The 72,089-nt window shown below is 39.9% G+C and overlaps 1 protein-coding gene across 3 annotated transcripts; it reads right to left on the bottom strand.

The window, feature by feature from the left end:
* Positions 1-21,274: 21,274 nt before the first annotated feature.
* ATERDJ3B (DNAJ heat shock family protein) lies at positions 21,275-28,272 on the bottom strand. Of its 3 annotated transcripts, none has more exons than XM_087669077.1 (11): positions 28,120-28,272; positions 27,794-27,974; positions 27,514-27,662; positions 27,263-27,389; positions 23,132-23,246; positions 22,923-23,039; positions 22,747-22,833; positions 22,586-22,645; positions 22,409-22,486; positions 22,237-22,308; positions 21,275-21,837 (listed from the first exon to the last, which is right to left on the bottom strand). In XM_087669077.1, exons 2-11 carry the CDS (start codon positions 27,862-27,864, stop codon positions 21,676-21,678), a joined length of 1,038 nt encoding a protein of 345 aa, XP_087525203.1. In that variant the 5' UTR covers positions 27,865-27,974; positions 28,120-28,272; the 3' UTR covers positions 21,275-21,675. The 3 variants fall into 3 exon arrangements, with proteins under 3 accessions (XP_087525203.1, XP_087525202.1, XP_087525204.1); XM_087669076.1 differs by having other exon boundaries at positions 27,794-28,042; XM_087669078.1 differs by having other exon boundaries at positions 27,794-27,987; positions 28,120-28,265.
* Positions 28,273-72,089: the final 43,817 nt, after the last annotated feature.

Genomic DNA, 72,089 nt, shown 5'->3' on the forward strand with positions numbered 1-72,089 from the left:
TAGCTAACACGATGAGCTCAATAAAAACACAAAGAAGAAACTTATGAATGAATACTCAAGGAACATACCAAAGTATGCGAGGTATGATACAATGAATTCTCAAGGAGTAGAGTGCTATTTATAAGCTACTATCTCTCTTGGGAGTGGATTGAGGGAGAGTGTTGTCCTTTGGAATGGATCTTGGTATAACAAACCACCAATACTTGATGCCAGATGATGATGGGAGGATGCCAAGTAGCTATGAGGGCAATATGAAACCCAAAACATGGTAGTTCCTAATGTGGCAGGGAAAAACCTAAGCTTAAAAATATGGAGGATAGTTGATTACAACAAGATGATGTCTAGGAGTTGAGGAATAACAATAGTGACAATAGATAGTTGAATGAAGATGATGGTGAGAAAAATAAAATGCATATGTGCATGTGATGATGGTAGCGATTGTAGGCTACTAGTTGCTAGAAAAGGATAGAGGACAACATGGTGTTAGTGTAGGGTGGTAGTTGAGTCAGATAGGGATGGAAGTGGGAATGATAGCGATTTCCTTTTATAGAATTTTGTCTACCAAGTTTTTATAGAGTCATAATTAATGAAACAAAACATGTTGGGACTGTCTTAAGAGCCAAAAAAGTGACAATTCAACATTGTTTAGCATCTTTTGGGCCCAAAAAGGGTTCTCAAAGAGAATGAGAAGCATGTTATATGTTTGACCCCAAAGGTACTACCTTAAAGACACCAAATCATTGAACCGAGGGTGTCACCACAATTTTCAAAGGGCCTATCAAGATGACAAATGTGATCGATATCTTCTCTCACATCACCCAAAATGTCCATTGTTATAGAAATCAAAACATCCGACCAACGGTGGCATGAAGGACTACCCTAGGACCTATGACACAATGATTACAAAGGTGATTGATCACTTATATAGTACTTATATTTTTATTTTGTTTTGTTTTTGTCTTTGTTTGATTGACTTAGCTTATCTATTCATACATTGAAACCAAAGTGCAAACCACCATCAAGGGTGTTGATGTAGAGCACATTCTAAGGTAAATGGTAAACTTCATAAGTAGTGTGATAGCCACTTGGGATCATGGTAGTGGAAGAAATAAAAGAAGTAGCCTAAAAATGAATGTGCAATAGAAGTAAAATGAATAGACTTAAAGAAGGACGTAACCCAAGGAGCTACAAAAAAATAAATATAAACATCCTGAATCTTGCATAGGGATCCTCAACATCTAGCATAATAGGGAGACTCAAATGTCATTCAAGCCATAAGGCAATGACCAAGTGGGGTAGTTCAAAAGTCATGGGCCTTATGGCAAGCCACCAATGAATCTGAGTATAGGGGAGAATTTTGCTACCACCATGAGGTGTACCCCTACTCGTTCACATAGATTAGCAATATCACTATTGAATGGGATTGGGGTAAGATTAGGAAAAGGAGGCTTGGATAAGGTAAAGCTCTCTTGGACTTTAAATGAAATGTCTGGCTAAAGAAAGAGTGCAAACCCATTCGTTTTTAGTACATTACCATGGAAATTTCTTTTTGGTGTCCCTACCACTCTCGTTTCCCTTGATCAAGGTAGGTCTACCATCATCACATGGTGGAGATCCCTCTGCCTATGGAACCAAGGAGTGGGGTTGAGGGGGATCCCCAACATAAGAGCACTATGGGATCACAATGAGGTCCACTTATGGGGAATCCGAGGTGCATAGTGTACATACATGTTGCATTTTGAGAAACAAAGCACTAGTGCAAAGTTGTACACACATTGGAGGATAGTAAAGATGAGTTAAAATATACATGAGGGTCTAAGCTAAAATGTATGTGAGATAGTAAAGATGAGCTAAAATGTACATGAGCATCTAAGCTAACTCCATACAAAATATGAAATAATGTGTGGGACCAAAGAAATTTTATAATCTAATGTGCTAGAGCCTAGATGAGTGCAAAACGGGGAGAGATGGGTAAGATTTGAAAATCCAAGGCACCAAACTGATGATCATGGGTGAAATCATGTATTGTTCACCTACAAAGTAATGTCATAGGCATTGATTTTTAGCACTTAAAAATAAGTGTTTGAAAGTACTTATAATCTCAAAGAGAATCCCATTATTTAAATCCAATAAGAAAATAAATTTGGTAATTTAGACTTGCAAAAACAGTTGTTTTTGCATTTAATTAAATGGAGAAAGAGGTTGGTAGCTATAGCTCGCAGCGTTGCAATTACACTTACTCTGTGCGCTCGCATGTGTGTGTTCATAGGCTCTTGTGGAAGTTGAAGTGCTATCCGCCTCTCTCTGAGCTTTCTCTTTGAAAACATTTTGTCTAAGATATATCTAAGCTCCCTATCTTCAACCTCCCCCTCCCCCTCCCCACCCCCACCCCCACCCCCACCCCCACCCCCACCCCCTCCCTCTCTCTCTCTCTCTCTCTCTCTCTCTCTCTCTCTCTCTCTCTCTCTCTCTCTCTCTCTCTCTCTCTCTCTCTCTCTCTCTCTCTCTCTCTCTCTCTCTCTCTCTCTCTCTCTTTGTGAAGCCTAACATGTGAGAAGCTTGTGGAAGAACCAGAACAACACACATATGCACACCGATTTAGTCTTGAGAGGCACTCTCGTGGCCCCTCTTCTACATCCTCCTTGGGGTATACCTGCCTCCTATCCACATAGTCAGTACTGTTGTAAATCAATGCAAGGTGTATTCATGTTTCCATAGAAAGTGAAATCCATCACAGGAATCGAATCCTCCATGAGCTCTCCATTACTAAATAAGTGTTGGAAAAAAAGAGGGAAATATTGGGCTTCTCAAAAGCAAAAGCAATGAGTGGCAATGATCAACTTTGGGATAAAATGCAACAATGGAATATTGGATGAACAAAAGAAGCCTAGGATATATCAATTCATTGTATAATGTTCTGAGATACAGGTGCTAAGAATGCAATCTTTGATGAAGTTCTTTAGCATCCTTGTTTCCATGTTATGGAGAGTAAGTGGAAAGATTTGGAAGTAATTATATTGAGAAATATCCCCAACACTTTGAGCCATGTGAAGATCCCAAGATCTTCATACGAGTTTTTTGTGGAGAAATTAGTGATGTTGATGTTGATGAATGGAGAAAGTGGGGGGCAAAGCATTGACATCTGCATGACACAAGCTACCAAGCTTATGAAAATCAACAAAAGAAACCTATATATAGCCAAACATCACTTGGAAATGGTAAGTGATGTTGATGGTTTATACTCTTGATTTACATGTCATAGCCAAGATGGAAAGAAAACCCACATCTCTCAAACTATCAAAGACTTAGTCTTTTAGTTTTGGATGGATGAGACAAGGGTGTCCCCCAACAAAAAGATATAATGCATGTGGTGTAAGTAAAATTTAGTTTTGTCCAAGAGAAGATCTCGAGAAAAGTAAGCAATTACCTATCATGGTCTTTGAAAATATAATGGGTAGTAGCTGATCTAAAAAGGAAGGCAAGAAGAGCACTTGAAAGACATTGTCCAAAAGAAAAAATTGCATGCAGAACTATTGCAAGTGTGCCGAAACTACTTAAAGAAGCATTTCATTCACTATTTCATATTCAAGTGCCAAGCACAATAATTCAAGGATTTCATTTCTTTGTTTTAAGATGAGTAGTGGTCTCTACTATAGAGTTCAAAGAGAACTACACTTTCAAGGAGCAAAATGAGATCTAATCAATGCATTGGTACACCAAGCACATCACTATTTTTGTCATGATTAATTATTCCAACATTATATCAGATGCAATGAAAAAGACCACGTAATTTTTTTACAGACAATATGGCAAGAATATAAACTCATCTTTACCAAAACTACTTCAATCACTAAGGATCTTATTGCAACTCAGATTTCACGAGAAGTGGACCTAAAAGGAAGGTTAATCACCTCTTGTAAGAAAAGCTATGTTGAGATCATGCTCGATGAACTAGCCAACTTTGATCGCCTTATGTAGACCGATTCCTTGTTCTTGTAGCATTGGTTGACTCTACGAGCACAATGAGAAAGAGAGGGATATAAAATCATGACCAACATAGAGAAATATTATGCCATTAAAATGTTTAAGTATGATCCTACCTATATTGCCCCAACATCCTTTCGAGTACTTTTTCTCACCCATAAACTCATGCTAGAAGATAATGTGATGTTGCAATTGTACATTGACTGAGTCCTTAGTGAAGAAGAGCCTCATATTGCTAGTCAAATCGATTCATAGGACCTCATTAGAGATGTTCTAACTACATTACCTTTATTGATATCCATCCATAGGATATGGACCATTACGCTGCCATGGAATACACTCCGCTCTTTTATGCTTGGTGGTTGCAAATGTAGTTGTTATGATCCTTTGTGCAATCTTGGAAGTCTTTGGGAGGAGAAGGGGTTTGAATTGATTCAGCCTGTAAAATTGAACAGTTTTTAGACATTTTTTGAATCCTTTTTTTACTTTTTTGATATGCAAAAAATTCATTTATTAAGATGCAAAGACTTAATGCAAAGATTTTAAATTTCTTATGTTTATGCAAGCTGTGAAGCTTTGTAACAAGTTGCACATATAGATTTTGTTCTTAATAAATTCAATACTTCTTGAAAACTCACCTCACGATGTTATTAGACCTTTGAAGGGGAGAAATTGCACATCGTTTTTTGAAGGGGAGATAAATTGCACAAGTACATGGAGAAATTTGAAGGGGAGATAAATTGCATGCAATGCACAAAATTTCTCATGACCTATGATCTCGACAAGCATGGTGGATTAATTGCGGTGGTGGGAAACAACCATTGACAGGAACATGTGGAAATCCCTCTAATCCAATGATCGTACACAAAGATTTGGGCCTACCAGATAAGCACAAGAATTAACCAAAGAGGGACATCTACGTAATGCTAGGAATGGAAAAGCAAAAGGCTTTCACCAATGATGGCATCAACCTAGAGAACATCTTGAATTCCCCCATTAAGATTCAAGCTAGGTTGATGCATGCCCTATTCTCTAGAAATAGGCACAACTCCATGGTGATCAGAATCCATGTCACAATGTTGGAATGTATGGCTGCTTAGGCAATAGATAATAAAAACCTCAATGCCTACATCATAAAGACCATCCGTGATACAAATTTGAAGTGCAAGTGAATGGATGCAAGAGCAACAGTTTGAATGGGATTAGACAAGGAAAACAATTCAAGTTGTATGAGCACCAAGCTCCCTCCTATGCAAGTTGAAAACCAAAGAGTTCATGAGTATAGAATAATTTGTGCTTCATAGAAGGCAAAGAAAGAATACAAGACATGTATTGAGGAAGGGCCCATGTTGGACCCAATGATGGATGGATGCCCAAAAAAGCAAACATGTATGTAAGCCAAAAAATAAGAGGATAAGCTCATTCTTGGCATGTGTGGACTTGTGGCTCTCTTTTTTCTCTTGTATCTATATTGTCATGAGAGAGAGAGAGAGAGAGAGAGAGAGAGAGAGAGAGAGAGAGAGAGAGAGAGAGAGAGAGAGAGAGAGAGAGTGTGTGTGTGTGTGTGTGTGTGTGTGTGTGTGTGTGTGAGGGACTTAGCTTGGAGAAGCTTTTACTTCTCTTCTTTTCTTTTCTGTTCGTGTAACAAGCATAGTGCATTTCTTGGATTGTGGAGCTATTGGTGGATTCGTGTGGCTAGACTATAACAAATGGATTGATTGGTAAGCTCACTACATTCAATTGGAGAGTGCACATTGGTTATGTGAGAGGTAGCCATGGCTCGGTTTCTTGAAATGCTTGAATCAATAAGCAGCCCCCCATAGGCTTGGCAGTGTTGCTCATGAGAGTGCCAACAATTCTTCATCTTGTTGTACTTTATGTACATTTGTACTTTGTCACTTTTTCTTCTTCTCTCCTTACTAGAGGCACATTCTCCTTTAAGTGGGAGATTGTTGGGGATAAAGGCACCTATGCCTATGCTGCCATGTATTTACTTCACACATTGTGACAGTACACCTATACACTACAAGTGGTGGGTGCCCATCATTGTCACTTTATTCTTTATTCTTTCAATGAATATTGAATAAGGGAAGGCTAGCCACACATTGTGACTATTGGAGTTCCCACACACACACACACACACACACACACACACACACACACTCACTCACTCTCTCTCTCTCTCTCTCTCTCTCTCTCTCTCTCTCTCTCTCTCTCTCTCTCTCTCTCTCTGCCATAGCTCTTTCTTTTGCTTTTGTGCTTCCACTCGGGCTCTACCTTTCATGTTCATGCATTCTACAACAAGCCATTATTTATACATGTGTGCAACATATGTACTTTCCAAGGTAGCATTTCCAAATACATTTATTTACTCAAGATTATAAAGGGGCCAATTAGTAAACGTCAACTAGTAATGGCACAAATTCTTGCAATTGCATGGGCCCAATGATGGCACCCTTTCAATCCATTTTAAAAAGAAAATCACATTTTATTTGGCATACTTTTTTAATGTTATGGAATATTCCATTTTTGGTCCACTTGTATATCTTTCATGAGCATGAGACACACCAGTATACATCCAGGGCTCCCTCATGCTTGATCACTAAATGGTTCATTATCTTAAACAAAAAAAACTACACTTTTGTTTTGATTGGCCACGTTATCTCTTTTCTCACTAGTATATTGCTTTATTGGTTCCATAACAATCATGAATGCTTCTCACCTGCAAAAACTAGAAAGATCTTCATGTCAATACACAACCATCTTGTCTTGCAACTAGTATATAACATCATCATAATACCACTCTCCTTTATTTCTTATTCATCAAATGACTTAGATTCAAGAACTAATCAGATGGTTGAGATTCAACTATATCCCATGTCTAGGGCACCTGATTCATTTTGACCAATCACATGAGATGCCATGGATCAACACTAGGCCTTGCCCAACAAAAGGAGGATGGTCATGGCAACACAATACCAACATTTTTACCTTCAATCTCCTCCTACTCTCCCTCTTGGTTATACTTCACTATAAGTCTACCATACTCCACAACAAAAGTAGTCATGCTCTCCCTCTTTGTTATACTTCACTACAAGCAAGGCAACCTCCTATCTCTACCATACTCCATAGCAAAAGCTAGCTCTACTCTGCTCTACTCTGCTCTCTACCATGCTCCACAATCCACAAGTCTACTCTCCATGTAGATCTACCATGGTTCACTGCTATGCTCCATATTCCAAAAGACAGCTTGCTACCCTCTTGCCAAATATGTCTCTATCTACAATGATTAATTGTTGTTCTCCATATTCCTGAAGGCACCTTAATAATTCCCTGATGTTCTCCATATGCTTGAAGGTAGCTTACTACCCTCTTTCTAAATCTCTCCTTGTCTAAAATAAGTCACAATTGATCTCCATACTCTTGAAGGCAGCTTACTATCCTCTTAGCAAATCTCCATCCACTTGCAAGCATCTTACTCCCTTGCAATTCTCTTTATCAACGCTTAATCCCTTGGCAATATCAGGAAGAAAATTCTAGAAATACACAACAAAATATGATGTTTCAACCTAAATAGGGCATTCTTTCTTGAGAGAATCTTTATCAACCTTAATAGACTAGCATGGTATGATATACAAAAAATCAAGCCCCCAAAAATAGACATCCTGAGATAGTACATTTTGAGAGGCTTCCCATTTTTTGAAAACGACTTAAAAGAAGTCACATCCATCGTAATAATATATGCTCCATAAAGATATCCCCTTTAAGTATAGTGTTGAACTAAGTGGCTACACCCATTACTTTAGGGGACATGTTGGTGAAAAACACCAATGCATATCTTATACTAAATCATAGAACATAGTATCACACTTTTGAAGCTCTTCCTCCATGTTATATCTAAGTACCTTTGCCAAAATTTTGATAGCCCTTTAGTGTTAGCTTCTAGCCTAAGGTTATAGTCTTCGATAGAGTCAATGGATTTTTGAGTAGTGTGCATAGATTTAGGGAACCACTGCGCATTGCTAGCTATAACTTCCATGGATTCATCAAGGGTCTCTGTCAAAAATTCAACACGCATTTGCTCGCAGCAAGCTACATACCCTGTGCTCACATTAAGTGACTCGTCTTGCCAACCTCTCCTTACTCTCCTCCATGTGCACATCTTCCTCTTTAGCTTTGTGAAGGATTGACTAAGCGAGTGACAACAAAGAGATGCATGCACAAGAAGGTTTCCTTATCTGTCTATAAGTACACATTGAGGGAATGATTACCAAGTTAAAGATTAACAAATTGTGGTTAGTGGTCCTTAAAGCCACATGCAAACTCACTTATGCTTTGTTTAGTATAAATATAACCATGATATAAAAATAGATATATACATGCATAATACCTAAATCCATATATTACCCTTAAAATTCACACATGCATTTACATACATAAAAACCATGCAATTAGAAACTCAAACAACAATATGCTTGTGTGCCTAAGTTTTATGTAGCCATTCTACATATGATTAAACTTAATTCATAACAATCACACAATTAAGAACTCAAGAGCAAATATAGCATGCTTCTTTACTTGAGCCAACTCTAATCATTTAACAAAATGATGTTAATAAGAATAATGAAAATATATAACTACAACAAATGACATTGTTATTTGATAACATTCCAATTTAGGGAAAAAATATTATGAGAAATATAATTTGGTTATGCACATGTAGTCATTGTAAAATATTAGAATAATGAGAAAAAAATGTTGAAGCAAAATAGATTTGACTATTCACAAAATGGAAATCTAATGTGTTGAAAGTTTGCCATTTCCATTTTGAAGTAGCCATGTTACCCTTGGGACAAATTGAATAGATGGTCATCACGAAGCTATCTATGTTGCATCTATGCTCCATGACTTTTCCAAGCTATCTAACCTAGTCTAGTTTTTCCATGGGAATAAAAGAAAACAACTCAACCCATGGGCACCTACCTATTATCTCAAAGCACACTTTGATTGGAAAGATGGTATGCTCAAAAGTGACTCTAAATTAGTTTAGTTGAATAAGAGATATAGTAATATCTATTTATAGGATGTCTTAATTACAAAACCTAGGTAAGCTCAAGGTGTTTTAAGGATGATTTAGCATAATCATCAAGTATGTGATAAGACACATACAAAAGAGTAACTCAACTAAGTCTTGTAACCCTCATGTGAGTATGTTGTTCACATCAACAAATGAGGGTGACACCTTAAAATGAGCTCAGCAACTCACAAACTAAAAGCATACCTCATCATTGAAATTTGGGCAAGCTAGACTTAAATAGCTTTGCATAACCTCTTATAATGAGGATTAGTAATGACTTTGATAGGAGATTCATCTCTATCTAATTGACTTAATAGACTCATGTGTAAGCTAAAATTTTCATGCAAAATTTCACATCCTTTTCAAGGGAGAAGGAATAAGATGAATCTTAAGCTTTTAGTCTAGTCTTACTACAAACTAAGTTAACAACTGCATAAGTTAAAGATAGTGATTAGGACTTGAATAATTCTCATCATCATGATAGTCAAGCTTCCAATAGAAATACTAACAAAATCGAATCAAAGTTCAAACCATCTTAAGGGTTGAACTTATATCAAATCGACATCCAATATTAAAACCTTCTAACCCATTGGGTGTAAAGACCTATATCCCAAGAAGGGAGTTTAAGTTGTAAGGATATGGTCTTGAAATCAAACTATAATGTTAGGACTTTTTAAGGCTAAACTATGAAGTTACAATGTCTTGAGCTTTGGCTATGAAGCTATGATCAATTGAACTAGAGAAACTTGATGGTTTGTGGTCAAAACCCTATGGGATTGTTGCTTCACCTTGGACGTCGAGAGGATTAATGGATTGTCTTTAAAGAATAGTTTTTAGGGAAGCTATTTTTCCTAGTCTAGACTATTTGTCATGCTTTTGTTTTATAAGACACATTGATTTGACATCCACACATCTAGAAATGGTAGGTAATTGACCTTCCGCAAGTCCTCATTGAGGCTCCCTCATCATTAGCCACCACCACCTAGTGTGTTGACCAGTGCTTGGTGCAAGACTCATTTGTAGGGGGAAAGGTTCACTCCTATGATAGGATGGGAACTAGTGGAGCTATGGTTGTGATAGTAATCCCCATTGCTAGCCTAGGATGAAGAAGAAGTCTATGCAAGCCCAATTAGTACATTGAAAGGCCTTGAATTTTAGATAAGGGGTAGGGTGATGCCAATTGTTTTTATGTTTGTGACCTAAGTTGCGTGAACAAACCTTGTGTTAACAAGCAATTAAGAAAGCTATTTTTATATGTCCTCGTAATGTGATAGAACTTATTTAGATCACTAAAGATGCCTTGGATGTGCATGCGAAAAGTGGACGAGCATATCCCTTGATGGAAGCACTTTTTATGGCTAGGTGGACAATAGAGGGGTTGATGCTTAGTACCTTCTTATTTCACACTCTCTTTGGACTAAATGTGGGGTTAGCCCACTCTCAATCTTGATCGGTTATAGGGTGACAATTCTTAATCATGTGCTAGATTGTTATAAGTTGACGACATAGCTATAAGAGCCTCTAGTCTATCCTTATAGGTCAAATTTATGGTGCTTGTTACAAGATAGACTTGAAGACTGCCTAACAACCTAAGTCCTTGAATTCCATGGTATTTGGATGGTGTTGCTTGAAAAGATTATGTAACAAACTCCTAAAGGTCACCTCTCTAGCCTAACTAGTGCAAGTACATCTCACACTATCTTTTGGAAATTACCTAAACTTAGTGAATTTTATTGTTGATTACTCTAAGCATGCATGGATGCATAATTTGAAATGTAAGTAAAAGTTATTATTGTGTTGTGAATAACAATAAAAAAATTTCAAGATCTAAACAGGGCACACTTCATTCTAGTCACCTGAGGGGTAATATGTCTAAAGTCTCATGGAGATGGCACAATGTATGATTTAAAGTCAACCTTTGTCATATTGTATTTGGCTTGACCTTGTTATATGTGTAGTTTAAGTATTAAATATGTGTTCCACCAAGGCCTTACAAAATGTTGCTCTATATGAGACATGGGATGGAAAAAATCTATCCCTTTCTCAATTATGTATTTTTGGTTACTTAGCTTATGCATTAGTACATGTGTAACATTGCAAAGATTAAGTGCACAAATTAGTCTATTTTTTATGCAAATATGAATGATAAGCTTGTTCATAAGAGAGCAAAGATTGAGAAGTCTAAGAATATGGTAAAATGGTGGGTGCAATGTATAATTTAAAGTCAAGCTTTATTATATGGTCTTTGGCTTGATGTTATTATATGTGCAATTTAAGCATTAAACATGTGTTTCACCAAAGCATTACAATCTATTGCTCCATATGAGACATGAGATGGAAAACATCTTACCCTTTCTTAGTTATGTGTTTTTGGTTACTTAGCTTATGCATTAGTACATGTGTAACATTGCAACAGATTGAATGATAAGGCTATAAAAAGTATCTTTGTTGGTTACATTTTTGAGAGCATGATTAAAGGTTATATCATCTACAAACTAAGTGTATTTTTGTTGATCATGATGCCATCTTTGTTGAAACTATTATTCAAGCATGACTCCCATGTACTACAAAGATAGACATATACTCATGGGACATATATGACATTGTTCTAGTTCTTTCAATGATGGGCAATCAAATGTGGCATTAAATGAGGTAATTTTTCAGCCTATGAATGAGTGCACAAATCAGTCCATTTTTAATGCAAATATAAATGATAAGGTTGTTCATAAGATAGAAAATATTGACAAGTCTAAGAATATGGAAAAAAAGGTGGATGCAATCTATGATGTTCCAATTTCTTTCCCTTTAAGTTTTAGGGTTTCCTACTATTGCATTTCTTATTTTTGTTTTGGCAATGTAGGGTCTTTAGACACATTCAACTGTTCTTAAGAAATATTGCTCTTCTATGTTGCTTGGTTCGGTTGCTTTTCCCTTGGAATTTAGCCTTTTGTATTGAGCAGCAACACATGGCTATGACTCTTCTATTTTCTACTTATGGGGTGGTGATGGTGGTTCCTTAGACATTGTTGTTTTCTCATGTAAACTAGTGATTGTCTTATGTTTTTCTGCTTTGATAATGGTTGGTTTTGATGTCCTCTTCTAATAGATCAACAACCTTTAGAACCCATTCGTTTATTCAATTTTGACATTTTTGGTTCTTTAGTTGGATTGTCAATGGTGTTGGTTTGGATTTCACATCTAGCTTTCTTGTTCTTTGCTTTTGAAGCTTATGCCATGGTCATATTTGGAATGGGTCTTGGCATAGGAGGAATTAGTGTAGATGATCTCACTAGCCAAATCATCAACTTTCCGTGTAATAAACTTGAGTTCACAATATGGCTTTGGCCACCCATCATAGTATTAAGGTCTCTCTCTCTCTCTCTCTCTCTCTCTCTCTCTCTCTCTCTCTCTCTCTCTCTCTCTCTCTCTCTCTCTCTCTCTCTCTCTCTCTCTCTCTCTCTCTCTCTCTCTCTCTCTCTGTGTGTGTGTGTACACACACACACACCTATGGTAAAAAGCTCTTGGTCCCTTGAATGTCTTAGATGGGCTATTGGGTATTCCATTTTAATAGACTTCGAGATACATATCATTGCTCATCTTGGGGGTGTACATATATCCAAGCATGAAGAAAGCTTTTGAGGGGAAAGTGTCTACATTTAAAGATGTATAAAAGCACTAGAAAAGTATAATTTTAGCTCTTAGACAAACTTAAGGTTGATTTTCACCTTGTGACTAAGGCATTGATGCAATATGTATTCATGCAAATTCATACAAAAAAATACATGTTGCGGCCACAATAAGTATTCAATGAAAAATTGCAAACAATAAGTCTTTATAGTACATTGAGGATGAGCAAATTGATGATATCTATGTGACTAATTTTCTTGTGTTTACAAAAGTATACCCTTTATATTGTTTTGAGTGGCAAAGTATCAAAACTCCTACTACATCAAAATTAGTTTATACCAATCGTACTTTTGTGCACATGTTCAAGAAATATAAAATTTTAATACATTATTGTCCTCATAGAATATTTTACACGATGGGTATAAGCAAAAGCTATACCAACAACTACAACAGTGCATGTGGCCAAGTTTTTAGTGGAAGATGTGATAGCCTATCATTCATGACCTAATCAAATCTTATTAGATAATGGGAAGAAATTTAGATCTGAATTCATGAAGTTGGTGACATAGGCAATGGGCATACATCAAGTATTTGCTTCTGCCTACCACCCACAAACAAATGGGCTGACAGAAAGACTCACCAGACCATTAAAAACACGATTGCCATGTACATAAATCCCTACCATAAAAAATGGGATAGGTATCTGCCATATCTAATGCATGCATATAGGACCATCGTACAAGCTTCAACCAAAATTAGTCCATTTTGGGCCTTGTATGGGAGGGATCCCAAAGTTCCAATGGATCTAGATGCAATCAACATGACTCCAAGCCAAAAAAATGCAATGGATTGGTATATACATTTAGAGAAGAATCAGCCCATAATGTTGCAATCAATCCAAAAGAACTTAGAAGTTGTTCAAGAAAGGCAAAGGAGGAGTTATAATGCAAGAAGATAGCAACTAGAATATCAAAAGAGAGACCAAATCATCCTCTATTGTCCTGTCAAGAAGAAAGGCCTTGCTGAAACCTTTATGCACAAATGGCATGGACTACATGAATTGCTTAAACTTGTTAGAAATACATCATATTTACTACAGCATATGATAAAGCAAACCAAAACAATAGCTCCTATGTCCAAGATGAAGCCATACTTTGAAGCTAATAATAGGCCTGTACGAACAAGTCTACACAAAAAACAATCAAATGAAGAAGAAGATCATGATGAACATGATTTAAAAGAAGCCAACAAAGTTCCTCAAGAACCACTTTTAGCCCAAATTGACAAGTTATTGATAGATGTCCAACAAGAAACTACTTCCTAGTGGACCAGAAGACAATACTTCCAAAAATGGCATGCTTCAGCAAGAGAAGATGACAAGTTCTACTAGAAGGCTTGGCTATGAATGCCTCCAAAAATCCAAGGTTGAAATAGTTGATGAAGACACTCGAAGCAAAGGAGCATGCCACTATCAAGAAGCTTCGATGGAGAGAAGAAACCACACAAACAAGGATAAGATCTCCGCATGCATCGAGCCACCTAAAATGCAAGAAATGGAGGGGCTTGGGGCGGGGATGTAACCCTAGTTAATTAATAGTTACAAACTGTAACATGAAAAGGAACATTGGTAGGCCTGATGATCGGGCAAAGAAATTCAATCATCATATTCTCTCTCTCTCTCTCTCTCTCTCTCTCTCTCTCTCTCTCTCTCTCTCTCTCTCTCTCTCTCCCTCTCTCTCTCTCTCCCTCCCTCCCTCCCTCTCTCCCTCCTCTCTCTCTCTCTCTCTCTCTCTCTCTCTCTATATATATATATATATATATATATATATATATATATATATATATATATATATATATATATATATATATATATATATATATATATATATGTAATTTTGTGCACTACGTGCACTACAATATTATAGACAAGATTCATTCCATTGGAATAAATGTATCCTTCACTTCTTAATACTATATACTTTAAGACTCATTCACATATGCACACACATACTCTATCTTAAATGATAAGTTGTATTTTCACATTGAACACATTCTTCATCTTACTATATTAGCCTTTTTTGAACCCATTTGGTGCCTTTTTTAAGCCTTTTTTTAAATCACTTGGCATGGTTCTCTTTAACACTTGATGCATCATAATACACTCTTTTAGTGATTGATATAATCATATTATATATGCAGCCAATTCATCAGCACTCTCATTTGCTTTGCTTTGTGAGACACTTGCCACTATGATTCAGTACCACCAAGACAATAATTGGACCACTGGATTGCTTGCCCCTCCACTATGATCCTATACTAACAAGATAGTAATTGGATCATTGGATTGTTGCCATTTATCCCTCCACCATGATCCGTTTTTCTTTGGCACATACCATGTACTATCCAATGTGAATTTTCCATCCCTTATGTAGATCAAACTTCGATGCTTCCCTTTCTTGCAAAGTATGACCCACAATCTTAAGGATATGCTACAAATGCACTCCTACACATTTTAAAAAATATTCAAAATAACTTATATAACTCATATACTTTTAGAACCTTAACTTAGCCCATATCATGTAATGTGTGATAGAACTTTTACCATGTTTTTGTAGAAAATTTGTATAGCATTAGTAAACTGTATCTTATTTTTATCATCAAACACCATCTTCTGAACTAAGGGAACCAATTTATTGAGACTAATTCAAACATTAGTCTTATTCAATCTTGTTTCCATTACTTCGATCAAAAACCATAGCACACAATTTCATCCACCTATCATAGACTTGTTACATGTGAACTACGACATTCTGTTTCTCATCAATAGATGCTAAAAAGAAACTTCCTAGCCTTGGCTCCTCCAAAGCAAGGTTTTCTTTGGTAATTTACCAAATTTCCTAAACTCTTCTCATCCTTTTCAATCATTATTTGATGCTTGTATAGCCCGATCTCAAATAGCACTCAGTCAACATTCTAATATGTTACAATGGCATCTTTTTTCAATTACACTCTATAAGCAAAGCAAGGATTTCATACACAACTTTCTCCATAATCCTAACAAAAGTATATAACGAACAAATATAAACATGATCCAATGGAATGTTAAAGATACGCTTCCATGTGGAATCTTCTTTATCTTATGTCCATGTATCACTTACCACTCTTTGTCAATTCTTCTTTTCTTCCTTTTTTTCCACCCTTTTAATCAAGCAATATAGGTATGGAAATCTTGCATTTGAATCATTGGAGATACCACATATACATTTCATAGTTGTTAAGTCTTCCACAAGGTGCCATTCAACCAAATATTCACCATACCCTTCAATTAAGAGCATCTTGCCATGTTTTTAACAATCAATAATGTTTGGAATGCTTGTGCGTGTGAAGAAGAGTTAGAACACCTCAAATATTTCCTCAGGAACTTTAAATGCAACAAGCCACTATACATGGCACTCCGATTAAACACCGAAGTTCCTTGGGTCATTTTTGTCAAATTGTAAGGCTTTGTTCATCACATTAACTCTAAGCCTTTTGAGCTTTACTCCTTTAATGGCCTCACTTTCATCCAAGTTTATAACAAATATTTTCGAGTAAGTCCCTATGCTAATGTTTGCCCTATCACAAATAGACTGTGCATCCACAACAAAAAACTTGTTTGAGACATATTTTTAATGCGGACTCAATCACCTTCCCCTTCACAACCTTAAAATTTGAACTCAAAGAATTATGCAATGCACTTACCTTTAGTAATTTGTGGATGGATAATACAAGCTCACCCTCACTTAAGTTTTCATTTTGAGTAATTTACAGCCTTGATACATCACTTCTATTGGCCACTATTCACAATTGACTTATTAATTTGCTTTCTCTTTCATTTGCACTTCTATGTCAAATTTCTTTAGGTCGTCCAATTACAACTTTGTCTCCACATACATGATGTTGATATCATGGATAGTTTCATTTTGAGTAATTTATAGCCTTGATACATCACTTCTATTGGTCACTATTCACAATCGACTTATTAATTGGCTTTCTCTTTCATTTGCACTTCTATGTCAATTGTCTTTCTTTAGGTCGTCCAATTACAACTTTGTCTCCTCATACATGATGTTGATATCATGGATAGTTTCCTACATTGTGATAATACAATCACTTTTTTACATTATTATTTCATTTACTTGTTACATTTGTCCTATTAGTTGCTAAATTTGAAGTTGATGTGTGGTAATGACATCATGAAATTTTTTTAATAACTTTACTTCTTGTTCTCTGAGCCACTTAGTATAACCAAGCAATCCATCTTCACTCTCTTAGTATAACCAAGCAATCCATCTTCACTCTCACATATATATTTCACCAAGTTTATGATTCTAGAGAAAACATGAGGTTTATTTATTAGGGGATCAATTGGATAGATTTTCCTATCAACCCAGAAGTCCACATGCTTCAATCCCATCTTGTTTATAGCTTTGTAAAACTTGAGGATTAATACTATTGAATAAAGGAGCATATTCAACCTATCTCTCAATGTGTAGCTCCTTCTTGCATGTATTTATTTTTCTTATTGATTTTGAGGTCAAGTTGGAGATATATGAATTGATTGCACAATTTAGCTAAATGTATATTGAATGTGTCAAGGTAGTCTAGATATATATACAAAGATGTCAACAAAAATAGATATACGAATTGATTGCACAATTTAGCTAAATGTATATGCTTAGTGTGTCAAGGTAGTCTAGATAGATACACAAAGATGTCAAAAAAAATAGAGGATTTAATGTCCAAGGAGGTAGCCTAGAGAAACCTAGAAATACATACTAAAATGTTAATGGAAATAGGATAATTGAGTCTACAAAGGTAGATTGGAGAGGCATAGATAGACACACATAGATGTTCATTAAGATAGTACACTTGAGTCTATGGACGTAGACCAAAGAGGCACAAATAGACACATAGAGATGTTAATGAAACTAGAGTGTTTGATGTCTATGGAGGTAAATTGGAGAGGCATAGATAGACACACAATAACGTTAATTGTATGAGGGTACTTGATTCTATGGAGATAGATTGGAGAGACACAAATAGACACACAAAGATGTTAATAGAAATAGGGGGTTTGATGTCTATGGAGATAGACTCGAAAGGCACAGATAGACACATAGAGATATCAAAGGAAAGCAAGAAGCTTTGTGTGTGAAGGTAGGATGGTTATACACATAGTGATGTTAATGGAAATAGAATAGTTAAGTGTAAAGCTAGAGTGCACGTGCATAGATAGACTTCATAAATTAGATAGAGATGCCAATGGAAATAGAATAGTTGAGTGTAAAGGTAGAGTGCACAAACATATATAGACTAGATAGATTAAATATTAATAATTGATGGTAGAGTATACAAACACAAGTAACTACATAGATTGGATTAATAATTAGTATAAAGGTAGAGTGCACAAACACAAAGATGTCAATGGAAATAGAATAGTTGAGTGTAAAGATAAAGTGCACAGATATAGACAGAATGCATAATTTGGATATTAATAATTGATGGTAAGCAAAAGATGTGAAGGAAAATGGGTATCTCAGTGTGTTAAGATGGGCTGGATAGATACAAAGAAGAGATCGCCATAGAGCAATGAGAGAGTAGTGGAATGAAGCAAAATAACTCAAAGAAAAGAAATGTCCAAGAGTCTTGGGATTCAATTTTACCTTCAAATGCATTTCTAAAAAAATAAGAAAAATCGACCAACATGTTTGTTTCTTGATCAAAAAATAGAATTATTTTTTAATCCCCAAAAAATCTTAAAAGTAACTCTTGATTTTTTATTTTTTATTTAAAAATGAATTACTCCACATCTACTAAATCATCTACATAGAAAACCAAGCATCACACTCCGCAAGGTAGTTAAGTATGATTCATCTAGTCTATGGACTTAATACGATATTGAATGTACACACAAAAATGTCAAGTAAAATTCATTGTTTTGTATGATCATTAAAAAATGCATATAAATTTAAAGATTATGCTAGTAAATATTACTTATTTTAACATGAGAGTGGCTATCCGTGAGATAGTGTCACAATGCATTATCCATCCAATACTAATACAGTTTACAAACCACAAATGTCTTTGCTTTAGTTTTCAATAATGAGTTATGAACATGATGAGAGGTTGAGACAAAACATAAATCCAAGACCCTAGTCACAAGTAATTTCCAAGGTCTAATTTCATTTATAAGACTGAAAACATGTATAATGGATCAAAAAAAGAAACTAGTTGCAATGATGGATCATGATTCATGAATCATGGTATAGCAAGTCACAAGTGTCAAGTGAAAAGTACAAAAAGTAGTAGTTACAAAAAGAAACTGAAGGCTAAGACTCAAGGTGAGATGTGTGTAATGTGAAGGCTTCATGAAGAGGCTTAGGCGTTGTGGTAGGGATAAAGAATATAGAGATCTAAGTAGAGGTAGGGGAAGGGAAAGAAGAGGAGATTAAGGAAGAGAAAATATAAATAGAGCTAAACATAGGGGATGAGACACAAGGAAGAGGAGGATGGAGAGGTGGAGAGAAGTGGATGGAGGAGATCTGAGAGAGAAGAATAGAGAAGCTTATAAGAGAGGTAGAAGAAGAGGAGGTAGTAAATGTGGTGCAGGTACGGATTAGTGAGAATAAAAAGAAAAAGGATAAAGCCAAAAATTGATTTCTAAAAAACACGAACTCAAAATCTAACCGGATTAGACGGATCATACTATAATATCCATCCACGGATAGAATGCAACCTTGACATTCCCGTAAACTAATCTCTATGGTAAACTAATCTCAATAAGATAAAATTTGGTTGAAAAATGGTTATTGAATAAAGAGAGAAAAAATTTGAGCAAATTCTTTTGTGGACAATATTAAAAAGGCAAAATGAGATCAAAAATATTATTTTTCTATCAACTTTTCCTTATTTTAAGCAAGAAAGAGAGTGTGGCTAAAAGGCCCAAGAGATAATCCACTTTTTTCATAATGTTATAGGCTTTGGTTTAATCAATATGCCAAACCACTTTCAATCAAATGATGAACCTTATCTTTTTGAAATTCCAGCATTGTGTAACTATTTTCTTTGATGATATTTTTGTTTTTACTAAATTAAAAAAAAAGAAATGAGAGCATTTATCTTTACTCTTTAGTCTATTGAAATAAAAATTATGTGTATCCAAAAAAACTAATTTCTTCCAATTTGGAGTAGAACATTTAGCAACACAAGGTTAGGTATGGTAATCTACTATGCATAGAGGAAATACCCCTCTATGCATGTATTTGATTGTACATTAATCTTCTTTGTTTAAAAGTAGCCATGTCTAACAATAATTGCCACAAGAGATTTGGAATGCAATGGCTCTCAACTTTCAAGTATATAAAATATACACAATCCAGTAAGGTTTTCCATGGTGCCTTATTTAATCAATGTCCCATGGTTTCTCGTAGTTTACAAAAGGAATTATCTAAGGAATTAAAATGTGAAAATAATGAACATTTAGAGCTTTTCTCCAATACAAAAAACTTTTATTTTTCATACTTATTTGTTCTTAGGACTATTTGTGTCATTCATGGTTTACCTCTGAGGGTATGTTGCCAAGAGGCACTTATACAAGGGAATCAATGCCTTGTGATTCTTTATTGTGTGAAACATTGACATGATGCACATATTAATTGGTTTCCCTTTAGTACATGGCATGTTCTCAAGGAATGAGTGCCTTGAAGATTCTCTCTTGACTAAAGGGTTAACAAGAGCAATTGCCCTTTCTGATTGTCAAAGGATTATTGATGATTATATGGGTAAAACTAATAGGTGATTTTTTAAAAATATATTAATGTACCAAGATGTCTACAATGATGGATTGTGGGTATATTCTCCAAATAAGAATTGCTTTTGATTTCTCTTCATTGTTGATTTTCTAGGCTAAGTTGTGTATTTCTACAACGATACTTTTGAGTGATGAAAATGATTGAATTCACTTATTGATTGTCACACAAACTACCTGTCAATGAAATAGCTAGTGCATTCAATTGTGTGAAAATACATGCATAGAGAAGCAACCTCTTTATGCATAGGGGGATGATTATACCCATTCATGTGTCACTCTCTTCTCTTCACTTTGCTACCAATCTAATTTAAACCTTTTAGTAAACAAGAGATCCCAGAGAGGGTTTAGAACCTCTACTACACAAGCCATCTTGCATCATTGTTCACATTATTACCATAAAAGGCTTTGGCATTGTTTAAAAAGTAATGTGTGATGTATAGACATTACATAATGTGGAATGTGAAAAGCTTTCTTGTACATCATTTCCCATCAAGTCGTGCTTTTACTTGTTCACATTGACTTAAAATCCCCTCCTAACAACGCACAAATCTTCTAGACACCATGCAATCGATACACAATGACTGGCAGAATGGTGATCATGAGAACGAATGTTTAAGAAATCTTAAATTTATGCCCTATCCTTGAAAAGCAAGGGAGACTTCATATTGTGGGGAAATAATGTTTTCAACATTTTCGAACCATGAAGGTGTACAATAGTGTGCCCGGAGGATTCGTCTATTTTCATATTTGCGAGTGAACTAAACATTAAAAATCCGAAGTCTCTTCATATAATCAGAAAAATGAATTCGCAAATGCAGCAATTGAACCGTATCTGAATCAAAGCCTAAATAAAGAGCAGAAATCCTGCCCCTTAACGAGGCTATCCTTTCCTTTCTGCAGTCTCAATATTGAAATCCATGGTTGGCCAAGCTCCATGAGTCGATGTGTTACATGTACATGCAAGCTGCTCCATCAATCTGTTAAGATGGAAGCCTCTGGTGCTTTATCTTCAAAGCACTTCAAAATGCTATTGCTATGCTACAAAAATTTCTGATGCATATCATAGCTGGCTTGATCACTGATTGACAGCTCTCAAGATCGAAGCTGTGCATTAGTGCAAGCACTTCGGTGTGTTCTATTTTTTGAAGACCTTGGCAATGGCAGCCTTTTCACTCTCTGTTAGTGACTCTGGAAAAGCCACCTCAAATGTAACAAACAAGTCACCTTTCTTGTTGCTTTCGAAAATAGGCATTCCTTCGCCTTTAAATCGCTTGGTCTCCTTGGGTTTTGTTACACCCTGCAAATCTCGATCTCAATCTCAATCCCAAACCAAATTTCTCTCTAAACACACACACACACACACACACACACTCTCTCTCTCTCTCTCTCTCTCTCTCTCTCTCTCTCTCTCTCTCTCATATCTGTTCATTGCACAATCTAAGAGTTACATAGTGTACACAACTGCCCGTACGGACAGTAATCATGCCAAGTATCAAATACTCAGCAACACCAGGTGTATAATTTTCTGATTGCTACCAGAGAAAAAATGCCCAGGACCAAAAAGACGCATCTAATTTAATAACGCTACGGAAAAAACCCTCTCAATTTCAAACTTCTTGCTGTCTACAAAAATGGCATATTATAATGTTAATGGCTAATGTGGGCTGAAAAACAGGAGTCTTGGAAGCTTACTCACCGTGGTGCCTATGCTGACTCTATGACCGTCCAGATGAATGACATCTTTCTCAAAGCCCACCAATGCATCCAACTGTGGGTTTGTCTTATAATTAGTAAACACACTCACAACCAAGCCATTTACTAAGATTCTGCATATGAAAAGCTGAATTTTTTAAACTAAAGCTATATACCAGAGAGATTGTGACAGAAATGTGAAGATTGTTCCCGTCCCTCCGAAATCTGTCATGCTTTTGTGTGAAAATTTTGAACTGCAATGTAAGAGAAGATATATTAGTTACTAGATGAAGCATTGCTGGAGCAGAAGATATCTAGAGGAAGCTAGGTAGGAATCTGCATCACTGGCTTGCCTTCAAATCACCCGGATCTCCATCAACTATAGGTTCCCCATCCTCAAAGAATACCACCTCCTACGGACCATCCACAAGTCGCACAGGTCAAAATGCTTAAAACTTTTAAGAGCTTTGAAGAGCTAAAACCATTGTCGTCATGCCAGGAAGTAGAGGCTTACATGTCCGTCTGGCATACCCTTTTCTATGTCCAGAGTAACATAATAACCTTCCCGCTCAAATTTGACATTTGGACATTTGTCACAAACCTACCAATAGGTAAAAAATTGTTACAAAATGCCTCAAACCCTCATTCAATAGATGGGCAAATTGACTAGGAAAATTCACATCCGAGTACCTGCTGGGTGAACTGCTGAAACATGCCAGGCCCAATCTGCTTATGATACACTTCATTCCTGCAATTGCAATTTCTCTTGCCAGGTGCTGGCTTTAAGACATTTTTCTCTCTCCAAATCTGTGAAATTATAAGAATTAAAAATTCAACAACTCTGCATTAGAAAAAAAGCATGATCTTGATTCTTTAACAGCTTTGATGGAGCAGCTTACTTTCATCGTGTTTCCAGAGTACAGATCTTCCAAGCTTGCATAAATTTCCACCACCACATCATCACCTTTAGGCGTCTTCTCTTCCTCTTCTTCACCCATACCACCGCCAAAAAACCTGCAAACAACTAAAGAGTTGAATTTCCCAAACAAGATAACAAAAGAACAAACAAACAAACAAAAAACAAAAGCAGAGAAACAAGGAAAAAGAACAAAACTCAAGACAGATGAAAGATCAGAATAGCCCCTAGACTTCTCATCCTTTACATGATTATGGATAAATCCCAGTCGAACTGATCAGAGCTGCTACTGTTCCATCAGAGGCCTGACTCTCACATGAACTTACTGCACAAGGTTTGAATTTGAACTGATCACATAGACAGCACAAAGATTGGAATGGCATCAAAGCAGAGGCTAGCACCCAGACTTTTGCAGCAAACATCTCTTTATGGTAGCCAGAAGTCCTTGGAGCATGTGTGTGATTCCCTTTTAGTTTTATTTTTAGAAGCTTGCAGGATCAGCAACTATAAGTAAACAGAACACGTGATTCCATCGTCTCCATTCATTTGCAGTCAATTGATGTGAATGATTATAATATGTCACACTACACCTTCCCATTCTATTTTCAATAAGCAATCACCCACTGCTGAAGGCTCAATATGGGAGAGCTCTGGGCAAAGCCCAAAGAAAACAATGGCAAGTTGGGAGTCTGGCTAAGAAAGATTCCTAGCTTTCTTGTAGAGAAAAAGAAGATTGAGAATGTGGACATAGAGAGGACCAGGGTCAGAGTGGACCAAGAAGGGGGACATTAGCAGCTATATTTTTGCAGTCAGATTACTTGAGATAAAAAACTGATAATTTGTCAGTCTACCCCCTGCCAGATTACATTTTCAGTAGCTTTTAGCATTGGGCACTATGCAACACAATTCCAATCACTTAGTTGGATTTAGAATTACCTCTCTTATGGATCTTGAGTTTGACTGGTATTGTTACTTAGACAGATACACAGAAACTCCTCAGGAGCCAGTTCATAGCTATGCAGCCAAGACACCACAAACCCAGCAAATCCAATCCACTGCAAAGGGCTAGAAAAGAGCCTAAAGAAAACATGAACAGGTTGGACCCAACAATTCCTAAACTTGAATGCTTGATTCAATCATTACATCATGGTTATCACCATTAAGAAACTCTGGCATTACAAAGGTCCAGCACTCTCGCAGAGCATGCACCTATGGAAGGCCGACCTTTCTAGCTAGATTCTAGGCCAATTCTATGGCCTCAATCTGTCAACATTTTCCTGATAATCCGAGTAAGGCCATTAGCCATTAATAAGCTCAGCATTGCTACTACCTTTTACAATCCACAATCAAAAAGGAGATTGTGCATGTATTAAGTGTTCAAGATCAAGAGAACTGTTCTTTGTTAGTCACACTTTTTCACTGAACACTCTTATTGCCCTAATGAATATCCAAACTACAGAGAATACAGTAGAACTATTGTCTTTTGCAAACTGAGTACTATGCATAGCATTGCTAAGCTTTCAGGTGCAAGATATAGCATGTTCATACTGATGTGCGGTTATGTGCTGAAACATCCAATTGTCATTCAAAAGCAGGACAAACACAACTTACAGTTGACTTCTTGCACAGCATACAAGAGATGTTAATGAACACAAAGGAAAGCATTTACCATGAAAGGAACCCTCAAACATGCTACATTTGACACTACCAAATCACTCCTCAAGAGCTTCAAGAAAGCATGGGTGTAAAACATTACACCAACCCAATATCTCGTGCTACAATTTATGCTACCAAATCATATGCAGGCACTCCAGGCAGGAGTGGGTGTACTTAAAAGGTATCAAGAGGCTCCAATATAACGAGCACAGCAAACATTATTAAATATTTCAAGATATTAGGGACCATTGCAATTTGCTCAAAGGAAAATAATGCACTTATCCGTTGGATTTACCTTTGGACATCTGAATTCATTCTATGTTTTAAGTTAGTCATTTAAAAAAGTGTTTGAGACAAGGTGAATAGATAGTCCTCATTAAGGAAGTCCTACTACTCAAAAATATTGCTTGATGCATTGCACTTAAATCAAATCTGGTCCTTGATGAGAGAGAACAAACTGATTCCACCTACATTTATCCCAAATATTTACTCAAGTGAAAACATCACTTGAAGGTGAAAGCAACTCATGCAAAGGTCTTTTCCTAACTTCATCCCTCAAAATATTGTTGGGGACATATCCTTGGACATCCAAGATGGACATCAGAATCCATATACATTGGTCACAAACTTGGTTCAGTGGACTACTTGTGGTGCACCCTATGGTAAGGGTAATAAGAGAGTCTTACATAAAGGACTCACTGATACATTTGTACTTATGGAGTGTGATCACCACACTCAGACTCTAGGCCCAATGACCATTGCATCCATACATAGAGATGGTGTGGGGTGGTGGTATTGGATGTCAACTCTTGTGACATGATTGAAGAATGTTATGCTGCTAGCCCCAAGCTGGAGAGTGACAGTTAGGCTCTATGTCTGAGGTGAATTTGATGTCCATTCACATGTGGTTCCTTCCATGTGAGTAGACTTCTGTTGTCTCATGTCTAGGTTGCATCCCATGAAGAGACTAAATTAAGCCTAGGGGGACACTAAAGTATCACAAATTTCTTGAACATGTGGACTAGGGACATTTTCTAATGGCTGAGCACTAGCCTAGTTTCTAGCCCTATGCCTCTAATGTTTCTTGAGTTTCAATCAAAATTCATCTCTTAAAAAAGCATCTGATTATACAGACCCTTCACTATACCCTTTCTCCATATATTGGACTTTCTTGGCTTTTTTTGTCCTTGACAAGGGGGGCAGATATCCTAGCCATGTTTTGGTTGTTCCCTTGTCAAGGATGTCACAGGGGATACCCCCAATTTGGGATGCACCCACAAAATGTTCCTGTTTAGGAACACCATTCCAGCACTCTGAGGGATTATCCTTCACATCCCCTATCTCTCATCGTTAGTAAGGATTTTAAGCTAAAGCCTCTTCCTCATCATTGCCTAGCTGCTGGGCTGCTCCGGAAGCTTGCTAATTAGGCCACCCTGACTGCCACACAATCATTCTTGCTGCCAACTGCTGCATTTTGAGTTTCTGCACCTTTCTTCATCACCCTCTCTATCAACTGGTAGTTGCTACACTCAAGATCTGTCTCTATAGAGTACGATACTCTCCGACATGCTCCCTCAACCCACTCCACGAGGGTCATCAGCTATTGGACTGCTCTGCCTTTGAGCATCGTGTACTCGTTCCTTATTCAGCATCCACTACTCATTAAGTTTCATCTTCTTCTCCCTATTTTTGGGTTTTGCATTTTTGTTTGTTTTTGTGTTTTAGTCATATTTATACATTCTGTGTTTTCTTAGTGCAAACACCAGCATATCTTCACAAAGGATGTTAGAGTTGGTAGAACTTGCTCTGAAGTTGTGCTGCCTCTAGGTTCTGGCTCTGCCACTTCGATCTCTCCTAAGGCAGAGCAATACAGTATAATCCTTGAAATCCATTTAATTTCAGTTGATACATTGAACTACCGTCTTCTTAAAACTAAACTTTCTGCAGCTTTTCGAAGCATTCCTCTCTGCATATTTTATCCTCTGCATTCAGATATTGTGGTTCAAATATAATGAAGAAATCTATCTCCCAAGATAGGCCCATGAGATTACTTGACAAAATTTCACACGTAAGGAAGAAAATAAGAACTGTATGTGGTAAAGAAATTCATCATCCCCCCAAGATAGACCCAAGATATCCCATGAGATTAGCAAACAGGATTGCACAGGGAAGAAAGTAAGAAGCCTTAAATTCACCAACATAAAAAATCAGAGTCAGCTATGCATAGGCCCTCTAAGCTCTACTAAGCTCTCAGATGTTTACTGAATTTTGACGACACAGAGTTTTGGGGTCCCTAAACTACAGCAATGAATACCAAGCACACTAACACCTATAGCATGGACTAGTGTTACTACCATGAATTGTTCAAGTTAAAATGGTGCCCTTTGGAAAATGTGTGTTGTCATATGCATGGACGTGTACATAGACATCTTGGTGCTCAAGAATGGAAGAAACTTACTGACGAAAAATATCCTGCGCGAAGTTCCCACCACCTCCTCCTCTGCCAGCACTACTCTGCTTCAGACCTTCCTCACCGTATCTGTCATAAATTTGTCTTTTTTCTCTATCTATCAGCACCTCATAGGCTGTGCCAAACGTAGTACATAGAGAAACAAATGAATTTCAGTCACGTGCTTGTGAGAGCAACCCATTGTGTAATTGTTCTGTCGAATAACAAAAGCATAGATCTGAAGGTCGTCACCTACATACCATTGTTTATCTCCGCAAACCTTTTGGTGGCCTCTTCATTTCCAGGATTCTTGTCCGGATGGTATTTCAATGCCAGCTTTCGAAAGGACTTTTTGATCTGATCCTCTGATGCAGTCTTAGGTACTTGCAAAATGTCATAGTAGCTTTTTCTGCTCCCGAAAAATAGAGCGAATTATGTCCGTAACTTTCCATCCCATCGAAATTCTTATTGACCTAAACGTGACCATTTGCACCAAACCGTTTACAATAAAGAAATCCTGAACAGCATCCATTTACATACCCGGAGCAAACTTCTAATACACAGGAAGCGGAAAACAGAATCACGAGAAGCAGGACTCCGGAGAACTGCATGGCGTCCAAATTGGGATTCGCAAATTCGATGTCAATGAACCGATGTCAGATGCATCGGTAGATCATGTCTCCATGCAAGGACAGGAGAGATCAGGAGTAACGGCTAGGTCCTGGATGAAAACGCTGACCAGGTAAAGAGTCTCGCGCATATGAATAAGATTTCGACAGGGGAACGGAGCTGAACAAAAGGAAATGCAGGATGATCTCTCTCTCTCTGTCTGTCTGTGCGTGATTTTCACAGAAGAAGATCCTTACCTACAGACGAAATCGAAGTAGCTCGCGCAATCTGGCCTAGACCTTGAATGAAACGGAGGAAAATGCCAGCATTAGCTCTGTGTCTGCTCTTCTTCTTTCTTCCTTAGCTAAGAAGAGGAGGGGGTGAAATGTGAATGTTCGTTAATTCACATAAGTCCCTGTTTTCCTGAGAAAAGGGCCGACTGCTTCTTCCGACCCACATCCCAGCCGTCCATCTGCCACTCGGCATTTCCCTGCCGTCGATTCGCCGCTTCCTTATTTTAATCCGACCAATCAGGTCGCTGTGCCTTCGCCCCCAGCCAATCAGCTTCCTTCAAACACTGCGCGCTTCCAGCTTCTGACACGTGGCACACCTTTCCTCAAATTAACTCTGTTTTTCGTTTTCCCTCTCAATAGGTCACACGACACATCATTAAGTCTAAGAGAAAGGACACGTGCAGTTGTAATGGCAGACGTGAACTATGCAACTCTAGGGCAGGGTTCGGGAAATAATTTTTGAGGAAGAGGAAGTAAATCCTTTTCATTATCATTCGAAAAGGAAGTATCCCCCATTGAGACGATATCTTATACATATATTTAACAAATATAACTATATTTTGAGAAATTTGAAGATGATTCATTTCCTTCTTCCAAAGAATTGAGAAGGATTTTTGTCAAGGTGAACAAGTTCTAAGTTGAATCGAACCCGTCATTTCCCAAACCCTGCTCTAGGGAGCATGAACTTGGTGGTGTCAATGGAAAGGGAGCATTCTCATTACTTGTGCCAATTCACGTGACTTGGCACAAACCTATTTATGGATCCTTCCCCCATCACACATGTCCACTAAGTCAGCATCGTGCCATTTTTACTAGCACATGGATGCTCATGGAACAATGAAGCTAGTTACGCATATAGGTTTATGAGCCTATGCATGTCACTAGTCTAAGAGTCTCTTGCCACATAGGGTCCACACGTAACCTTTTGCATTTAGAAGATCTTTAAGGCAAAGTGTTGAGCTCTCAAACAACGGATGGGACTTTTGACCATATCTTCTTCATTCAAGAGCTTCCAGTATTTGTGGTTTAAGCTATCTCTCAGATAGCTAGCTTGTACATCAACTCTGAACCATTTATGTCCTCTCCTCTCAACCCCATTGGTCTTCTACTCTTTCACATGCAAGCAATAGATATGGTGGAAGCAAGCTTGAGCTTAAAAATTGCACACACAAGAATGAGCTCTCTACTCATTTTTACACATTATACACATAGGATTTCCTTTTGCATGAGCATGCTCAACCCTTTGATCACAAATTTGTCCACTTGCAATGCTGCTCTTATAATTGGGCCCTCGACCAAAATATTGAAATGTGTACATGGGATTTTCATATTTAGCTTGAGGGATATTTAGTATGCATAGGCATGTTGAATCGAGTGTTCAGTTTTACCAGTATATCATACAAATTGCATGAGAGTGAGCTTGGCACTCTAACTTTATTAGAACTATTCTTCACATGTGATTGGTGTTTTACAACCAACTCATTGGACTAATCTCAATAGTGGAAAATGAATGGAGATACAACTCAAAGAGATGCCAAGACCTTAAATGCATTGCACTAATCTTGGGAGTGGAAAATGAATGGAGATACACTTAAATGAGATTCCAATACCTTAAATACATTGCACTAACCTCAAGAGTGGAAAATGAATTAAGATACAATTTAGGGAGATGCCAAGCCCTGAAATATCTTTAAAATTTACTTTACAATTTTTAAAGGCACTATCCTAGTCTCTTCTTGTTATTTCTAAGTTATGGCACCTATTATTTGTGGCAGGTTGTGAAAATGATGCTTGCACAATTTGTAATACCCTAGGCAACTTGCTTCACACTTTCAACTCATGCAAATTCTATTTTTGTGATTATCATTTTTAGCAACTGTTGTTTTTCGCCATTTGTGAATTTGGTAAATACAAAGTTAGCACTTAGCTCACTAGATTTGTACCTTAACAAGATTGATGTTAACATAATTCCCTTGGTTATGAAAACTAAACCAATAGTTCGTAACTCTATCAAAGTAGGCAAAGTTGTCCTAACTATACGAACTAGAGAATTCTTTTTCTTCTCGTAATTTTTTCAAAACTATTGATGGTGAAAATTTCAGTTTGGCATGTGAGAATGACTAGGATAGTCTCCTAGGTGTGAATGCATAGGCATAGTTGCAAGTTGTAGTGTGCCAATTTGACATAGTATATGCATGAAAGTCATCTAATATTTCAAAATGTAGCACATTATGCACACCTATTTTTGAAACCCATGTAAGGACATTAATATCCATAATACCCTTATGCCCTTGTTTTTGAAACCAATATAAGGACATTAGTATCGATATTATCCTATAAGGGTTAGAGTGCCATATCAATTACACCTTGAATGTGTTGGTTTGTGTATACTAATGGAAGTTCACTTCATTGCAAGTTGTTTATATTGAGGGTGGATCACAGAAGCAAAGCTACAAAGCAACCAATGCCTACTAGTTAGAGATCAAGATTGTGACATATAGACATGTTGTAAAATAAGGATGCCACTAATATAACATTCTCCTACTTCTGATTTTTTGTCCTGAAAGAAGAGGGTCAGACCACGAGCAATTGGCCACCCCTAGACTCTTCACTCCAATCTCCTTGAGCCTAGATTTAGTAGAAGATTCCAAGGTTGTACACCTTCCATCTTTTTTGAAGCCATGGTATTGACCTCCAACCCCTTCTCCACAACATGCAAGCAAATGTAGAAGAAGCAAGCATAACTTGCCCATGAAGGAGAGCAATCTATTACTCCACATCTCAATCTTACTCTTGACTTTCAGCATCATCCAGTCGGCTCTTTGTTTCATGGACACCCCAACTCCTAGAACTGAAAACTCAGAAAACCTATTGTAGACATTAAGCAGCTCCTAAACACGTTACTTTTCTCCCCAATCCCATGTAGCAAAGAGAATGGTGCAGGCCTGGCAATCAGTCCCGGATAATGCGAAGTGGAAAGGAGGATAGGATTCTGGGGAGATGCCTCACTAAAACAAATGATTTGGTACTTCAAGGAAGCATTTGATCCACCTGATAGGCCTAGTAGACATGAGCCTAGGCTAGCAAAACACTTGGCTAGTAAGGGGATTTGTAAATGGGAAGGCATCTGGGATCCGATTACCATGAGCTAGTGTCCACTCAGAACATCAAGGAGCAATATGGTTTAACTAACAGAGAGGATGAGTTCATGCAAAGGATGCTTGAGAAAGTTAAAAGTGATTGGCCATCCTCTAGAAATGTCAATGAAAATAATATAAGCAAGTACATGGTAGCTCCAACTTGGAAGCAGTTATGGAGGTGTAAGAAGTCAAGTGATCTATTCAAGAACGAGAAGGTTTTTCTAATGAAAGCAATAGAATACCGGAAGAGGTGGCACCCTTGTGCCAAGAATACGACCTAGCTGAAAAGATTCAAAAGGAATTGGAAAGCTACTCCCTCTAGGAAGCTTAACTTCATGTTGTGGAAAGTGATTATGAATAGACTGCCAACTGGAGAGAGGCTTAGCAAACTATTCCCCGTGTCTCCCCTTTGCATTTTTTGCAACAGAGAAGTGGAGTCTGTAAGGCATCCTTTTTGGGAGTGCATGGAAGTTAGGCCTCTATGGAGGCAAGTACATCAATGGGTGCAAAAAACTGGTTTTAATGAGAGTCTAGACTGTAAGATCGCCATTTTTGGTGACAAAAAAAGACACGATGACTAGACATTGAAGCTCTGGAATGTGCTCGGAGTTGTTACTTTGCAGAAGATTTGGAGGTTGAGAAATGATAGAATTTTTGGAAGGCTAAAATGTCCTTTGGTACCTAGAGATCGATGGTCTAGACTTAAAGCTAAAATTTTTATTTCACTCAAGGGATTGAAAGAAGCAGATAGAGCCTTTAAAGTGTTTTGTAAGAGCCTTGCTAAGGTGTGAAGCAAATGATTGCTTGCAACTAGCCTCACTTTTTTTGAGAGGCTTTATACATATTTATCATTTTTATAATATTAATTTCTTTAGCACGTTTTTTTTTTTAAAAGCATTCCCCTACTTATCATTTTATCAAGTGTGTCCTTGTCATACATGGATTTGAACATGCATCAATGATGTGGAGCATTTTTGGCAAACCAAAAAGGGGAGCTAGAAGATAGAAATGCTTATGAAACCAAATACATAAAAGACTAAAAAGGAGGTTTTAATGGAGAGGATTTTTTGTGCAAATCTATCTAACATAAAAAAGAGGAGCTACATGGAGATGTTTGGCAAGTTTTTAGATCTATTCACCACTCCTTTTATGAAGAGATTTGTGGATATAAACGAGAATATTTGTATCATATTTTGGAGGAAGAGTCAAAGCTACTATGCCAAGGGCTAATGCCTTTATCTTATGAATATGCAAAGGTTTTGAAAGAAGATGTCATGGACAAACTTTATAGGGAAATCTTTATTTCTCCATGTGAACTTTCTAAATGGCTCGGTCCAATAGTCATTCAAGCAAACAAAAGAATGGTGAATTTGTTTGGATATTAAATTCCTTAATGTGGCTACTAAAAGAGATCACTAACCCTTCCTTTTGTATTAACCAAATCTTGGATGAAGTTGCAAGATATGAAATATATAGTTCATGAGATAGATAGACGTGATACTTTCAGCTTGCAATTGCACCAAAAGATTAGAAAAGGACAACCTTTATTTCTTTGTAGGTATGATTTTGTTGCAAAATCCTTCATTTGGTTTATCTAATGGGGCTTCTTGGTTTGAAAGGAGGGTGAATATGGTAACTTTGGAAGTTTTTCTAAGTATTTGATGATTTGTTCTATCTACATTTGAAGATTTCTACATTGTGAGAAGCTAGAATTAGCTTTCACTAGGCGTTTCAAAGTCAATCCTAGCAAAGTAAAGGCTTTGATTCTACTTCACTCACTAGAAGGCACAAAGTAGTTAATGGATTCCATCCAAAAAGTGAAGTGTTTGTTTAGATTTATGCCTTTGGCTTCACAGCTTTTCATTTCCCTTTACTACAAGTGGTAAAATTGGATCCTTTTGTATAGAACAAAGAATGTGAAGTGATCTTTTAGATAGCTTACAACCTCCAAGTTCAAAAAGAGAAATGGAAAAGTTTCAATTGTCTTTCATTGAGGAAGAGAGTACTAGAGCAACTTTGGAAAATCTATCGACTTATAGGAAAAACTCAAGGTGATCAAGAGAGTAGATCAAAGAAGCAAGATCCAAAAGCTCCAAATATTGAGAACCTATGCTTTGTTATTTAATGCGGAGAGTGCACAATGAGGCCTTGCATGGTTTTCCTTTGTTTATCAATGAAGAATTTTGATTAACAGTCAAGGTATGAAGCCAAAAGTTTAAAGCAATAATGAAGTTAAATATGTGATGTAGAGAAAGCTTTATAGATAGCTCTTAATATGTGGTTTAGAAGGTCGAGGAGTCAAGGTGATTCTTTAACAATGGCAAAGTAGGTTCTACAGTATGACAAGTAAAGTAGTTAGATCTTAAGCAAGATGTAATAGGGTGTAGAGATCTTTAAAGTAGGTTCTAGGATCTGACAAGTAAATTAGTTAGATCTTAAGCAAGATGTAATAGGGTATGGAGAGAGAGAGATAGAGAGATTATCAATTGCGGGTTTGCTATTTTTTTGCCAAAAGGGGATTGTTGGCAACCCCCTTTTGTTGCCAAATAAAGATTTCAAGGCCCTCCATTGATCAAGTCCTCTCCTTCCCTATCTCGATGGGGTGGGCTTTCAAATTATTTTCATAAAAAAGGGGGCTACATGAAACCCCCTTTTCTATGAGAAAATTTTCAAACCCCCAATTGATTATATATATGCATATCTCTCTCAATTAGTGGGCTTTGATTTTTTCTTTTAGAGGGGATTGCCTATGTAGGGGATTTTTTATATACGACGAAAAGTTACAAGGACTTAGGTAAGAAGGGTTCAAGATAGGGAGAGAAGATTTTTGTAATGGGAGATGAAGAGAAAGAAATATGGTTCAAGATTCAGACACACCAAGACTTATATACTCAAATCAGATTTGTAGATGCATGTTAACCCTCAAATGAACAAGGTGGAAAATCTGGAAAATCTAAAGTAGAAGACAATGCCAAGGCAAAAGTGAAACGGAAGACGAAGGCGCACCAAGAAAAATATGGAAACACAAGAAGTGCTGAAAAGTCCTAAATTAAGGAGACAGGTGCATAAGAAAAAGCGCAGGTCAATACTTTTGTAAAAGAGCGCAAGGCACACCGTGATTTATTTTAAGAGCACAGGCCTCTCACCTGTGCAAATTGTAAAGGTAGATGGGTGGTAGGAAGGAAGCTAAGAAGATAGGAGGACAATGGGAAAAATGGCCTATGCCACGATGGCCATGTAAAAAAGGGGATAAGGGGATGACTGCCCAAAATGGATTTAGGGTTTTGTATATAAAGTTGAAAAGTGAATGAGAAGCTCATTTTGTATGTGGCCAAAAGTAGCTCTACTCTTCTTCTTCTTCTTCTTCTTCTTCTTCTTACTTGCTTGAGCTTGTGCTTGAGAGAGGAAGTGTGAGAGTGTGAGAGAGTGAGTGTGTGAGGGTGAGGGACCATGGTGGAGAAGCTCTCCATCTTCTCCTCTATTCTTCTCTTGTCTTGTCTTGCTCGCAGCAATGGAGCTTGGAGCATGGAGCTTGAGAATCGAGCTTGCATGAAGCTTGCACTTGGATCATGGAGCTACCAGAGTGCTTGGGAGAGGAGGCAACTCAATTAGGCATGGAGGTAAGCTCACTACACTCATAGAGAGAGATAGTGTGTCGGCTATGTGAGAGGTAGCCATTAGCGCTCGGCTTGAAACAATTGAAAGAATAAGTGGTTCGTGGGCCTTGGCGATTGAGCTTGAGCTTGCCTCTACATTTTGGTTCCATTGCCGGGACCAACTGATTCAAGCCTTGAGTGCTTGCGTGCTTCGAATCGAGCATAGAAGTTGGGTTTTTCCCAAACTAGTGCTTGAGATAGATAGGTAGGAAGCAAGGGAGTTTGAAGAGGTATTTAGTCTCCTTAGCAAGTAACTTTTTGGTTTTTTGGATTTGGAAAAGTAGGTTGGATAGTGTAGGTATTTTCTTTGTGATTTGGATGCATTAGGGTAGGAAAAAACAAAGGAAAAAAAAAGCAAACATTGGGGTTTGTGCTGTCATAACAAGGCAAGAGGGTTTGATTTGTTTGCCAATTTGTATTTTGGAGTTTATTTGCTATTCCAGGTATACACAATCCTTCATTAGGGTCTATTCTTACATTCTCAAAGTTTGTGCAACCCCTCATAACCAAAATCGTTAGAATCGAGTGATTTTCGTCATCCTTGGAAACTTTTCTGCAGGAATCAAACACTGTTACTAGAGTCCGATTCCCAGAATCAGACTCGGATGGGTCCGATTCCCAGAATCGAATGGTCTGATTTCGGACTTGGACCAACCCATCCTATCCGATCAGACATAACTTGTCCAATTTCGAAAATCAAACACTCCATAATCGGACGTCCGATTCCTAGAATTTGACTCCTAGAATAGGATGCACTCCTGTCCAATCGGACATACCCTGTCCAATTTCAAAAATCGAACATTCCATAATCAGACATAAAAATCAAACCATCGAGAATCGAACACTCCAAATTGAATACCTATCAAATTGGACATCCAATTTTTAGAATCAGACTACTTGGAAATCGGACGTACGAAAATTGGATACACAAAAATTGGACATAAAAATCAAACCATCGAGAATCAAACACTCCAAAATCAGACACCTATCAAATCGGACGGCCGATTCCTAGATTTGACTCCCAGAATTGAATGCACTAAAATCAAACCAACCCATACTTGGACCAACCAAAATTGGACCACTCAGACTCGGACCCCATCTAATCGGTCGATCGAAACCCGAAATCGGACGTCCGATTTTGATAATCAAACCTTTGAGAATTCGGATATAAAACTGTCAAAATCAGATAGATGAACAAAATACAAATTTGACACATCTAATCCCTGAAACTCACCCAGAGACCGTATAGAGCCGAAAGCACATCATAGATCCATCATTGGGATGAAATCTAGAGCAAGTAGTTCAAAACTTTGCTATGAATGGCCTTCAAATCGCGCATGGTGTTTAGCGTAATGGCCCTGGCAGGCCGGGGAGGACTACCCCCCCCACGACCCCCGCAGAGGGGGCTTTGTCCCCTCTGCACCTCCCCCAAGTAGGCTGGAGAGAAAACACGCGCCATGACAGGTTCTCCAAATTAGATCCTAGTGTAGTAATGGATCTACACAAGCATAGATTCTCACCTGCAAAATAACACCCACAAGCCCATACCCGAACAAAGACAAACAGAGACCCTAGAACCTCAATGGGCCAATCTAGCCAATAAGGGCAAAAAGGCCACACCACAATAACATATATATGTTACATTCGGACCGCATCTAGTCAAAGTGGAATGCAACAATGTCAAGCTACAACTACAAGGATGACTAGACATGGCAGTCTTGACGATAAATGCACCTTGAACGACACTACACAGAAGACAAACCAAGACATTAGTGGAGAATCCACACCTGGTTGTGCAATTGGGGACTCAAAGGCATATATCAGAAGGCTTGAATTTATAAGCCAAGACCCGGAAGATGAAGGCATAGTACCACGTGCTTATTTTAGGGTTAAACTCACTGCAAAAACAGAGCATAGTATCGATGCTCAACTCAACTAGGCCAACCAGAGCTCACACTAACTAATGCAACTCTTAATCCTTATGGGGGACACTCACAAGCACTTATAGGGAAAAGCAAAATCCTTTTAAGTATTGAAACCGAAAGCTTACCTATCCTATTCCATGATCCTCCAAATAGTGCTAATTGTGGAAAGGAAACCCTCCTAGGAAGACCCTTCAAAAGGGCGACGAAGTGTGAGGCCGATTATGTAGCATAGAGGATACACTTGACACTATTAGGTGTGAGGATAATCACAACCTTTAGTAAGGGTGACCTCATCAAACCTCGAGGGAAAGACAAGGAACATTCTGACATACCAAGCAAGCCTAGTAATGAGAGCAAAGACTTGTTGAAAGAGTTGATATAAGTGCATGTTGAACAGAGAGAACTAGTGAGCGAGGCCATGCTTGAAATAAGAAGGTTAGGAGACAATGCCAAGGATAGGCTTTGGACTTACAAATATCATAGAAGACCACAAAAGAAGCCCAAGCCTTATAGACGAAGGCATCGATGGAGAGCCAACACAATGCCACGATGGATATCCAAAGTGTTGCTACGTGCTCAAGGATATTACGCAAGTAATCAATGGATTTGGGTACCAAAACCCCCTGCTAAACCACCTCCGTTAGTTGAAGACCAAGTGGTATCAAAAGTGAAGAAGTGCAGAAGGAAATATAAATGAAAATCTAAGTCTCTAGTCAACAACATTGGAGTTATTGAGCCCCTCACGATTGGAATCAAGAAACCAAACATGACTGTTCAAAAGGTAGATCCTCAGCCTAGCATGCTTAACAAGCGAATATTAGATGTAATCGTCGAGTGTGCATAAAGACCACTAGTGCCCAATGAGCCTTTGACTTCCCAAGAGGATAAGGAGCACCACAAGCACAATGCTGCTCATGATAAGACTGATTGCTCAACAAAGCAGATGGCAGAATCATTTAATAGGCACAAGCAAATCTTCCAGTTAATGCCAAGTCCACCTAGGAGTCCCAAATCTCCCACACCTTCTTTCCGTAGACAGACACAGGAAGCACAACAACATTTGTCAAGTACAACTGCTCAATCCCAATCTCTATCTTCATCTGAGCTTCCAAATGTCCAAGATGCGGGACATGACACCACCCTTAGCTCTCAACCTAAGGATGTGCCTGTGCAATCCACTATGACTAGCTCAACTGATGCTCGATTTGCACAAGTGAATGCACAAAGGGCAACAAAAGGCATGACCACTTTTGATTTTCTTAAGGACTTGACACCACAGTCTACCAACAGTAGCCAGTCCACTAAACTATCCGCTACTATTTCCAATCAAGAATCACAGCAGTCATAACCTTTGGCTATGACGATGCCCCTTGCAGAACATGTCCTTAGTAATTCACTTGCAGAATAGATGTCGCAACCAACATCCTTGACACCTCCAACACTTCCAAAGCACCTAAACTCTAGGCTTGAGGAGAAATCTCTCAAAGATTTTTGGCCAAGGAGATGGTGCATCTGACCAATGAACCAAAGACGAAGTGCCTGATGCAGCTTGATCACGAGTTGACAGCCATCACACATGCATACGTCCATGTGGACCAACACCAGAGCACACAAAGCTCATAGTCAAACCCTTGACTTGGAAGGACGAGCAACAACATGTTTGCTCCCACTATATAGCTATTGTTGTCGAGGAAGTCATAAAGGATATCCCAAAGATCACAGCTTGAGAATTGCACTTGATACCCTCGTTCTATACTACTCAATGTGAGACAAATAAGGAAAAGCTCAAAGCAATCAAACGAAAAGGGAAAGGACAAGGTAACTTTGTGCAAAAATGGTACTTCAACTAGAGTTTGGCAGCCAAAATTGGCCACTGACTAATGACACTTGCTAAGTAAAGGAAAGCCCTTTGGACATCAATACATGATCCCACCTACGTTGCCCCGACCTCATTAAAGAGTGTTGGCAGTGGTCCATGAGGTCAAACTTTCTGCCACTGTCCAAAAACATCCCTTATACGATAAATTGCTTCTAGAAGAAGATCTACATGTGGCTAGAAGGCTAGGAGTAGGGAGCATGGTACTTGATGTTAGCGCATATGTCTTTTGCCTCACTTAAGACCATGCAATCCTAGATCTCCATGCTTCCCATCAATACAGCCTTGACTTCTTTGACTGGTTTGGTCCAAGCTTACATGACATGAATCCTAAATCGTCTCTTAGTTCTACACTAGAGTCACCTGAACCTCTTAAGCAAGGGAAAGATAGCTCTAAACACAACACCCACTATGATAAGAAGCAATGGAGGCATGTTCCAATGGGTAAGGATAAGAGTCTAGAGCAAATTCCCCCGACCAAGAGCAACTGCCAATGCAATTGGATGAGGAACTAAATGGAGGGGAATTAACTAAAGAGATAGACTCTCCAAAAAGAGAGGCATTTGTACCCTCAAAACCTAGCAAGACCGTTTAACAGGCCACTACCATGTCCCATGGGGACACACTAGAAAAAGAGAATATTGAGGCCCCACCAAGCACATCAACGCGACTGACCTAATTCAGGGTCCTGAGTCTTTAAAGGATACACCTCAATTACCCGATAAAAAGAGGAGAAAACAATGAAAACAATGACAGTTGCAAGTGGCTATAGACACCAAGAAGATTGAGACCAAGAGTGCTGAAGAGCTGAGGAATAAAGCATCGAGTCCACCCACCAAGGAACCCATTGTCATCTCTCCTAACGGTGATAAAACCTCAGACACATCCGTGTGTTTTGATAAGTCAAAGCAACCATTACCATCAACGGTTTCTTGCAACACTCAATCCACCGACAATAGAACTTGCATTGACCAATCAAGAGTGGATACAACACTATCATAACAAGTTGACAAAACTATTCCAATCACATCTGAGGAGAACCATGACACAATAGCAGCAAAGCCTCAGGAGAAACATGAAAACTCCTAGGATATAAGAAATCCTAGCATTGACCAAACTTGCCCATCTAGGCCTGAGCCCCCAACTATGCTAAAGCCTAGGGAAACTCCCAGAACCTTGCATGAGATAGCAACTCGGCAAGCCCTCATCGAACATAGAAGTGTCATAGAGTGCTTGACCAAGTTGGATGCTAAACTCAAATTATTCGCATGTGCCTATGTCCTTGCGGACATGGGCACATTCCCTAGGGTGTAGCTTGAGGAATATTGGTCATATCCGCTATCTTGGGAAGATTAAGAATATCTTAATGAGCACTATGACAAGCTCCTACATGAACGCATGTAACTCATCTCTGACGAGGAAGTTGACAAACTATGCTTAACTATGACATTCAACGAAGTGGTTTGCCAACCAAATCTCTTTGAGATAGAGCAACTAAGGTGACAATTAGAGGGTCGAAGTCAATTTGAACAATGTTGGTTTGAAAACTGCGCTACAATGGCCGAACTTGGAGCCCAGATTATGACAGTCTCAGAGGAGTGATTGGCCAAACAGCGGTCTCAAAGAGACCCAACCTATGTGGCGCCAACTTTCTTTCGAGTACTAACTGCCATTCGGGGTATGGACTTAGATGGAGCTAGCCAAGAGAACTGTCTGATTGATAAAATTCTCACTGCGGAGGAGCTATATGTTGCCAGTAGACTCGGACAAGGTACCATGCTACTTGATGTTGTAATATATGTTGTTATTGAGTAGACTTCCACGAGTACTAGATGGGTGTGCCACACTCTAGTACAATCCTAAGTTCTAAAATTGGTTTTTATCCTCATGAAGTGACATGGATTCATAAACACGTACATAAATAAACAATGAGTTTTGTGATTGTGTATAGATAATACCAAAAAAAGAAAAGCCAGCACACGCACAAGAAATGATAATCAAGCACAGGTGATATGCATCGAAGTCAACACCATGGGATTCAAATACGTGATGCCTCTTTGAGTTGCACCTGTTCATTATGGTTGAAACATATGACTTGCATGTACTCTCACGAGTTGCCAAGTGAATGCAGGATGACACAGGTCTTTGTACAAAAGCCTTCAATGTCCAAGTCACCACAAGACCACCAAGCTCAAAAAGAAAAATTATGGAGAGAGAGACATAAATACCAAGAACAAAGAGCCATGACGGAATCCCCACGAAAAGAGAAAATCACCCCTACAAAAAGGACACATTGCATTTGAGCATGGTCCAAAGCATAGTCATCGGCTACTCTCTCTTTCTTGGCCAAACTCTACATCTGGGTAGAAGCCACGCTCTCAGCAATGACAAATGTTTCTTCATCAACCATGATTCAATTCGCCAGATGCTTTGTTCGTTGTCCATGCATAGCTCACTCTGGTTGCTATCTCAATTGTACCAATGTCTCACATGTTACAAAGAGGTTTGCAAAATCTCAAGTGTATCTCTCCATCTCAACAATTGTTCCTCTAGCATCGAGGCTAGTAACACAATCATCATTGTAATATCCATTTTTCACAGCCTTTGAATCTCAATGTTTCTCATAAAAGGCTGGTAGCCTCAATATATTACATTGGTTGTATTCATTTTATCCCAAAAAAAATAAAATAAAATAAAATAAAATAAAAAAGAGAGAAAAAAAGGAACTCACGATTACAACACAGCACCTAGGGGTCCTCAAATTAGGTACGTCTAGTGACCTTGGTCGACTGGCTCCATCCCTAGTCCCCTAGCCCTTTACACATTCCCCACAATTGTTCACAGCAAATCAAGGGTAGGACATACCTAGGGAGCTTGTCTCGCCTATGGTTAGACCTGTCACCCTGACCCATGATTCTTTTTTGCATTCCATCTCAGTACCATTGCAATCAATAGTGGTGAGCAAGGCACGAAAGACCATGGAAAGTACACTGTACTCTTCAAACAATACACGTAACCACCAACTACCAAAAGCTCAAGTGTCAATGAGCTCAATTATGCTACATTGTGTTATCAAACTCACAAATGATGTCTTAAGAAGCCTTTGTGTGTACTTCTCCTCAACATCGACACTTTTTTCCACCCCATTGAACCCTTGCTTCATCCACACATTGCTACGAGGAACCAGACCAACAGTCTTCTAACTACGTAATATCTAAGTATGCACGTGCACTCACATAATATCTACACCACAATCTATATATAGTTTGGGTTCTCAAGTGCAGGACATTACTCTCAGTGTCGTTGATCTGTCTCCCAAACTAATCAAACTATGTCTTGTGCACGATAAGAAGACTAGCACTATCCCTAGGGAGAGACCACATATGAGAATTTTTCAATTGCAGGTATTGAAGACTCCAACAAAAGTATCATCAGCTCTTCATCAACAGTCAACTCTGAACTCTTGTCATTTATCATCATGCAAGCCCACCAAAGAATCGTCATGCGTAGAATCAACTAACACTTGTGCTAGCCATGGGCGACTCCCAACAAAGAACATCCCTATTACCAACTCCAACAACCCTATCACCAGTCAACTAGGCCAATAGCATGCCCCCAACAACCTTCATCCGCACCACCACCAAAACTTCTCCAAGGCAAACCATAGTTGTCCCTTCCAACCACATCTTCTTCGGTGCATGCCAATGCCTACTACCAAGTACGACGGTGAGTGCCATGGGACTGGGACTCATTTAGGAGGGGGGTTAATGTTAACCCTAAAAAAAACAATGTGAAAAATCTAAAGTAGAAGATAAGGCCAATGCAAAAGTGAAATGGAAGATGAAGGCGAGCCAAGAAAAATATGGAAACCCAAGAAGTGCAAAAAAGTCATAAATTAAGGAGACAGGTGCACAAGAAAAAGTGCAGGTCAATACTTTTGTAAAAGAGCGCAAGGCGCACTGTGATTTATTTTAAGAGCACCAGGCTCTCACTCGTGCAAATTGTAAAGGTAGATGGGTGGTAGAAAGGAAGTTAAGAAGATAGGAGGACAATGGGAAAAAGGGCCTATGCCATGATGACCATGCAAAAAAGGGGATAAGGGAATGAACGCCTAAAATGGATTTAGGGTTTTGTCTATAAAGTTGAAAAGTGAATGAGAAGCTCATTTTTGTGTGTGGCCAAAAGTAGCTCTCTTCTTCTTCTTCTTCTTCTTCTTCTTCTTCTTGCTTGCTTGTGCTTGAGAGAGGGAATGTGAGAGTGTGAGGGAGTTAGTGTGTGAGGGTGAGGGACCATGGTGGAGAAGCTCTCCATCTTCTCCTCTCTTCTTCTGTTATGTTCTCTTCTCTTCTCTTGCTCACGGCAATGGAGCTTAGAGCATGGAGCTTGAGGATCAAGCTTGGTTGAAGTTTGCACTTGGATTGCCGAAGTGCTCGGGAGAGGAGGCAACTCAATTGGGTATGGAGGTAATCTTACTGCACTCGTAGAGAGAGATAGCGTGTCAGCTATGTGAGAGGTAGCCATTAGTGCTCGGCTTGAAACACTTGAAAGAATAAGCGATCCATGGGTGTTGGCTGTTGAGCTTGAGCTCACCTCTACAATGCCTTATAATGTATAAGTTTCAGCTTTTAGACTAAATACATATCATATATTTATTGGGGGTAAAGGTGCCTTTGCCTAGTCGTCCATGTATTACTACATTGATAGTACTTGCCACTACACACTACAGGTGGCGGGTGCCCATCACCATCACTTTATTCTTTATTCTGTTAGTGACAGTTTGAATAAAGGAAGATTGGGTCACACATTGTGACAGTTGGAGTTCCCATTTGGTCTCTCTCTCTCTCTTTCTTGCTCTTGCTCTCCGGCCATAGATCTTCCAAGAAAGCTTCAATCCTTCTCAACTTTCAATTGGTATCAGAGCATGGTTGCTCGAGCATTCCGACTTGGTTCGTGATTCCTTCAGCTTCCTATTGATTACCTACACTCATTGGTCTCCTTCCCAGCAGCCATAATCGACTCCCTCAAGCTTCCGTCACTCCTTGGCTTCCCAAGCACCTTCCCGATCCCTTTGGGCACCCTCAGGGCATTGTATCAGAGGTATTGCTTCTTTTGCTTTAGGGTTTTCACTGGTTTATAGGTCACACAGGGTATTTACAAGAAGGGGCAGCCACCATTGGTCCTCCCTCTTCTCATATCTCATTTGGCTTGATACAAGACTTGCTAAGGCTTGTTGTGTGCCTCCTTTGGCACCCCCTCAAGCTTCCTTTGACCCTACATCATCCATTTATGAGCAACAGAACCATTAGATCATTCACGCTAGTTTGCGTCTGTTTTATGCAGGCTTGGACTGCATCTACTTACTCCACAGCTTGGACCCTCTTCCTTTGGTAGTTATTCATGCTTGGCAATGTTGGTTGCAATGTATTGATACTTCTCTTGAGCTTTGGGACATTTATTTGAGCACAGATTGGCTGTAATATATAGCAATAGGCATGTCCAGGTTTGCAGTAGAAGTGTACAAGTCCTGGAGCTCATCTACATACACTATCTCATACCCGCATGTTATGCCATTAATGCCTATGCTTGGTGGATGTTGTGCTAATGCTTTGCCATCATTTTGGTGATGATTTGGACTTGCAAATACTCAGTTTCAAGCAGTGAATGTCTACTATACACAATGAGATGAAGTGCCTCTAATTGTCTTTGGTTATGCCTATTGGTTTCGGGCTATGTCTTGGATGTATGCAATGATGTATTGACATTCGGGGACGATCTTGGCTTTCATACCGGATCATTGATTGAGCTTGAGCTCAACTTTGGAAAGCATTTGGATGCTTCGTCTTTGATGCACTTATGGCATGTACTTTTTGCTTATGTCTAATTGGTCTTGACATGCTTGGCATATGCCACTACTACATGCTAGTTACATTGTTTAGAGCCGATTGCTACTAGAGCTTTGCTTTGGCTTGACATTTTATTGCCCGGAGCTTACTTTGGTTATTTCTTGGCTTGCCAGAGTTACAATTTGGACGTACTTGATGTCTGTGGATGCTATGTATGAATGCTAAACGACCTATATGCTCATGAGGTCTTATTGATGCTTGATCTTGGATCTTCTGGCACTGGTGCTATCATATGTCCTTGTTGAGCTTCCTTGCTTGACATTTACAGCTTTTGTGCTAGTGGAAGTGTCTTGATACGCTTGACAGACATAGAGCAGGTGGTTTATGCTACTTGAGCATTTGGATACTTGAGATTGGGATCTTCACTTGGATGTTGCATGGTTGATATGCAGTGGTCCTCACAGATGTACTTGGGCTGATTTGGGCTTTGCACTTCCTGAGTATACACCTATTTGTGTTAGGTCTTGCTAGTGTTGTGTACACTTTGTCCTACTACATAGGGGGTGTACCGGCTTACTGATGGATTCATTTGACATGCTTGGGTATTTGCTCGATGTTTGTATGACTATCACATGCTGATTTATATCCGCTTGATGCTGGTTATGCTTTGACAATCAGTGGTTGACTTGGGGCATTCATTTTGCCTACAGTTTGCTCTCATTGTACTTAACTATCACTTATTACAGCAAGTAGTTATGCATGGACTAACATGGAATCTTCACACTGAATCATCTTGAATTTATGTACTTTTGATGGTACTTGGTGGGCAGCATCATTAACTATCAGCTCATGGTCATTTTGCCTTTGGTTTTGGTGGTATTTTGGCTATTTACAATAGAAAACAACAAGCAGTTTCGAATTGTCTGTACCATTTTGGACTGCATTATGGGTTCTTCTTCCAATGATAGTGCTATCTTTAACATCACTAAGCTTGATGGTACAAATTATGCCTATTAGAAGAGCCAAATTTGGTAGGTATTGGTGTAAAAATCGTAGATAAAGCCACTAAGGATGCATGGCAAGCAGCCTAAAACTATGACTAATGGGATGAGCTTGATGAGTTATGCAAGTCCATCCTCATCTTGTCTCTCACTGAACAGGTGCATTACATTGTGGTTGAGGAAGCACAGAGTGCTTGGCAACTTTGGGATAAAATTAAGAACCTCTATCACAAGAAAAGTCCAGCAAGTCAGATGTATTGGCTGAAGCAACTTATGGACTTGCGCATGAAGAAGAATATGACAATATTTGCTCATTTGAGCCAGTTCCATGCTATTCTCAAGAACTTGACTTCGCAGGGCAGTACGTTTAATGATGAGGTTACTCCATTGTTTTTGCTTGGGACTCTAAGTGAGTCATGGGATGTATTCCACACTATCTTATGTGCTCATGCTACTATTTTGAACTTGCCTGATATAGAGAGTGCTCTTGTACAGGAAGAGATCAACCGTAAGAACTTGGATGCGCCTCGTGTGTCGCATGCTTTGACTTTTAGAGGTAGAGATGGTAATGGAAAGAATGACCGTGGGTATGGATGTGGCTGAGACTCGTAGAAGTCTAAGTCTAAGTTGCATGGTAAGTCGCATAGCAAGTCTTGTGGAAGAAATGCTAATGTGACATGTCATCATTGCAGCAAGAAGGGTCAGATACGCCCACAGTGTCATGAGTTGCGCAATGAGAAGTGCAAAGAGAAGGGGAAAGACAAAGTACAGGAAAAGTCCTTTGATCGCAGCATTATGGTTGCAAAATCTAGTGTGAAAATCGAGGAGATAAATGTTATGCAGACCGATGACTTCGATAGGGAGTACATACTTGCAGCTAGTTTTTGTGATGCTATGCCATTGACCGAGGTTCACTCTATGTGCATGGTTGCAATTCTCTACTGGCACTATTTTTCTGCTACACGCAGTTTTATGTCTGCAAGGCAGCTTGATGATACTTGGTTTCATGTTTCTTTTGGGGATTCTGCCTGGAAGATCACCCATGGCAAACTTGTGCTTGCTAGAGGTGCCGAGACTGGTAGCCTCTATCCTCTTGTAGTTGTTGGATCCTCTATTAATCATGTTTTGTTAGTGGGTTCCATCCCACATGTATCTCTTTGGTAAGCCCATTTTGGGCCATATGTCCTTGAAGGGAATGAAAATACTTTTTGGTTTGGAGTACTTATTACTGCCCCTTGACTATGCATGTTTTGATTCATGTGAGCATTGTCTTTATGGCAGACACACTAGGAAAATGCATAAGAAGTCAGGCAGGACACACATGAGTGAGCCCTTGGCATTGGTACATTCGGATGTGTGTGGGACCATGCCCTATCAGTCTATGGGTGGTGCAAAGTATTTTATGACGTTCATTGATGATTTTTCACGTAAAGTCTAGGCTTGCTCCATTTAGCTTAAGTCAGATGTCTTGGCTGTGTTTTAGAGATGGCTTGCATTGGTTGAGAACCAGACTGGGCATAGGCTGAAATGCCTTAGGACTGACAATGGGGGAGAATATGTGTCACATGCCTTTGAGCAGCAATGTGACGAGAGGGGTATTAAGCGTCAGTTGATCGCCCCCTATACCCCACCCTAGAATGGTTTGGCTGAGCGGATGAATAGAACCATCCATGAGTGTGTATGCAGTATGCTTAGCCATATAGGCCTACCACAGAGCTTTTGGGCTGAGGTAGTCTGTACAGTTGTGCATGTCATCAATAGATTACCTTCTAGTGGTTTTGATTTCCAAGTTGCACAGGAGGTATGGACTAGGAAACCTCCGTCTTATGTGCATCTATGTGTCTTTGGATGTGAGGCATTCTGTCATGTGCCCAAGGACAAGCGGACTAAGTTGGATCCTAAGAGTGTCAAATGCATTTTCCTTGGCTATGGAGATATAGGCGAGATGGGTTACTGCCTCTCGGATCCGCATGCGTGGAAAGTCATCCGCAGCCATGATGTAGTCTTCCATGAAGAGAAGATGCAGAGGCAGCCTGAGAAGGTGGTAGAGATACGCAAGGTTATATTCCAGAGGAGGAGCCACGCGCTCCTGCACAGCTAGTTGGACATCCTACAGCAATAGTTGGTACACATGGCTAGGGTGTTGGACAGGATGCTAGACAACAGAGCCTGAAGTGAGATGGTCTACTAGAGCTAGACGTCCACCTGATCGATTTGAGCCCTCGATGCATTATGTCTTGATTACAGATGCAAGAGAGCCTATCACCTATGATGAGGCTATGCACAGGGGTGACAGTCACTCCTGGGAGAGGGCTATGCAATCTAAGATGGACTCCCTGCATAAGAATATAACTTGTGATTTGGTTGTTTGGCCTGACAGCAAGAAGGCTTTGCCATGCAAATGGGTATACAAGTTGAAAAGTACCCCTAGGCACCCCAAGTTGGCTTATAAGGCAAGACTTGTTGCTAAGGGTTTTAAACAAGAGCATGGAGTTTACTTTGATGAATTCTTTTCTCCTGTGGTCAAGATGACCACCCTATGCTTGGTTTTGGCCTTAGTCACGTAGCTTGACTTGGACATGTATCAGATGTATGTTAAGACTACATTCTTACATGGGGATTTGCATGATGAGATTTACATGGAGTAGCCTAAGGGCTTTGCAGAACATGGTAGGGAGCACCTAGTGTGCAAGTTGAAGAAAAGTCTTTATGGCTTGAAGTAGGCATGTAGGAGTGGTATCATAATTTTGATGCCTTTATGCAGTCACAGGGCTACAGTAGGAGTGCTATGGATCCGTGTCTTTACACGAAGATAGCCTGTGATGGCTCATTGCTTATTTTGGTACTTTATGTGGATGGTATGCTGATAGCAAGGAAAGCTCATGATGAGTTGGATGCTTAAATCTCAGCTAAAGAAGAGCTTTGGGATGAAGGATTTGGGACATGCCTCTCACATTCTTGGTATGTGCATTAAGTGTGACACTACTCTTCCTCTCACAGAGGTGGTATATTCATAAAGTCCTTGAGCATTTCTGCATGCAAAACGTCAAGCCTATTGGTTTTCCATTACCTTCTTATGTGAAGGTTTCACAGGCCGATTGTCTGCAGACAGATGAGCAGAGAGCCGAGATGGCCAAGATCCCTTATGCATCAGCCATGGGTAGTTTGATGTATGCCATGATAGCCACTCGTCCAGATATTGCCTTTGTAGTTGGTATTGTGGCACACTATATGGCTATACATGGCAAGAAACATTGGGATGCCATGAAGCGTATCATGAGATACCTAAAGGGCATAGCATATATGTGTATTTGCTATGGCAACCAGGATACAAGAGTTGTGGGGTATACAAACTCCGATTATGCAAGACATGTAGATAGTAGGAAGTCCACTTCTAGCTATGTATTGACCTATGCTGGAGGTGCTGTCTCTTGGATGTCCAGGGTTCAGAAGTGTACGGCTCTCTCTACCACGAAGGTCGAGTATGTTGCAACCATTGAGGCTCGCAAGGAGGCCATATGGTTGGGCCGTTTGGTTCATGACCTTGGGATTGATTCTATACCTACATTACATTCGAATTCTATGAGTACTATTCAACTAAGCCAAGAATTCGGTCTTCCATGCGAAGTGAAACACATGAGGTGAGGTATCACTTCATACGTGGGGTTATGGAGGACAAGTTTGTTGACCTTGTCAAGATCTCCACTGATGAAAATCCTGCAGATCTGCTCATGAAAAGCCTCACTATTGAGTGCTTTGCCTTCCTCAGGAGATTGATGGGCATTGGTTGAGATGACGTTTTTCCTCATCTTGTTGTACATGTGTATATTGTATTGTCTTTTTTTTTCTTTTCACTCCTCACTAGGGCATATTCACCTTTAAGTGGGAGGTTGTTGGGGCTAAAGGCACCTTTGCCTAGGCACCCGTGTATTATTACATGGACAGTACCTGCCACTGCACATTGCAGGTGGTGGACACTTGTTACCGTCACTTTATTCTTTATTCTTTTAGTGACAATTTGAATAAAGGAAGGCCCAGTCACACACTGTGACTGTTGGAGTTCCCATTTGGTCTCTCTCTCTTTCTTGCTCTTGCTCTCTCGCCATAGCTCTTCCAAGCAAGCTTCGATCCTTCTCACCTTTCGATATATGCATAAACATCACTTTGTGAGTTTTACCCAACTACATTCAGACCTTCATGCATCTAGCCCACAGTGAATAGATTTGGACAATATATATAGCATATATGGTTCAAAAATAGGTATGGTCATTTAGGATAATAAGGCAATATATGATTAGCATGTATAAATAGAAAAAACCCTATTTTGGATTGTTTCAAAACCCTTATTTCATCTTGACACATCAAGCTTTGCATTCATGATAATAGAGACCCATGAAATCATTAGTTCAATCCTCTAGATTGCATAATTTAGAATCAAATGAGTGCACGGATCAGAGATGAAAGCGTATACATCAATGTTGGCTTTTTTTTTGCATAGTACATTAGTGGAAAACTCTTATTTTAGTCCCAAAACATCAACCTTCCAACACATAGTAGCAATGGATTAAGAAAACTTCAAAATAGCCAATTATGTTTCTCGTTTCAGGGCAACAAAGGATATGTAACAGCATTAAGAAATAGTACAATAATCCATTACTATAATTGAGCTTGACATTCCCTATTCTCAATCTTTCTAGATCAGTCCTAGGCATGTTCAAAGCAGCCCCAACCCAAAAATAGGCCTCCAAAACCTCTAGATTTTAGCCAAAAAGCATCATGATCATGATCATCATGAAGGAGAGATTTATGAAGCAATGGGTTGCTATAAATCAGTCCTGAAATATAATGTTTTCAATGATAGAAATTAGCCCAAAAATCTCCAAAGATCTACCCTATTTTATCCCAAAGTAGCCCTAATACCATATTGGGGAACATGGGAATTTCCCATAAGTTTGGGACATGTGGTCAAAACTTTGGATTTGTCATAACTTGAACACTATAACTCCAAATCAAGCGCTCTATAGCTCAATAGATTCCATTTTTCAAGCGCTTTCCAATGATAGGTCACATCATATGGTTTTGAGAAACTTATGGGTATGTTATCCGGGTGCCACCTTTTTAGTATTAAAAAAATGGGAATTGGGAGATTCCCAAACTCACTAATATTGTGTACCCGCAATGATTAGCCCAAAGTATATCCAATATGGCCCATAGATGGTAGGCAAGAAGCAAGTAGCATGCAGGCTTAAAAATCTAGTGTGTCCATTGCTCCTTCTTCTCCATTCCTCTCTTGTTTCCTTTTCCTCCTAATTGATAGAATACTCTTTCTTTTTCCCCTACTTTACTGCTAGCCCTAAACTCCATGTGAGAGGTTCATACAATATCCTCTAGTCTCTTCCACTCTCCATGCGTGTACGTATACTCGATTTAATTAAGTCATATTTGTATTTTAATGTGTCTTCAAAGACACATGACATCCCCCCTCTATACATGCACATCCTCTGATATTTGACATCTCTTTTAATCTTCAACATATTCAGGCTCTTCATCGTCATTGTCTTCTCCATCTTCTAGGTTGTCTCAAACATACTCATTATCTAGTTCTTTTTCTTCATAGGTAATTGCTTCCCTTCTTTTGAACAACTTGATTCTTTTCCCAGCTATAGGAACCTTTAGCTTTGTACATTAAGCTAACAAAGAGAGTAGGTAGCATTGTCATGCACATGCTTCATAGTGTATCCGCCAAACCATATTTTTGCAAACTTCTTAAGAGTGTTATACTGATTATGAAGGCTACTATTGTATACGAGTACCCAATCTCCTTCTTCCATGGCTCTTAGATGAACTCTATGATTTTTATCAAACTTGTATTTATTATTTAACCGAGCTTCCTTCAATATCATCACTGTAAGCTCTATATCCTCAAGTCTACTCTCCAATTGTTGAATCCATAGGGCAAGAAGCTCTTCTCTGCTCATTCCTTCTTTTTAAGGCAGTGCATTCCATGTAGCTATAACTTCCTCTATTGGCATGATAGGCTTTTGTCCAAGCATCAACTTTGCATGCCTTGGCCACTCTCGTATCATCCCTTTACATGCTTTTACTAGGGCCTTAAAAATTTGTGGGAAAGCATCTAGCTCCCTCTATCTACAGTTACTTTCCCCACACATCCATATTGACATGTAACATCAACACTAGTAGCCTTTGTTCTTAAGGATTAGCCTTTCACCTAGTTTGTGAGATCTTCCCATGCAAGCACAATGTATCTCATCTACCATAGATCCATGGGCATGGTCATTAAATTCAATACCCACTATAATGCATAGACAATGGGTATGTCAAATGTAAAGCATCATGATGTCCTATAGAAGAATACAACTAATAAGTAGTGCAAGTTTCCACAAGCTGCAAGACATCCCTATATCGACCTTTCCACCAATATCTCTCTTTTATCTTCCCAAATGTGGCCCAAACTCCTTACTAACTAGTCCATAAGCTCTCATAAAACTCCTTCTTCATAATATGCAATTTAGTGTCTCTATCATATACTACTCATAGTGGGGCACCGTTTTTATGCTTAGGATGTTTCCATTGAAATTTGTTCTTTAAGAAATATCCATATGCTTTTCTTTGGATCCTCTTATACTCTAAATCAGTCCACCCTTTCTTTCTTGTCAAAGTGCTCAAGTATCATCCAATTTGCACCATTCACCGTCATACAACTTCTTTGAAAAAGTCTCAATTGAAGAGATATAGCATACATGGTCGAGTGTTGTCCTTGCACTTTTAGCTTATTCATCATCTACAACCATATCTTCTTCATCCTCATATCTCACACTTGGAAGCGTATCAACCACCATTGGATTACCTTTTCTTGCTATATGTCAAAACTCTAGATTCAAAGATTTTAATATAGGCAATCCAATGAAGTATAGCAATGTCTAGAGAGGAACAACTAGTGATCATATACCAAGAAGTGGTTAGCAATCCATCTCTACAATAACTAGAGCTCCAACAAATTATTCTTTATTGTGCTTCAATGTTGCCACCACTCCCCATAACTCTCTTTTGATCTGTAGATACTTTCTTTGACATCAATTTAGTACTTTAGCTCCAAATCTTACATCATACATATTTTCTTCCTCATTATTCTTTCCAATGGCCTAACCAATCTCTATAGAACATGTGTCAATTATAACAATGATAGGTCTTCCATTTGTATAATCATCCTTTCTCAGTGTAGGTTTGTCTACAATAGATTTTTTAGCTTTCTCATTGCCTTTGCATGCATTCTATTCCACTAAAACCTTTGCCCCTTTCTCAACAACTAATAGAGGACATTTACAATATGTGCAAAGTATGGAATCCATATGAGATAAAACACACATGATCCTAAGAATCTTCTTATTTTTGAAACTAATGTACAAACCTCATCCATTTTTTCAATTACATCCACCTTGGCTGGGCATGGCCATCTTCCATATGATCCACCCATGTGACCCACAACCAAGTCTTCATTTACCCCAAAGATGAATAGTGTTAGATTCACCACTTATAACTTGGTCAAAATCTTTTTACAGTTGGCAATATGATCTGCACGAATATCCTACATCCTTTTTTATCCAATGATTCATCTTTGGCCTCTTCTATGCACCATTTTAATGGTACATCATCAAGAAAAGGCATAGCTAGTTGTGATATATAATCCTGAAAAACCTTATTCATGGCATTCATCATATAAGAAAAGAAATTCATTGCTCCTTATGGAAAGGTGCACATCCTTACCAAACCCAAATGGTGTTTTCATTGTAGTGAGTTCTCTACTTTCTATGGCCAATTGAAATTGATCATAACCAAAATACAAATCATCTAAGGAATAAATAGCCTTTCCTACAAATTCATGTAGCGCCTACATTGTTGATAGTCACTATTTATTGGTTGCATATTTTGAATAAACCTCAACATTCCATTCTTCTTTGCCATTGTAGACCATCTATTTGAATACAGAGTTGAGGATGGCTCTAGAATTCCCATTCTAATCTTCTCATTTAGCAAGCCTATTTGCTTCAATAGATGAACTTTAGGTGCTATAATTAGTCGAAAATTCCAAGCTACATGAGGGATTGTAAAAATAGCTAATCACTGCTACCACAACTAGATCAAAACATCCAATTTCATGTGGTTGAAATGCAAAGTCTCTACCATGTTTTGACAATAGATCCATAAAGCAATGTCTCTCTGCATGTGTAAGAAAATCTTTGCATCTAATTTTCAATTCCTTTAGAGACTCTACTATAAACTAATGCCAATTTTTTTCGGTCCCTCCAATTTGGTTGATGAGAAGCTAATTCAATCTTTTCCTCACCATTAGAAGGCAATGGTCATGTAATAGGCTTACTCTTTTTTCCATAGTTTTACATTTTGTTTCAAACCTTGCTTCAACCCTTTCATTTGAATACATACATTCTTCTTTTGCAAACCCTTCAATCACCTAATACATATTAGCAAGCATACTTTGACCATGATATTCCTACTTTTCAATTCAAGATTCAACATAATTGAAAGCTCATCCATGTATCAACATAGGACAACTCATCATACATACCTAAAATACATTCCTCAACTTCAAGCAATGTATGTGTCTTCACATCTTCCCATGTCTTGCAACTATAATACTTTAGAGCCCTATGCATGCTTTCAAACTTTTGGAAACATACTATACCATTTACTAAAAATGACACAAAACTTGTAAAAAAAAGCACATGTCCCTACTATATGAGGTGAGAGCATTTTCCATTTTGCACCATCATAGTCTCACTTTACATTGGTATCCACTAAAAATCCATTGTCTCACGAGAATCCTTGAAATTTTTAGCATCGGGAAGTAAAGAATAGTCTCTCAAATTACCATGATTTCTCAAATGATTAACACATATAGCTGAAAATTGCGCAACTTGCTTTCCACTATAGCTTCTAATTCTAGAATATGCAAAGACATCATTTAAAACTTTGGTTTCCATGATGCAAACTATTGTAATGTTCAGCTACAAAACCTATATATTGATCATTCGAGACATCTCCAACAGTAACCTTCTCATTAGGACATGCTAGATACAAGTAAGTTGGTGAATTATTCACAACCCACATCCTTGATTCATGCTCCATATCAATTGGCCATTTGCCACTTTCATAAAGATTCTTAACCATAATATTGTTTTTAACAATTAAGGCAATGCAAGGCACCTCAAGATTTCCCACCTTAGCTAGAGTTTCATTGGTTGCTCTAGCCCACTGATTCTGCATATAGTGACTTCTAGGAAGGAGTTAGTCTCATTTTTGCTCAAATGAATTTGACTTATCCCTCTTGAGGTATGTGAAAGGTGGAGTAAGAGCGGAAGCAAGAATTACAAAAGCTCAAGCAAGAGAGAGAGTATAGTCACTCAAGCTCTGCTTGGATTGTGCTTCTACATGTGATTTCCTAGGCTTAGTGGTGAACCCTCACATGTGCAGTGTCACGAGGATGTAGTCATGAGATGCCAAGATGGTATGTGTGGGAACTCCAATAGTTACAATGTGTGACTTGCCTTCCCTTATTCTATTGTCATGTAAATAATAAACAATAAAGTGACGTGGATGGGTGGACGCCATCTTCAACATACAATTGTGCAAGTAGTAAGTACAAGTAAATATGTGTGGCTAAGCATAGGTGGTCTTTAACCCCCAAAAACCTCCCAATTAAAGGAGAATGTGCTTGAGTGTGGAGAAAACTTAAAAAAAAAAGTGACAAAGTACAAAGTGTACATATAAGTACAATAGGATGAGGAATACACATTATCTCATCCTAGACCCATCATCTTCCTAAGAACAAAGTAACGTTTCATCAAAAGACTTTTAGGGAGCATAATGGCAGGACCGATCACCACTAAGCACTAAGGAAGAATCATGTTCCATGGCCTTCAACTCTTCATTCACTTCATAGAGTACTTTTTTAAGCATATGGTCCTTGTCAAGTAGTCTTCAACTCTTTCTGCTAAAACAGAGAAGCTTCCTTTTTGCACCTAAGACATTGTTCAATCTTTCAGTCAACTTCAAACATTTATTCTCCAACTCGTGAACCTCATGAATCATTATCCATTGAGACAAACAAATCATTGAGCATTGCATGTGGCAAAGATATAACACCACTAAATCTCTCAACTACGATCTCCCGTGCATTCTTGACATCAACTAGTAAGCATTTCTCATACCTTGAAATTTAGATTTCAAAACCATGGATACATCAACATCAACCTCATTATTGTTAACCCCAACATGAAGAAAGCAAAAGGAAATAAAAAAGATGCAGATCAAAGGCGGAAAAAAGGTAGCCCAACTGAAGAAAGAAGAGGAGAAAAGTCCAAAAGTGCAAGGGCAACCTTAAAAGTCCAAGCGAAATGCAAAAGGGGAAAGGTGCATTTTAAAATACAAAGGTACACCCTAAAATCTTGTAAAAGAGTGCCAGGCGGTGGAAAATCCGGAAAGCTAAAATAGAAGATAAAGACAAAGGCCAAGGTAAAGAGAAACGGAAGACAAAGGCGCACGAGGAAAAGCGCAAGTCAAACTATTGTAAAAGAGTGCAAGCGCATCATGGTTTAATTCAAGGAGCGTTGGGCTCTCACCCGTGCAATTTGTAAATGTAGACGGGCGGTGGAAAGGAAGCTAGGAAGATAGAAGGACAATGGAAAAAAGGGCCTAGGCTATGGCCGGCCATGTAAAAAAGGGGAAAAGGGGATGACCTCCCAAAAGGGATTTATGGTTTTGTATATAAAGTTGAAAAGTGAATGAGAAGCTCATTCTTGTGTGTGGCCAAAAGTAGCTCTCCTCTTCTTCTTCTTCTTCTTGCTTGCTTGAGCTTGTGCTTGAGAGAGGGAGTGTGAGAGTGTGAGGGAGTGAGTGTGTGAGGGTGAGAGACCGCGAGGAGGAGAAGCTCTCCATCTTCTCCTCTCTTCTTCTCTTCTCTTCTCTTCTCTTGTCTTGTCTTGCTCGCCGCAATGGATCTTGGAGCTTGGAGCGAGAGGATCGAGCTTGCTTGAAGCTTGCACTTGGATTGTGGAGCTACTGGAGTGCACAGGAGAGGAGGTAACTTGAACGGCACGGAGGTAAGCTCACTACACCCGTAGATATGGATGGGGCGTCAGTTATGTGAGAGGTAGCCATTAGTGCTTGGCTTGGAACGCTTGAAAAAATAAGCGGTCTGAGGGTCTTGGCGGTTGAGTGAAAGCTCCCACATTTTGGTTCCGTTGCCAGGACCAACGGATTCAAGCCTTGAGCGCTTGCGCGCTTTGAATTGAGCATCAAAGTAAGGGTTTTCCCGAACTGGTGCTTGAGATAGGTAGGAAGGGAGGGGGTTGAAGATGGTATTCGATCTCCTTGGCAAGTAGGTTTTTTTGATTTTTTGATATTTATGTTGTGAGATGGAGTAGTGTAGGTATTTACTTTGTGATTTGGATGCATTTAGGATAGGAAAAAAAAAAGAAAAAGAAGCAAACAGTAGGGGTTTCTATTGCTGTATAATAGGCTAAAACAGGAAAATAGGGGCACATATTCTTGGATTACCATTTGATTCGAGCACCACAGTGATTCCAGGCATGTCTGGCATTCCCTTGTAGTGTCGTGCACCTATCTGGAAGGCACTGGACGATTCGGTGTAGTAGACGTCAACCTAGAGGCATTGCGTGCAACTCACGGGCCGTCAGCCGCATAGTCGGACTAGCTCGTCCGAGTCCCAGAATCGAACCCATCCAGAATCGGACCAGTCCATAATCAGACGCTTGGACAACCGTCCGATTGGACCATCCTGTCCGATCGGACCACTTGGACCACTCGCACTCGGACCACTCGAACTCCGGCCAACCTGTCTGATCGGACGTCTCGTTCGATCGAGGAAATCGGACCCACTCCTATCCGAATCGTAAAATCGGACCAGTCAGAATCGGACCACCCAGAATCGGACCACCCAAAATCGGACCAGTCCAGAATCGGACCACTAGAATCGGACCACCTTGTTCGATCCAATTCCCAGAATCGGACCACTCCGAAAATCAGATCACTTTTTTGATTCGACTCCCAGAATCGGATGTGACCAAAATCGGACCACTGGGCCGATCGGACCACCCAGAATTGGACGTTCGATTTTGATAATCGGACTCCTGAAAATCGAACATCTGAGAATTGAACAGGAAACGATCAAAATCGGACAGGTACCTAGAACACAAATTTTGACACATCTAAACCCCGAGATTGACCCCAAAGGCTACGTAGAGCTAAAGGCACATCACAGATCCATCAATGGGCTAAATTTTAGAGCACGTAGTTTAAAATTTGGCTATAAACGGTCCTCCAAATTGTGTATGGCATTTACTATAACGGCCCTGCGGGCCAAGGGGGACCGCCCCCCCCCTCTCGGACCCCCGCAGAGGGGGCCCCTCCGCATCTCCCCCGAGTAGGTTGGGGAGAAAATGCGCGCCATGACAAGTCCTGCAAAACAGACCCTAGTGTAGTAATGGCTCTACACGAGCATGGATTCTCACTTGCAAAAGAGCAACCAAAAGCCCGTACCCGAATAGAGACAAACAGAGACCCTAGAACCTCGATGGGCCCATCTAGCCAACAAGGGCAAAAAGGCCACACTGCAAAAACACATACGTGTTGTATTCGGATTGCATCTAGTCAAAGTGGAAAGCAACAACATCAAGCTACAATGGCGAGAATGACTAGATATGACAGTCCTGACGATAGATGTACCTTGAGCAACACTGCACAGACGACCCCAGACATTGGCGGAGAATCCACGTCTGGTCATGCATGTGGGGACTCAAGGGCATCTATCAGAAGGCTTAAATTTACAAGCCGAGACTCGGAAGATGAAGACATAGTACCACATGCTTATCTTAGGGTCAAACTCACCGCAAAAAGAGAGCATAGTGTTGACGCTCTCATTGATGAAGGAGCAGATTTCAATATCTTGACTTACGAAGCATGGATTCTACTAGGTCAACCAGAGCTCAAACCAACTGATGCAACTCTTAATCCTTACGGGGAACACCCACAAGCACTTCTAGGGAAGTGTAGAATCATTGTAACTATTGAAACAGAAAGCTTGCCAGTCCTGTTTTATGTTCCTCCAAATAGCGAGAATTGTGGAAAGGAAATCCTCCTAGGAAGGCCCTTCAAAAAGGCAACGAAGTGTGAAGTCGACTATATAGCACAGAGGATACACCTAACACTACTAGGTGTGAGGATAATCACAACTTTTAGTAAGGGTGACCTCACCAAACCTCGAGGGAAGGGAAAGGAGCATTCTGATATACCAAGCAATCCTAGTAATGAGAGCAAGGAGTTGTTGAAAGAGTTGATACAAGCGCAGGTTGAACGGAGAGAACCAGTGAGTGAGGCCATACTTGAGACAAAAAGGTTTGGAGACAAGGCCAAGGATAGGGTTTGGACTCACAAATATCATAGAAGACCACGAAAGAAGCCCAAGCCTTATAGGCAAAGGCATTGATGGAGAGCTAGCACAACGCCACGATGGATATCCAAGGTGTTACTTCGTGTTCAAGGGTATTATGCAGGCAATTGATGGATTTGGGTACCAAAGCCCCCTGCTAAACCACCTTTGTCAGACGCCCAAATTATGTCAAAAGCAAAGAGGCGTAGGAGGAAACCTAAACGAAAATCCAAGTCTCGAACCAAAAATATGGGAGTGATTGAGCCCCACACGATTGAAGTCAAGAAACCAAACATGACCTATCAAAAAGTAGATCCTCAGTGTAGCGTGCTTAGCAAGCAAATATCAGAGGTAACTGTCGAGCGTACACTAGGTCCCTAGTGCCCAAGGAGCCTTTGACTTTCCAAGAGGATAATAAGCACTACATGCACAATATTGTGCATGATAAGGCTGATTGCTCAACAAAGCTAATGATAGAATCGTCTAACAATCACGAGCAAATTCTCCAGTCAGTGCCAAGCCCATGTGGGAGTCCCAAATCTCCCACATCCTCTTCACCTAAATGGACACGGGAAGCACGGCAGCAGCAGCCTCGTGCTGCTGCTCAATCTACACAAGTGAATGCGCAAAGGGCAACAAAAGACACGACCACTTCTGATCGCCCTAGGGACTTGACACTGCAATCTACCAATGGTAGCCCATCCACTGTGCTAGCCACCACTACTTCCAATCAGGGACCACAGCAATCACAATCTTTGGCTGTGACAACACCCCTTGCGGAACGTGTCCTTAGTGGTTTACCTGTGGAGGAGGTGTCACAACCAACTTCCTCGATAACTCCAGCACTTTCAAAGTGCCTAAAGCCTAGGCTGGAGGAGTTAAACTTAAGAGAGTTGGCTGAAGAGCTAGACTCCCCCAAAAGGGAGATAGTTGTACCCATGCAACTTGGTAAGGCTACTCCGCAAGCCATGACTAGGTCCCATGAGGACCCTCTAGAGAAGGGAAATGCTGAGGCCCAACCAAGCACATCAGCGGTCGACCTAGCCCAAGGTCCTGAGCCGTTAGATACACCTGCACTGACCAAGAAAAAGAGGAGAAAACAACGAAAACAACAATAGTTACAGGTGGTTGTGGACGCCAAGAACATTGGGATGAAGAGTGCTGGAAAGCTGATGAATAATGCATCGAGTCCATCCACCAATGAGCCCACTGATGCCTTGCCTAATAGCGGTGAAACCTCAGACACATCCGTGTGCTTCGACAAATCAAAGCAGTCGTTACCATCAATGGCTGCTTGCAACACTCTGTCCACCGACAATAGAACTCGCATTGACAAATCAAGGGTGGATACAACACTGTCACGACGGGATGACAAATTCACACTAGTCACACCCAAGGAGAACCATGACGCAATAATGAAGCCACAAGAGAAACATGGAAACCCCCAGAGCATGAGAAATCCTAGCATTGGCCAAACTTGCTCATCTAGGCCTGAGCCCCTAGCTATGCTAAAGCCTAAGAAAACTCTTAGAACTTTGCATGAGATAGCAACCGAGCAAGCCTTCGTTGAACATAGAAGTGTCACAGAATGCTTAATTGAGTTGGATACTAAGCTCAAAGTGTTCGCACGTGTCTACGTCCTTGCGAACACGGGCGCATTCCCTAAGGAGCAGCTCGAAGTATACTTACCATTCCCCTTATCTTGGAAAGAGCAAGAACATCTTGACGAGCACTATAACAAGCTCTTACATGAACGCATGCGACTCATCTCTGATGAGGAGGCTGACGAACTGCACTTAACCGTCACCTTCAATGAAGTACTTTGCCGACCGAATCTCGTAGACATAGAGCAACTAAAGTGACTACCAGCAGGCCAGAGTCAATTTGAGCAGCGTTGGTGCGAACACCGCGTTGTAATGGCCGAACTAGGGGCTCAGATCATGGTAGTCTCTGAGGAGCGATTGGCCAAATGGCGATCCCAAAGGGACCCAACCTATGTGGCACCAACTTCCCTTCGAGTGCTGACTGCCATTCGAGGTACGAACTTGACTGAACCTAGCCAAGAAAACTCTCTGGTTGATAAGGTTCTCACTGAGGAGGAGTTACATGTTGCTAGTAGACTTGGACAAGGGTCCATGCTGCTCGATATGGCAAAGTATCCATTGGTACTAAGTAAGCTGCTACGAGTGCTGGATGCGTGTGCCACGCTCCAGTACAACCCCGAGTTCTACACTTGGTTCTTATCCTCGTGAAGTGACCTGGATTCATAAATATGTATATACATAAACACTGATTTTTGTGTCACCGTGTATAAACAATGTCAACACACACAAGCAATGATAGTCAAGCGCAGGGAGAAGAGTTGGGTCTGACAGACTAAGCTCCTCAAGTCCTCCTCTCATCACAATTTAAAAGCTGTGTGACCATCCCCACCTCCAAATGAAGGGCATGCAACCCACATTACCGCCATAGGAATCCTTGACCAACAACTCTGATGGTGTAGACGGAGTACCGTCCCTTTCTATACACCTTTCCCCCTTTCTGGTCTATCCTTCCGAGGATGTGCCCTGTCCCACTCCATGATAACCAGTCCACACAACTTAGCATAAGCCAAAATCTGCTAATGGTTGGAGGCCAAACGAACATCATCATGCGGGCCATCCCTCTACAACAAACACTGCATGCCTCACCCCTCCCCTTCTTGTCATATGCGCTTGATAAACCACACTAAAATCCCTTACATGCAAACAATGTCATGTATCAAGGTCTAACCCTTGGTTCGCACCTTGCAGGTCCCCCTACGAGGAAAACATGGAGAGCCTAGGGCAACTGGCTTGCAAAGATGCTCTTCGCTACCGACAGGAACACGCAGCACACGCCCCTCCGCCGGTGCGCTATGTGCCCACCCTCAAACGGTATGCGAAGAAATGAGGGCCTAAGTGACACCATCTTGGACGTAGGCCGAAGAATCCCCGGGCCAGGGGAATAGAAGCTCAAAGCAACACACAAGAAGTGGCAACACCAATTGCGCAAACACCCAACAGACGCTTGGGCACCAGGTGCTCAAAGGTAGAAAGGGCAGCTCGAGACAGGGAAGAATTCAATGATTTGTTCAAAAGCATTTTGGAAACGGTGGCGGCCAGGGATTACACCATTCATGTCTCGGCCGACATGTTCCCTGCGCAATCCCACAGGAGCCCTGCACTAGCAGAGCCCCAATCGCCCGACCACCCAGACTCGCCCTGCCTCATACAAATAGAGTAGCCCCATGTTGTATAAAGTCTTATTAAAAACTACATGGCCAGGACTCTTTATCTTCAAATGGTTAAGTGTTGACATGTTCCCCAATTGTACGAACTTTTCATATCTACGTTTAATGTATTTCACGTCTTTAGCAAAAGAAAAAGCTAATCAAGCACAGGTGATAAATATCTAAGTCAACACCATAGAAGTCAGATAAGTGATGTCTCCTTGCGTTGCATTGGTTTATTATAGTTGCGGCATATACCATGCATGTACTCTCATGAAAGTGACAAGTGGATGCAGGATGATACATGTCTTTGTGCGAAAGTGTTCAATGCCCGATCACCGCAAGACCATCCACTCCACAAAGAGCCGTGGCAAAGCCACATTGCCGAAAGCAAAAATCACCCTTACTGACCGCCCACATCGCATGGCCCAAAGCATATTCATGGGCTACGCTCTCTTTCTAGGTCAAGCTCTATAGTTGGCTCACGGTAGTCGTTACCTCAATTGTACCAACATCATGTGTGTCGCAAGGAGGTTTGCAATATCTCAAGTGTATCTCCCCATCTCAACAATTGCTTCTCTAACAACGAGGCTAGGGCACAATCATCACTGTAATATCCATTTCCTGAGCCTTCGAAGCTTGACATTTTCCAACCCATTGAAAGGCAGATAGCCTCATCATATTGTAATGGTTGTACTCAGGCAAGTCCCAAAAAAAGAAAAAGAAAAAAAGAGAGAAAAAAAAGAAGAAGAACGAAAGAAAGAAAGAAAGAAAAAAGCACAAGAAAAAGAAATTAAAAAAGAAAGAAAGAAAGAAAGAAAGATAGAAAGAAAGAAAGGAAAAAAAAAGAACGAAAAAATAAGAAGCACCCACGATCATAGCACAACACCTAGGGGTCCTCAAATTAGGTACGTCTAATGACCTTGGTCGACTGGCTCCGTCCCTAGTGCCCTAGCCCTTTAGCATCACCCACAATTGTTCAGGGCACATCAAGGGCAGGACATACCTGGGGAGCTTGTCTCGCCCATGGTTAGACATGTCACCCTGACCCACTTGCACAATTCTCTCTTGCACTCTGCCTTAGTACCATTGCAATCAGTGGTGATAAGCACCGCACGATTGGCCATGAAAAGTACACCGTCCTCATCAAGCAAGTCCAATAGCTTCCAGCTATCTGAAAGTGCGGTGTCCCTGTATTCAATTATGCTACGTTGTGCAGTCACAATGCAAAGGCTGTCTCATATACCTTTATGTGTACTTCTTCTCAACATGGACAACTTTGCTTCATCCACACATTGTTACAAGAAACTAGCCCACAGTCTTCTAACTACGTAATATCTAGTTATGCACAAGCACTTACATAGTATCTACACCAAAGTATATACACAGTTTGGGTCCTCAAGTGCATGACCATACTCTCAGCTTGCTTAGAGTTTGACCTGTCTCCCAAACTAATAAAAAATGACTTGTGCACGATAAGAAGACTAGCACTACCCCCTAGGGAGAGACCACACGAGAGGTTTTCAAATTGCAGGTATTGAAGCCTCCAACGATATTTCAATCACTCTTTAGCGACACCCAACTCTGAATGCTTATCCCTTACCATCCGACAAGCCCGCAAAGAATCGTCACGTGCAGAATCCCCAACAAACCTACACTTGTGCTGGCCATCAATGCAATCCCCACCACAGAACAGCCCTACCACCAACTCCAACAACCCTTCCACCTGCCACCTTGGCCACCAACAGGCACCCATGACCTTGTTTCACACCACCACCAACACTCCTCCACGGAAACCACAGGGGTCCTTGTCACCCACGTCTTCGGTGCATGCTACAGCCTGCTACCTACGATGGTGAGTGCCATGGGACTGGCACTCGTTTAGAAGGGGGGTAATGTTAACCCCAACACGAAGAAAGCAAAAGGAAATAAAAAAGACGCAGGTCAAAGGCGGAAAAAAGGTAGCCCGACTGAAGAAAGAAGAGGAGAAAAGTCCGAAAGTGCAAGGGCAACCTTAAAAGTCCACGCGAAATGCAAAAGGGGAAAGGCGCATTTTAAAATACAAAGGTGCACCCTGAAATCTTGTAAAAGAGTGCCAGGAGGTGGAAAATCTAGAAAGCTAAAATAGAAGATAAAGACAAAGGCCAAGGCAAAGAGAAACGGAAGACAAAGGCGCACGAGGAAAAGCGCAAGTCAAACTATTGTAAAAGAGCGCAAGCGCATCATGGTTTAATTCAAGGAGCGCCGGGCTCTCACCCGTGCAATTTGTAAATGTAGACGAGCGGTGGAAAGGAAGCTAGGAAGATAGAAGGACAATGGGAAAAAGGGCCTAGGCTATGGCCGGCCATGTAAAAAAGGGGATGACCGCCCAAAAGGGATTTATGGTTTTGTATATAAAGTTGAAAAGTGAATGAGAAGCTCATTCTTGTGTGTGGCCAAAAGTAGCTCTCCTCTTCTTCTTCTTCTTCTTGCTTGCTTGAGCTTGTGCTTGAGAGAGGGAGTGTGAGAGTGTGAGGGAGTGAGTGTGTGAGGGTGAGGGACCGCGAGGAGGAGAAGCTCTCCATCTTCTCCTCTCTTCTTCTCTTCTCTTCTCTTGTCTTGTCTTGCTCGCGGCAATGGATCTTGGAGCTTGGAGCGGGAGGATCGAGCTTGCTTGAAGCTTGCACTTGGATCGTGGAGCTACCGAAGTGCACGGGAGAGGAGGTAACTCGAACGGCACGGAGGTAAGCTCACTACATCCGTAGATATGGATGGCGCGTCGGTTATGTGAGAGGTAGCCATTAGTGCTTGGCTTGGAACGCTTGAAACAATAAGCGGTCTGAGGGTCTTGGCGGTTGAGTGAAAGCTCCCACAATTATTTTGCAATATTTTCTTCTCAACCTCTTGTAGAGGCTAAAACCTCTCAAGTAAGAGCTTATGCTCAATTTGCATTTGAACATAGATCTCCATAAAGCTATCCATTTTAGTAATGCATTTACTTCTAAGTTCATGAGTCCATTTCTCAAACAAAGTTAATGACACCTTGCCCTTTGCAATAGCTTGCTGTAACTCTACAATTCGCTCTTCATACTTCAACTTCATGGTATCACATTCATTTGCTTATGCTATAACTGTTGATCTAAGTTCTCAAATTTTTATTACTAATCATGAAGCTAAACTTACAGGTTTTTAACCAATGCCATTGCTTGAGTACTCTCCTTATCAGACTATTGTACATAATCCATGACTTTTAGCATGATATCAAACACATTTGTCATAATATTAATTATGAAACCATCAACCACAAAATGCCTAGAAGTGCAAGGGACATTGGCCTCATGAACATCCACATGTTCATCCATAACTTGACCCTTGGCATGAATTTTAGGTTCATGAAAAACATCCTGCTTCTTATCACCCTGCATATGTATACTTCTTAACCAAAAATTCCCAATTTTCATCTCATTCTCAGGATGCATTTGGCCTTCTGTCTTAGGCATATGCAAATTACCTTCTTTCACTGCATCCATAGAAGCATAAAGACTAATATCATTATTATCCTTTTTGGCACATGCATAGCTAACACATTTAGCATAATACTCTTCATATTCAACTTGCAAAAGATACTATAAATAGCATGTTTATGTAGATCACCATCAAACATGACATCAATAGCATCAACCTATTGAGGTTGCTCATGTCCATCAGACTGAGAATCTACATCGATGACATCATCTTGCCAACTGTTTGAATTTAGCTTCAGCAAATATTTTAGGTAAATTATAGATGCAAAGACTTGGCATACTCATAAAGAGTAGAAAGGAAATAACCCATTTGAGATTTATGAAAAACCTTCTTTGACTTATAAACTCTAATCTCTGCCATGATCCTCTCATATGTTAATCTTGCCCAATTTGGCATACCAACATGCTCTGCGTAATAGACGATTCCATAAGTCTCCTACATTATGCTATCGATCTCAACAAACACCATAAACCTTTCCATAAACCAATGGAGTTGCAATTGTTTTATTGCATCAAGCTTTCTCATAACATAGACTTTTCTTAGCCTTATGGGATCCTCAAATGCATCATTTATGTGCTCCTTCAAACATCTCGAGATGTCGGATTAATATTCAATGGAAGAGCATACCATTTCTTTTGTTAATTCCATCTTTCCCACAATACAACCATTTGTTTGCCGAAGTATATCCAACTCAATTGAGGCATGAACATTGGAAAACTATTTCTCCCATGGTAAACATGCATATGCAAGTAGCCCGATTTTCTCCAACCATTATGGGTGTGCAATTTCATCAATATCAACAAGAAGTATTGAATCCACAAACAAGGTAACCATAATACTTGAGCTAGGAAGAATGTTAGCATTCTTAGGAGTTACCTCTCCATCTTTGGGCTATCCAAGCTTGTCATCATCACCATACTCAGCATCATCGTCATCCTCAATGTTGTGCCCTTACATGTTTAGAGAGTGCCAGCTTACGTGCAGATGATCTTTGGATATGTGTCATCATGTTTGTAGCCACATGGACTTGTAGAGGTGATAGCAAGAAAGAGAAGCAAACACCTTCATGCTCCATTTGCATTGCCAAGTCCAAGTCTAATTGGAGCTTTCTTCCCTTTATGCCAAATGCCATCTCGCTCTCATGACTTTGTGACCCTTCACACAAGTAAGTGTCCTTTACTATTTGATGTCCCCAACTAGGAATAATAAGGTTGATTCCCTTTTAGGTCCTTCAACAAAAATGTGTATTGTCTAAGGTCCTTCTAGATAATGAATGGTTTGGTATATCCGAGTTTCAATTTGCCAAGAAACTTTCCAAGTCTTAAAGTGTACACCACAACCCAATCCCCCTCTTCAAAAATTTTCCTCTTTATATGCTTGTTCATACCCATGCTTGCCTTCTTAATTGTGTGACTCTTGATACATAGGCAACTAACACCTTGTCCTTCTTTAACTTCAAGAGTTGTTCCAGCCTATGTTGCACTGATCTTTCAAGATCGAGTTTGTGCTCTACATCAATTCTTAGGCTCGGAACCACAAACTCCATGGGCATCACTACACCAACCTAAAGGGTGAGAGTCATGTTGTAACCTTGTCTCCAATCCTAAAAGCCCATAATGCAGAATCCAACTTTACATCCCAATCCTTCATGTTATCCTCAACTAGTTTCTTCAAGATACGAAGTAGAATCTTATTGGAGTTCTCTACCTACCCATTAGCCTACGGATGATATAGAGTGGACTTCTTATGTAAAAACATGTGCCTGGCTATCAATTCCTAAATGACCTAAGTCAAAAAGTGCTCGTCCCTATCTCCCTAACTAGCTCTATAGGGCATCTGAACCTGGTCATGATATTGGAATATAAGAACTTGGCTACACTGGCTACCTTATTGTCTTTTAGGGCATGAGCTTCTAATCATTTCATACAATAGTTGGTGCAAACCAAAATATACCAATTACTTATCCTCTTTGTAGTTGACTTAATAGATCCAATAAAATCTATTTCCCATTTTTTAAATGGCTCAAGCGGTAATATAGGATGATCTTGCATCCTATCTCTATCAAGAGGTTGACCCTCCTTCAAACATTGCAGGCACTCTTTGGAATATTGATGGGCATCCCTCAAGACAATAGGCCACCAAAAACTACTCTACAAAAATTTCCTGCTTGTAATCTCCTCAAAAAAGTGACCACCTGAGCATCCGTCATGGGCTTCGTGAAGAACTGTTGGTTGTTCATACTCATAAGAACAATAGATTTTTCTCTAATACCATGTATAATCGAGATTGGTATTAGATTCTACTAGACATGTGATTAGGATCTAAGGCAGAACCCTAGGAAACATTAACATTTAGCTCTTATCCTAAACTTTTCATATTGGGATATAAGTTCCATCCAATCATCAACCATTTTCCATCAAGGAAAGACAATCACATGCTTTCTCTTCTAACATGGTTTTTCTTTGGTTTTTAAAACATAGCATACTAACATGTTGTTTAACATTTAAAAGCAAGGAGAGAGGTAAGCGGCTAGCAACCTCCTTAATATGTTGGTGACCACCGTTGTGACTCTAAGCTTAGGCAACTTGATTAGGCAGCATCCAATGCTATGGCAGGAGCTGAAATAGTGGGTCGAGGAATTATATGAGCCAGTTACCACAAACTTGCCTGAGCACAATGCAAAAATGCAAATACCAAGTCTGACGTTGCACTCCATGCCTAAATCCTTGCATATCAATGCTTTTTGGAAAGGCACGGAAATGCATGCAGTCCTGCCAGTCCTAGATCTAAGGGATGTCACAAGAAAGGGAATCATAGACACGGGGGGCAAGAGTGAGTGTGCTAAGCCATGCAGTACTCAAAACTTTGGGTAACCCATCGGTCGAGATTGCTAGGTTCAATGTCACACTGGCTAATGAAATGAAGGTGAAACCATTCAGAGTGTTGAAAAATTGGCTCGTGAAGATTACAGGAACACAATTCTCTGTTGACTTTATAGTCATGAAGGGAGTGGACTATGACATCCTGCTAGGCCAACCTTGGATGAGCAATGCGAGAGTTGTAAAAGAGTGGGGCAATGATATCATCTTCTTAGGCAATCAAAGGGAGGCTGTAAGAGTAGAGATGGACACTTGAAAAACTACGCCAGTTGACCTAGATGCCATCTTTACCACAAGACCGGATGCATGTTCTTGCTACCATTGACCTGTCATTCTCAGACATGGAGGAATACAAACAAGCCATGAAGACAACTAGCGATCCTAAGGACATACCCTCAGTGCCAAGTTTGCATGATGACTGGAAGCCTACGTGGAAGACCCAACCTTGTTGCATTCCAAGTCCCGAACAATAGATGAGAGCTCCTAGAGATCCTAGGGTACTTGACCACAAGTTGGATTGCAATCCAACAACGAATTTTAAGCCACTTCAAGATCTCTTAGGTGAGCCTGAATGTTGATGGTCCAAGGTACACGATTTAAACTTGAGGTACAATTGGCCTTTAATCCTAGACCAAAAAGAAGAGATATATCAGAACTTGGAGAATGATGTGCAATTGGACAGAGACAGCTCTGATGATGAATATAAGGACTGTTGTTCCTTCAGTGATAAGATGCATCCATGGGTTTGTCACTCTTTTGCACACCGGCCACAAGTCTCACTCTCTTCATGCATGCAAAGATTGTCGCATTGCTAGATGGATTCTTCTGCTTTTGGAGTTTGATTTCTCCGTGATAATGCATATGGGAAAACTGCATTACATGGCTAACCATCTATCTCGCATCCCCACGGGAAAAGTGGTTGGACAAGGCATTGTGGACAAACTGCCAGACGCGTATGTATTCCGCTTATCCAACAAAAAGGATTTGTTTAGAGCTGACATGATGCCATATTGGGCAGATGACATAGTTCAAGTGCTTGAACACGGACTACCAGAATGACCGATTAGAAAGGCTTTACTTAGGCACCTTACCCTTAAAATCCAACCCTATCAGCTAATAGCTAGCCAACTTTACAGGCTGGGACAAGATGGGTTATTGTGCAGATGTATGTGTGAGCATAAGATGCATGACGTACTGACAAAGACGCACGACAGAATCGCAGGAGGACATTCCAGCGGAGATGTGACAGCTCACAAAGTGTTCCAGTCCCAGCTATGGTGGCCTACCCTGTTTCAAGATGCGACGCGATTCGTAAAGCATTGTGATGAGTGCCAACAAACTAAAGTCCCTATTTGTAAAGATCGCATGGAGCTAACTCCAATTATCACACGACAACCTTTCGAGAAATGGGGGATTGACTTCATCATACCCATTAGTCTTGCAACATAATATTCACAAGATAAATACATCATTGTGGCCACCAACTATCTAACCAAATGGGCACAAGCATGAGCTGCAAGAAAGAATGATGCTAGGACCACTGCTAAGTTCCTATGGGAGCAAGTGATCTCATGATTCGACTGCCCCATCGAATTAGTCAACGACTAGGAGGGCACACACTTCATTAACAAAGTAATAGCTCACCTCCTATCCTCCTTCCTAATCATCCATCGAAAATCCTCACCTTATTATCCACAGGCAAATGGTCAAGCTAAATCGACAAATAAAATCCTAGTAAATGTCCTGACTAAGGTTGTCTTTGCTTCATGCAGTGATTGGGATAACAAATTGATGGTGGTCTTGTGGGTCTACTGCACGACTTACAAGATGGCAGTAGAACAGACCCCCTTTAGATTGACATATGGTACAGAGGTTATCCTTCCCTTGGAATTCTTTGTACCAAGCCTCAAGATCGCCCTTCAAGAAATATGGGATGGGAAGGGGCCATGGACGGAATGCCTAAATGCTTAATGGAAACTTGGCTTCTGGCCACCCATGCACTAATATGCAAAAAGGCAAGACGCAAATCCTGGTTTGACATGTATGTCAAGCAGTGCAACTTCGAACATGGTGACTTAGTATTGATGTACTCAGTCAAAGGACATAAGAAAAAGCTGAAGTTTCAGGGGCTAGGACCTTTTAAGGAACCATTAGCCGAACTGGCCACATAGAACTCGAAACCCTAGAGGGTGAGGGCATAGGCTTCTTCAATGGCAGCCACATAAAAAAATACTTTCCTCCCATGCACCCATTGCATGAGCCCCCATCACTAGCACCTCTTATCCATGTACGAGTAGACACTATCACTGAGATGGATGATGAGGATGAGGAAGCAATAGAACCAGCTTACCTAAGCATGACGGTCACTGCTAAGCACACATGCACCATCAACGCGTTGATCGATGAGGGAGATGATTATAATGTCTTAACCCATGACCATTGGACCCAAATTACTGCACTTGCAGCCCACTACTGCTAAGCTCAGCCTTTATGGAGGCCAATCCTACACACTTTTGGGAAAGTGCAAGGTTGCAGTTTCTATCGAGTCTGAAAGCATGCTGATAATCTTCTATGTGTTGTCCAACACTAAGGATGCAGTCACAAAATTGTTGCTAGGATGAACCTTCAAGAAGCGAGCTCATTATACTGTCGACTACGAGTTGCAACGTATCCACCTAGCCATAGGCAATGTCTGAATAGTTACATCTTTTAGCAAGGATAGCGTGACTCCTTCCAAGTCTGCAAGGCCACCGGTAGAGAACCCCACCATCAAGTCTAAGGAGGGGGGTCATGCATCATCACAACTTGCTAAACCTCAATGCCAGCAACCCACTGAACCCAATACTGAAGCCAAGAGACCCCAGTTCAAATGGATACCTAAACATCAAGGACTACCACCTCAATGTAGACACCCACGCCCTCACAGAGCTAAGGGCCCACACTCAAAACCTAGGAGGTCAAGATGAAACTGTAAACATTGATGCACGATCAAACCGTGCTGGGTCCCCAAAACCTTATTGCAAGTGCAAGGCTACTATGAGGGTAATCCTTGGATTTTGCTACCTAAAGCCAAAACAACTAAAAGTGCTACTCAAACGCCACGAGCTTGGCCACACGAAACAGTGAGTTAGAGACACTCAAACCATAAGAGAAGCATGCTGCTAAGTCCATAGAACTGCCAAAACCTATATCAACAATGCCTAAACCAATCTATCACCCATAATCGTAGCCTGCTATTAACAAAACACCTAAATATGAAGGTGATGGTATCCCTCAAACCTCAGAAACATCTAGTAGCATGACAACTGCATGGGGGATTCACTAGTAGTGATAAGGAGACGTCACCTACGTGCAAGAAATATATGAAAATACCC

Source organism: Lygodium microphyllum, chromosome 27 (assembly GCF_053477565.2).
Source record: "Lygodium microphyllum isolate KBCC chromosome 27, Lygodium_microphyllum_v1.1.10, whole genome shotgun sequence".
Classification (NCBI taxonomy): Eukaryota; Viridiplantae; Streptophyta; class Polypodiopsida; order Schizaeales; family Lygodiaceae; genus Lygodium; species Lygodium microphyllum.

Excerpts from the sequence above, each read along its gene's own strand:
- ATERDJ3B (XM_087669077.1), bottom strand. The coding sequence starts at position 27,864 with ATGCAGTTCTCCGGAGTCCTGCTTCTCGTGATTCTGTTTTCCGCTTCC. Across the intron at positions 27,390-27,513 it reads GTTTGCGGAGATAAACAATG|CCTATGAGGTGCTGATAGAT; the intron begins GTATGTAGGTGA and ends CGTTTGGCACAG. Across the intron at positions 23,247-27,262 it reads GCGCAGGATATTTTTCGTCA|GTTTTTTGGCGGTGGTATGG; the intron begins GTAAGTTTCTTC and ends AGTTGTTTGCAG.